At 41.5% G+C, this 71,240-nt stretch overlaps 4 protein-coding genes and 1 pseudogene across 5 annotated transcripts; 2 read left to right on the forward strand and 3 right to left on the reverse strand.

Annotated features, from left to right (window-relative positions):
- Nucleotides 1-5,888: 5,888 nt before the first annotated feature.
- On the forward strand, nt 5,889-11,170 carry LOC113026142 (solute carrier family 25 member 46-like). Its single transcript, XM_026174606.1, has 8 exons — nt 5,889-6,745; nt 7,416-7,458; nt 7,919-7,976; nt 8,153-8,230; nt 8,794-8,894; nt 8,993-9,049; nt 9,177-9,234; nt 10,074-11,170. The coding sequence occupies exons 1-8, from the start codon at nt 6,481-6,483 to the stop codon at nt 10,668-10,670; spliced, it is 1,257 nt and encodes a 418-aa protein (XP_026030391.1). The 5' UTR covers nt 5,889-6,480; the 3' UTR covers nt 10,671-11,170.
- A 1,385-nt stretch (nt 11,171-12,555) lies between these two features.
- Nucleotides 12,556-16,853, reverse strand: LOC113026141 (protein asteroid homolog 1-like). The gene is made up of 4 exons (XM_026174604.1): nt 15,669-16,853; nt 15,358-15,562; nt 14,066-14,231; nt 12,556-13,985 (listed from the first exon to the last, which is right to left on the reverse strand). The coding sequence occupies exons 1-4, from the start codon at nt 16,851-16,853 to the stop codon at nt 13,370-13,372; spliced, it is 2,172 nt and encodes a 723-aa protein (XP_026030389.1). The 3' UTR covers nt 12,556-13,369.
- Nucleotides 16,854-38,365: 21,512 nt separating this feature from the next.
- LOC113026144 (protein asteroid homolog 1-like) lies at nt 38,366-49,172 on the forward strand. Of its 2 annotated transcripts, XM_026174609.1 has the most exons (6): nt 38,366-38,436; nt 44,389-44,519; nt 45,007-46,059; nt 46,166-46,370; nt 47,497-47,662; nt 47,743-49,172. In XM_026174609.1, the coding sequence occupies exons 2-6, from the start codon at nt 44,478-44,480 to the stop codon at nt 48,356-48,358; spliced, it is 2,082 nt and encodes a 693-aa protein (XP_026030394.1). In that variant the 5' UTR covers nt 38,366-38,436; nt 44,389-44,477; the 3' UTR covers nt 48,359-49,172. The 2 variants fall into 2 exon arrangements, with proteins under 2 accessions (XP_026030394.1, XP_026030393.1); XM_026174608.1 differs by lacking the exons at nt 38,366-38,436; nt 44,389-44,519 and having other exon boundaries at nt 44,875-46,059.
- Nucleotides 49,173-50,731: 1,559 nt separating this feature from the next.
- Nucleotides 50,732-51,683, reverse strand: LOC113026151 (solute carrier family 25 member 46 pseudogene; annotated as a pseudogene).
- A 4,956-nt stretch (nt 51,684-56,639) lies between these two features.
- On the reverse strand, nt 56,640-59,384 carry LOC113026147 (protein asteroid homolog 1-like). Its single transcript, XM_026174611.1, has 4 exons — nt 58,205-59,384; nt 57,894-58,098; nt 57,473-57,641; nt 56,640-57,394 (listed from the first exon to the last, which is right to left on the reverse strand). The coding sequence occupies exons 1-4, from the start codon at nt 59,363-59,365 to the stop codon at nt 57,127-57,129; spliced, it is 1,803 nt and encodes a 600-aa protein (XP_026030396.1). The 5' UTR covers nt 59,366-59,384; the 3' UTR covers nt 56,640-57,126.
- Nucleotides 59,385-71,240: the final 11,856 nt, after the last annotated feature.

A 71,240-nucleotide genomic window follows, 5' to 3' on the forward strand; every position in this document is an offset into this window, starting at 1 on the left:
ATAAAACTATTTTTTACTATTTACTATTTTTTATTTTATTTTCAGGTGTTACATATGGGACATACATGGCTGGTGGAAGGGAAAGGGAGAAAGAAAGAAACAGCAGGGAAGAGGAACAGTGATAAAGGGCACAAAACAAAAAATGAGGTGGGGGGACAAAAAAATACATATATATATATCACCTGGATCACCTGTTGAGAGAGAAAAAAAAGAAAGAAGAGAAAACAAGCAAAAAAGAGAGCGATATAATAAACAACATCATCACGATAATCTATGTGTATATAATATATAATATGGAATATTATTGTGCAGCACGTAGGATCGACAGCGCACAGTGTGCTTTGAGGTAGCAGCCAAAAAAGGTGTAGTTTGTGTGTGTGAGCATCCGTGTGCACACCTGTGAGCGTGAGCGCGCTTGTATTCAAAAGGTTCCTTCATGTAATGATCTGCTAGAGGGTGTGGGGGGCCATAGCCCCGTCCTCCAGGGCATGAAGCAGGTATGGAGGAGATCCAGGCTCCAGACATCCAGAGACCCTCAGAGTACAAGAGTCCAAGGAAGACTAACAGAGGGGCAGCCGCGCCACTATCCCGGAAAGAGCTGAGGAGAGTCCCAGATGAGGGCTCACCCAGCAGCCACGGAGCAGAAGCCAGATGGGGTTGCAGTGACGTGCCCGTGAGCTCCGACGGCAGCCAGCTGTGCCAGAGTGACTGAGCCCTAGGCCCAGGGGCACTTTGTTGTACCTGTGACTTTTAAATGTGCTATAGAAATAAAATTGAAATTGAAATTGAATTATGATATCAAGAGAGCCAGTATATGGGACAGTATTGTTTCTCTTTCTACCAGGCTGTCAAAAAAATTATCTATTATTCTGGAAAAGATGGGCCTATGGGGGTAGGTCACCCCTTACATGCTAAAAAGAAGTGGGACAATTTAAAAAATCAAATACAAAACATGTATATGTGTTATCAATAATATGAATTTGGATGGATGCATAGATAACTGTCATCAGCATATTTTATTTAATTTTTTTTTACATCTATAACATAAAGATAATTTGGAACATTTTAAATGTCTGATTAATAAAATAGAAGAAAATGAAAAGGTAACAACAAAACGAGAATATATACAAGAAATCAAGAATATTTACAGGATAAGAAAACAACTATGTACAGGTATTTATAGTGCAGACCACAGGATTAATCTGACTGACCTGTACCTGGATTGTTTCTTTGAACTTTAATAGCACAGCAGGCCCGATGTTTGCCTGGACAGGAAGTCTCTGGCAGTTTCTGCTGAAGCTAGATCAGAGAGAGGGATGTTGTACTGCTCCTGAGACCCGTATCTTGTCTTTTCTGGTCGGGTGGTCTGTAGAGAGTGCTTTGGATGCTTCCTTCCATTGTCCATCGGTGGCTGCCACTAAGATGAAACAAAAAAATGTGGATACTAGTCACTCTTCAACAAACAAAACAGGTTAACAAAGCACTAAAAAAAAACATAAGAGGAACCTATACTTAAATTTTTTAGCTTGCCTGTTAAAAGTAGTCGTGTTCTGGTGTACCTCCTCCAGGACAGCAGAGAGTTTGCTCTGACAGAGAGAACCCCTGACTGCCTCCAAACCAGCCATCCTCTCAACCACTCCTGCATATTTCTCAGGCTCATTCTGCGGGGCCATGATGTCACCAGCACGGAAGCAGAAGAAGCATATGCTGTTATGACCTCCAGCACTTGCAGGAAGATGGCTCAGAATCTGGTCTTCATAATAGAATGTGCCCTGGCTGTTGACGCGCTGGGCTCCCACAGCTTGTACTTGCCTTTTGTAGGGAGTGATGAGGCGTAATGGACATTAGAGTCATGGGTACACTCCATCTGCCAAGATAAAATGCCCTTGAGGAGGGTAGACTGACTGACTGCCTGCACAGTGGGCTGTGGCGGAGCAGTCTGGACTCGTACACTGACCTGAGGCTGGTCAGGTACGCGTCAATAAAGCCCTGATGGTCACAAGCCGCCTGTAAGATGATGGGCCCTCAGAGGCTTAATGTAGATGTGGCAGCAATCGATTGCACCAGCTGCTTTCAGAAAAACTCTGAGGCATACTAGCCCTGCAAACGTATGGGACACTACCTCCATGTCTTTGACGGTCTTGGGGATCTGGAAGACCTGGTGTCCACGACCTCCTCTGTGAGTCTGTGGACTGTAGAAGACTCTAGAATGAGGCACCCCTAACACCTGAGAGCAGCCTGTGGGATGCTCCACTTGCCAACTAGCAAAGAAAAAGTCTCAATTGGGGCACCCCATCCATGCTTCCGATTCTGGTTCAGTGGATTAAGCAGCACTGCCAGAAACTACCAGCTCAGCTGAAATTCAGGCTTGGTGTCCTCATGGTTAAAGACACTGTCCAGCACTGGGACACTGCAGTACAGAGGTCTGCTCTGGTTAAGGAAAAGCTAAAGAACAACATAAACAGTTTTACTATTAAGGTACGATATGGGCTATCTTCAGAGATCAAAGCATTCAGAATTTTACACTTAATTAAACAAACTAACGCACAGTGAAAAGACTCCAATGTTGTACGCCTTACCTGTGCAAATCAGGTTTGTTGTGAACTCAAACATTAAAGAGTCTGTTTTCAGTTTTGTGACATTTTTCCACACACACAAGAAGATCAACTGAATCGGTGCCAAGGTTGCACATCTAATCTTGGACACTTTTAAACCTGACCCTTCCTGGCCGCCAGAGATTCTACGCGGCGCGGAGAACAACAAAGGACGGGCCGCTCATCCGAGGCGCAGAACAAAGAAGCGCCGGGGAAAACGCGCTGGTATTAGGAACAGACTGAGACAGCAGGCGCATCGCGCACCACTGCCCAGTATCCTACTGGCCAATGTACAATCCATGGAGAACAAGCTCGATGACCTAAGAGCAAGGGTCACCTTCCAACGTGACATGAGGGACTGCAACATTCTGTGCTTCACGGAGACATGGCTGTCCCCCACCGTGCCGGACCAGGCCGTAACTCCGTCGGATTCATTCTTTGTGCTCCGTGCGGACAGAACGGCAGAGTCGAACAAAACCAAAGGTGGAGGAGTGTGTTTCATGGTAAACAGAAAGTGGTGTGATGCCAGGAGCATTTCTACTCTCTCCAGCGGCTGCTCGCCACATCTGGAGTTCCTGAGCATTAAGTGCCGCCCTTTCTATCTGCCCCGTGAGTTCACCTCAGTCATCGCCACGGCGGTCTACATCCCACCCCAAGCGGACACAGGTATGGCTTTGTCCGAATTACATGATGTGCTGAGCTGGCTTCAAAACAAGGACCCGGGCGCAGCCCTCATTGTAGCAGGAGACTTTAACAAAGCGAACCTCAGACAAGTCATGCCAAACTTTTACCAGCATGTCTCGTGTCCAACGAGAGGGGATCGGATTTTGGATCACTGCTACACGCCATACAAGCAGGGCTACAAAGCTGTCTCACACCCGGCTTTTGGGAAGTCTGACCACAACGCCATCTTCCTCATTCCCCAGTATAAACAAAGCATACGGAGGGAAGACGTGACCACGAAGGAAGTAAAACGGTGGACTGCCCAATCAGAAGCTACGCTACAGGACGCACTCAACGACGTAGACTGGGACATGTTCAGAGCATGTGCAGTCGACATCAACAAGTTTACGGAAGTAGCAGTATGCTTCGTCAATATGCTAGCGGAGGAGATTATCCCCACTGCGAGAGTCACCACATTCCCAAACCAGAAACCGTGGATGGACAGATCGATCCGCACTGCAGTAAACGCCAGGACCACCTCCTACAACGCGGGTCTCGCCACTGGCGATATGAGCGCCTACAAAGCGGCCTCATACGGCGTGCGGCGCGCGGTGAGAGATGCCAAACGCAGGTACCGGGAACGTGTGGAGTCCCGCTTCCACCAGGGCGACACACGGAGTATGTGGCACGGACTACGCACCATTACGGACTACAAAGCCAGGGACACTGCGCCGATCAACGCCGACTCTGCATTCACCAACGAGCTGAATCGGTTCTACGCCCGTTTTGAGGTTAGCCAGGCGGCTAATGCTATCTACCGCCTGACTACCGAGGACAGTGACGTCATCAGCGAGAGACCGGTGACCAGCATCGCGGAGCATGACGTCCGAGCGGCACTGAGGAGAGTGAACACAAGGAAAGCGGCGGGGCCAGACGGCATCACCGGCCGTCTGCTGCGCTGCTGTGCTGACCAGCTAGCAGGTGTGTTCACTTACATCTTCAACGAGTCCCTGGCGAAGTCTGTGGTCCCCACATGCTTCAAAAGATCCACCATCATCCCTGTGCCCAAGAACAGCAAACCCTCATCCCTGAACGATTACCGGCCAGTTGCACTGACCTCAGTAGTAATGAAGGTGTTTGAGAGGCTGCTGAAGAACATCATCTCCTCCTCCATCCCAGACACCACAGATCCGCTGCAGTTCGCCTACAGATCCAACAGATCCACAGAGGATGCCATCGCCCACGTCCTACACACCACTCTCAGCCACGTGGACAAGAAACAGAGTAACTATGTGCGAATGCTGTTTGTTGATTACAGTTCAGCGTTTAACACAATAGTGCCCTGCAGACTGTTCACAAAGCTGAGGGATCTGGGACTCTTAACAGCCGTCTGTGTGCATGGGTGTTGGACTTCCTCACTGGCAGAACTCAGGTGGTGAGGGTGGGCAGGTGCTTCTCCAACAGCATCACCATCAACACAGGAACACCTCAGGGATCTGTCCTCTCGCCACTGCTCTACTCCCTCTACACTTCAGACTGTGTGGCCACCCATGGCTCCAACACCATTGTGAAGTTTGCTGACGACACAGTGGTGTTGGGTGCCATCTCCAACAACGATGAGGCGGCCTACATGGATGAAGTGAAGAATCTGGCATCGTGGTGCCAGGACAACCACCTCCAGCTGAACGTCAGCAAGACCAAGGAGCTGGTGGTGGACTTCAGAAGGGGTCAGCACAGAGACTACAAGCCCATTATCATCAATGGAGCTCCAGTGGAGAGGGTGCAGTCCTTCAAGTATCTTGGTGTCCACATCTCCTCAGACCTGACATGGGCTGCCCACATTCAGGTCCAGACCAAAAAGGCTAGGCAGCGCCTGTATCACCTACGACAACTGAGGAAGTTCAGGGTCTCTCCAAAGATCCTCAGGATTTTCTATACAGGCGCTGTGGAGAGCATCCTCACACAGAACATGACATCGTGGTTTGGGAACAGCTGTGTGAAGGACCAAAAAGCTCTCCAGAGAGTGATCCGTACAGCAGAACGCTGCTGCAGGATTGCTCTCCCCCCGCTTCAGGACACCTACACCAGGAGATGCCGGACTAGAGCAGCGCAGATACTGAAGGACCCGTCTCATCCTGGCAACAAACTGTTCCAACTTCTGCAATCTGGTAGAAGGTTCCGCATCTTCCGGACAAGGACAGAGAGACTCAAGAGGAGCTTCTATCCCCAAGCCATCCGTGCCCTAAACACACACACCCGCCCTCTCACATCATCTATAATTGACTGAGACAGGACTCTTCCAGACACTAAACCAAGGCACAATGTACATTTCAATTCCTTTAATTTTAAATATGTTTATATTGTCTATCCTGTAAAATAGTCAGATATCTATTATATATATATATATATATATATATATATATATATATATATATATATATATATATATATATATATATATATATATATATATATGCTCTATTTTAAATTTGAAAGATATATTTAGTTTTTCTAGCTATAATAAATGTGTATATTTGATCACCAATGATTCAGTTCCTGAAATTAACCATAAAACTAGCTAAAAACTTACAGATTAATCAAACTATTTTACCTGGATATGATAATCTGTCAGCTTTAGATACAACGGTACAGCTCCTGCAGCTCTCTGAGGATTTTTTTTTAAAGGGAAAATTTCAGGTTCCATTTTGACACCACTGCAGGTATTTCACATTTTCACAAATCTGCTCAACTCTTGTTGTGTGTTTGTGTTCTTTCCTTATACACACTGTGCTTATGTGCTACAAGTGAAATAATTTCCAATTAGTGAAACTAGCCTACTAAATGAACAATGGGCTGTGAGGTCAGTTCCATAAGGTTGTGAAAACCTGCAGTCAGCTGAGACTAAAGAAGTCACTTGAACCGAAAGTTTGTGCAACACAAACCAGCACAAACGTTTGAGCGTGCAGAAAGACATAACCCAGCTAGGGTTCACCACTCTCTGATGGCCTGTAGGAGGCAGCACGAGCAGTCAGCCGGTATACAAAGTATAGAAAAAGAAGTGTTTCCGGGTGACAGGTGGATGTTTTGGTGTGGGTCGGGTTGATTAGGTCGTTACAGGTTCTCCATTAAACCGTGTCTTCTGTCCGTGCACACTTTGATGCGCTCCCCTGAGCTCTGCTAGCCGGATATCAGTGTCGCCCCCCTCACTCGCTCCGACCCTGACATGGCCTCCAGGCGGCCGGACAGCTTCGACGGGCTCGGGTACCGTGGCCGGGATGACCCGCTGTACGGAGCGGGCTACCCGGTTCGGAGCGCCGGAGCCCCCGCCGAACCGCAGCTCCACCACTGGGTCACCACGCCGCCCGACATCCCGGGCAGCCGCAACCTGCACCCTGGAGAGCGGACACCTCTGTTCGATGACGCCCCGGGAGAGATCGCAGGTTCTGCAAGCGGCTGGGAAGCTCCAAATCCCAGCAGGCCCCCCGCTGGTAGGTTGTTGTGCAGGTTCAGAGTCACCTAGTCTAGCTGGCTAATGACAGGATGGAGCCAGAGCTGGCCAACTAAAGAGATAATGGTCTGATAGGCGCCGATGACCTGTCAGCATGCATGCTAACCGGAAGCTAGCGCACAAGCTAATCAAGCTCAGAGTAATTATGTAATAAACGGACTGGGCTAGCGGCTAGTTAACTAGAAGGCTAATTATATTAGCCAGTTGGCTAACAAAATGCACAAATAGTAAATACAGTAATATAGTAAAATTTTGACTCGCCCATCATTTCCCAAAATGGGAAACGCAAAATGCAAAGATGTGTTAAAACATGCAAACATACCTGGAAATACAGTAAGTAACGCAAAACAGAGTCTAACTCCAACGAGCTTGACAGTAAATATCTGGTATGAGCAGCTTTATTCTGCAGCACCGCCTGAACTCTCAAAGGCAGCTTTCTGTAATTTGTGTTTGTTGTGCTATGTTTAGTTTACTACTTATTAACTAACTTTATTGGAGTTAAAAGTTATTAAAACAGTGGAATCATCCTCGGTGATGAATGAACTAGACAGCAGACTGTTTGGTAGCTTATGTGAATAAAGCCGTTATTGATTTTATTTATGGACGTCCTGCACTGTGCGAGTTTATCTTGTTTGCTTTTGTCGTTGCAGAGCAGCTGAATCGATTCGCTGGCTTCGGGGTTGGATTCGTCAGGTGAGGAAATCGTTTCTCATGGTTTCAAGATGAGCAGAGGCTCGGACCGAGTCACTGCATGTGGACCAATATTCAGCTTGAATGAGTTTATTCAGTCTGAACTGTTTGGACTCCATGGTTGGGAACAATCACACATCTTTCTGTTCTCAGTGTTTCCACTGAAGCTGAAGCTTCATTTAGTTTCAGCGACTCACTGCAACAAAAGTCTCCACTGTTGAGTCAAAGATGCTGGTGGTGATTTTGGTTCTAATCACAGGGAAAAATGAGAGCAAAAAAGGGACGAGACTGTGTCAGTGCTCGCCATTAGTGACAACCAAAAAGCGAGATGTTTTACTTTTTGACACTTTCATCCCAAAAACAGGCTGAAGTGTGAGTTTGGAGAAGTCAGGGGGTTTCTAACTAAAACGTGTGTGTGTGTGTGTGTGTGTGTGTGTGTGTGTGTGTGTGTGTGTGCACTCAGTCTGTTCACAGAGAACGTCCTCTCTCACCCCTGCATTGTGTTCCGCAGACAGTGCCAGGTATGACCTCACCTTCTTATCAATAAATGATCCATAAATAATGATGGCTATGGATTAAAATACTTTTATTAACGCTGTGGGAGAAACTTTTTTATTTCATTTTTGTGCGTTTTGAGACATTAAATGTTTTATTTTCCTCTTTCTGTTGCTGCACTCTGATTGGCTGTTTACATCAGGTGAACTACCACGCCCGGTGTTATCACCTGACTCCATTCAGCGCTGTCGCTGTAATGTACAGCATCACCAAAGCTCAGGTAACGGGACACACTAAAACCCAAAGATGAATAAAAATATATGTAAAAAGATCATTTTGAATATGTTTGATTGTTTCTTATAAATTATGATAATTATATTTGTATAAAAAGCAGTATAAAAATATTAATCAAATAGGAAAATCTAAATGTATTTGGACATAATGACATTTAGAATATTTCTTTTAATAATACAAAGTTAAATATATTAAAATTAAAATGGAAAATGAAAGTATTTTAACATTATTTACAAATAAGTTTAAAAAGTTTAAATATTGCAAAATAGTAAATGCAGATACAATATGGAGGTTTACAACTGATCAGAATAATCTAAATAAATAATAATACAGTATAATGTATTTATTATAAATACAATATGAAAACTCATAGATAAACATTAAAAGAATAAAAATAGAGACTTAATTATTGATGATGGAGGGGGCACTTCTACTGATCTACTCCGGCTTCTTCCCACTAACCTGAGTCGGCCTGTCCACACGCATTTATACTTCAGGATATAAATTGTGTTATTATGTTGTCGGTGATTAATATGTTGTGTTGATCAGGGTGTGAAGGCTCTGTGGAAGGGGATGGGCAGCACATTCATCGTTCATGGTGTTACGCTCGGAGCCGAGGGCATCATCAGCGAGTTCACGCCACTGCCACGGTAACCACCTGCTCCCACTAGCACATGGATACAGTATTGTACAACGTCACTCTGACGTGTGTGTGTGTGTGTGTGTGTGTGTGCGTGTGTGCGTGAAGGGAGCTTCCTCACAGGTGCAGCTGGAAACAGGTGGCTGGGCATTTGCTGCTTAAAGGGTCAGTTTTTCTTCTTCTTCATCTTCTTACCTGTCAGTTCTTTTTCTTTTTTTTTTTTTTTTGCTGTTAAACAGAGACTGAGATACAAACTGACCCCGCCTCCTCTTTCTCTCTCTCTCTCTTGCAGATTAACGGCAGTCGTCGCTCTTCCATTTTACTGTGCCAGCCTCATTGAGACCGTGCAGGTCACTGATTATTGTTTATTGAATAGCGATGCCTCTTTTATGACAGCAGTCAGTTAGCAGCAGCTCATTAGCTTTCCTTTTATCACATGATGAGGTTTACCAACTAGTGGTCTAGATCAGAACCTCTTTCTCTGTTCATGACATCACTCACAGAGCAACCAATGAGAGTGAGGTGTTGTTGCGGCTTTTTGATGTTGGTTTATGCCTTCACTGCCATGAGATCACATAAAGTGGTGCATAATCTCTCCAACACCTTACCAGCGTTGTGTGAGATTGATGACGCCATCAGCCACACGGCTCCTGTTTGAAACAACGAGAGCATGATGATGTCACACAAACAGGAAGCTGAGGAGCAGCTGTTAGATGACCTGCTGTTCAGTCATTTAGAGCAGCGGTCCCCAACCTTTTTTGCGCCACGGACCGGTTTATGCCCGACAATATTTTCACGGACCGGCCTTTAAGGTGTCGCGGATAAATACAATAAAATAAAACTAGTACCGGTACCGAAAAAAAGAAGATTTATTCATAACACACGTGAAAAGACCCAGGAAAACGAGTTAACGATAAAAACGATAACAAAATAACGCTGAAAACCGATAAAAACCCTTAAAACTATACATTTCACACCTGAGCCTCAACTCTTGTGGCCCGGCACCAAACGACTCACTCACGGTCCGAGGCCCGGGGGTTGGGAACCGCTGATTTAGAGCAATGATTAGCTGGATGTGTGTGTGTGTGTGTGTGTGTGTGTGTGTGTGTGGTTTTTTTTTTTTGTTGTTGTTGTTGTTTTTTTTAAATTGATCATTTGATCGGACCTGTGTTCCTCTCTCCATCTTCAGAGCGAGATTGTGCGGGATGAGTCGTCCTCTGGCCTGCTGGACTGCGTCCGTGAGGGTGTTGCTCGACTGCTGGGTGTCGGCGCACCTCACAGTCGTCGCCTGCTTCCTCTCAGATGCCTGCTGCTTCCCGCTGCGCTGCATGCCATTCTGCGCTATGCCGTGGCTACCTCCATCCAGCGGGTGGTGCTGTGGCTGCACCAGCGTAGCAAGAAGCAGCGGGCAGAACCATCCAATCCACTGGATGCCTACTTCCCCGAGCTGGCGGCATCTTGGGCGGGTTCTCTGGTAGCTGACGTGGTGTTGTTTCCTCTTGAGACGGTGCTACATCGCCTGGCTCTGCAGGGTACGCGCACCATCATTGATGCCACCGATGGAGTGGTCGCGGTGGGAAATGGCGGGAGCCCGCTGGTAGTGCCCGTAAACACGCAGTATGATGGCTTCTCTGACTGCCTGCACGCCATCAGCCGCAAGGAGGGCGGGGCTGGCTTCTACCGAGGTTTTGGCGTGCTGGTAGCCCAGTATGCTTTGCACGGAGCGCTGCTGGCCGCCGCCAGGACGCTGATGAGGGTGCTGCTGCTAGATGCCAAGGCCAGCTAGGTTGTTACTACAGAGACTGTTGTCATGACAACAGGACATTTCTCATCTTGTAAATGAGACGAAAAAGACCTGCTCGTGTGACGACATCAGCACTTGAGTCCTGTTACCTAGCAACCACTAAGAATCACCAGATTGTGTCACCTCCTCCCCAATGATGTCACTTCCTGCTTATGTTTGGACAAACAGTGGTGGCAGTTGTTTTCCTTCACGTAAACTGAGCATCACTTCCTGTGTTTTTGTTCAGCTCTGACAGCTGATTGGTCACCCACTACTGATATACAAACAAACATGTAAACAGATGTTTTTGTATAAAGTTGTAAAAAAAAAATTAAAAAAGTTCAGTGTAGATTTAGACTAAATTATTTCTGATCGATTGGTCTCTAAAGCGATACTTGGATGAGATGAGCCTGGCTTTTCAAAATAAGTGTCTGTTTAAGCTGGTGTAAGGTGTAATGGTGTCTGTAAATGTTTAAATGTGAAATAAATCAATGTTAATTTGACATTTTTCTTCTTTTTGAAACATTTTTAAATGGATTAATTTGGATTATTTTGAAATTCAGCTTTTTAAGTTTCATAGAAGAAATTTCAAACTTTTCTGACTTATTTTGAAAGTTTTAAAAATGTGACTGCATCTGTGTCACAGCACTGTGAAGGTAAAAACTCCTGCAGCCTCTTCTCTCCTTATGTCAGGAGCAGAGATCTCCCTCAGCATGATAAGGGTTTCTTGCTCAGAGGTGGAGGACAGACATTTGAGACGTGAGAAAAACCATCACAGAGGCTCCTGTACGTGTCACAGGTAGCAGGGGTACTTTCTAAAGTCTGCTTCAATGTTTTCAGCTGCAGATAATAACCTGACCGGTGGAGACTGCAGCGTTACTGGTTGTAATAACTGTGTTCTTCCACAAGGTGAAGCTGTTTACAGTAAGGTAAAGCATTTCCCTGTAGAGCCCTTAGTTCAGTTCGATTATATTTATATAAGTTTCCTAAAAGCGCTTTATATTAAAGTGTAACACACTGTTTGCTACTACAGCTACACATGTTTCTTTTCCAACTATTTATTTATGAGTGACTTATGTATGTATATATATGTATATATTATACTATTCTTAGTTAGTGTATTGTCTGTCTTGTCTTAATATTGGTTTAAAACGGAGCACTGTAACAAAAAATAATTTCCCCCAGGGATCAATAAAGTATTCTGATTCTGATTCTAAAGACTTTACAGTAATACAGAGAAAACATGTGGATTGACTTTTAATACAGATACTTTAACTGGGGTGAAAATAAGCATCTGTCTGAGATTCTCTTTATTTCCAAACAGGACTAAGGAGATGAGAGGAAAACATCACCAATGCTTTATTCTTAACCTCCAGCTTTATCTGGATAGTTCACATGGAACAGGAACAAACTCGTTATTGATCTGTGTAACTTTATTCAAAAGTAATTTGCAGAGTGCTGCGACATACAAGCAAAAGCCTGACAATAAATTCAGAAACTGACGGAAAAGTCTCTGAGAAACAGTTTCCGTTTATTCACAAATGAAATACGAATTTCAAGATCATAACGTATAAGGTAGTTATTTGTAGAGTTATTTGGTTGTAATAGTTATTTGGCCCAAAACTTGAGATAATATACAGAAAAATACATCTACATTTTTAAATATGTAAACTATAACACCAAGCTAAATCACTAAATGATCCAGAAAAACACAATAATGATAAAAATTCAGTATATATAATCCAGTATATGTAGACAGAAATAATAGTACTCTATCACAAGAAAAATTCTTTCAAAATCAGACATATTTTACAGTATTCATAATTTGCATTATATAATAAAATATACAATTATATTTAAAAGATTTTGTTGCAACTGTTGTGTTGCATTTGAAGAGAAAGATGTTAATGTTTTTGAAGTGATTTGAAAATTATTCCAGATTTGTGGACCACTGCATGGTCACACTGCAGGCACAAATGATAATTAAGCTGTTATAACAAACACATTAAATATCTTCATCCTTTCATGAACATTAAAGCATTTTCTTTATCTTAAAATAAGCTCCTTGAGCCGACTGTTGTGATTTGGGGCTATATAAATAAAACTGCAGTGAATTAACTTCCTGTGCTAATCATGTGTTGTTAGACAATACCTGCTAAATATGTCCACCTCGGTCTCTTGTTACAGCAAAGAACAAATAATAGACAGACTCTGATAAAACATTGATGTGTTCCTCCGCTTCCTCTCTCAGCTGCTGCTTGTTAGACACATCGTCCTGCTTTCTTCAGCTTCCGGCTGCTCAAAGACTCCTCTTCGTCAGCCCACTTTCATTCAGTTCAGTTATAAAACAAACCAAACCGATAGCCTGCTTCTATATTTCACTGGTTTACTTTTTCTTTTCTACTTAATGTATTTAATTTAGAGGTAGGGTCAAGTTTTATTCATGCATTACTTTCAGTTTTTAAAATGTCATCATGTTTATCCAAAAGACAAAAGCAGAAAAGAGGTGAGGAAGCCGTCGCTCCCGAACCTGCATCACTGCATTTCTCTGTGTTCTTAACTTTCATTGTCAAAGAGCATTTGTGTTGAATAGAAAACATCTGCTGTTTCTTTAAAATGTGCATTAGACTGAGAACGTCACCAGGTGAGTCAGACTATCTAATATAATAATGTAACACTGAAAACACCTCAGCTTTCTGTTTTTAACTCAGAATAAACTTGGCCAGTTTTCTAGAAATGAGATCTGCACCCTCGCGAGTTGGATAGATGTGGTTGCTCTCAATGAGACCAGGTTTTAACCCAAACATTTTCCAGTTATTTATGAAGCCTACATTGTTTTCTGGACACCAGTTAGACAGCCAGCAGTTAAACGATGACAGGCTTCTAATGATGTGAGCATTGGTTCGACTGGGGAGGGGACCAGAGAAACCTACAGAATCCGACATCGTTTTTGCAAAGTTACACACCGACTCAATTTTAGGTTTTATGACCTCCAGTTGATGATTCTGGATGTCGTTATTGCTGACATGAATTACAATTTTATCAAATCTATGTTCATCCTGAGCCAGGAGTTTCAGTTTAGCCTCAATGTCGCCTGCTGTGGCCCCTGATCTGTATGTGAGTGTAGTTGCTGGAATCTCTGGGTCCACATCTTTAAGAACAGAGTCGCCGATAACCAGAGTTTTTTTCCGTGCGAGTAGATGAAAAATGGTCTTTAAATCCTGATATAATTTCTTCTTTTTTCCTCTCAGTGTTTTCAGTAGTTTTTCAAACGTCTCTTCATCTGCCAGCCGATGAAGGAGAGGTCCACAGTAAAGCCTGACAAAGCAGAAAATCTCAGTTAAAGTTGATGAAGTGTGTTACACATCTGTGGAGCGCATCATTGGTCTGGTGTTTACCGGGCACACTGAGGTTCTGGTAGAGGGGAACACAGCAGCTGGTTCAGGTGGAGGCTCTGCCTCATGCAGCACAGCCATTGGCTGAAAGCATGAGCCACACGGGGCTGCCATTTCCTCCTGATAGCTGCATCCTTTAAAGTTTTCATCTTCCTCTCAAACTCGTCCTCTACAGACAAAATAAGACAAAGTTTCAGTGACACAGAACCAGAGACCAGCAGCAGTTTGTGTGGAAGCATCAGGAACTCTGACTACAGTCCATCTGCTGACTGCTTTCAAAGAGACTATAACCTGCTGTAACATGCAGGGAAATATCCTCTGTATAAATAGTCTATGTGGACCCACTTCCTTAACCATAAAGAATGTAATTATGTAGATAACTGTAAAATTTAAATGTTCAGACTTAACTGTCTTTGTGAAACTGTAACAAAATGCCAATTTATAAGAAATACAGCTAATAAACTATGTTTCACAGAGTTACAGCAGAATAATGAACGCTGATTTCCTTTTTGTTCCTTTCAATCAGCAGTGGGACATATTGGCTTGAAAACAGTGTGATGCTTGCAGACCTGTGACTTTCATTCAGCTGTCTCTAAAACCATCTCTCCAGTCTGAGAGACAAACTAAGCCTAATCTAACTCTGCTCAGGTTATGATGTCATGTAGATGTCTACTTTATTAGCAAAATCTATGAAATATAATGTATAAATATAATGTATAAATATAATGTATTTTCCTCCTCATTCAATGATATTATTACTTACATAGTAATAGTAGTGGTAGAATAGTTACTTGCATATTTCCACAACCCTCCATCCATAATCACATACTGTGTATGCAACCATTGCATGTAGCGTATTATCTTACTTATTTTGTATTTGTTTATATTTTATTTGTATTTTTTTCAATTTTTCTTCTGCTATCCGTACCTGAGCTGAGGTAATGCACAAATTTCCCCACCACGGGATCAATAAAGTCTTATCTCTCTTATATCATCGAGGTCATATTGGGACCACTTAAACTGAAACATGCATCTCACCTTATTTCACACTTTTATATTATTTTTGATGCTTTTTGGGCTGAATCACATTTAGATGTTCCTAATAATTAGTCCACTTCAATGACAGACACAAAGAGAACAAAATAAACAACAACACTAATTAGGAGTGAAAACAATAGCAGGCGTATCACAAGTGTTACTAATAAAGTAATGAGTGAAAATACTGATTTACACATATTTCCATGTATTTGCTAGTAAAATATCAGTCATGTTGCTCAGTGAGCTCAGAGACTTACCTGGACCATCACGATCACACACAAACCCCAGCAGGAGGGCGTGGAGGCAGTGGACAGTTTCAGCTTTTTGGCCAAGCTTTAAGTTGTTAAACCAGAAAACAGTCACACAGACTGGCAGCTTCAGCTGGTCGGGGATGTTTTCTAAGGCTGAAGTCTGAACCTGCAGAGCTTCTTCAAACACTCTGCGACGCAAACCCTCAGGAGCCTGCACAGAAAGGTACCACACAGACAAGATGCTCACATGTACCACAGAAACACATCTATGACCTGTCAGAGTAATTAAACACATATTTCATGATTAACCTCAGTACCTTATGCAGATGCTCTAGTTGCAGTTGTTTCCCTATGGATGGGACACGTTTGTCTTTGATCTCTTCTCTATCCCTGTCATATTCAGTGCACATCTGACCTCCAATTAACAGTCCATAGAAGTACTGTCTGATACGGTAAGCAGCTGTGTAACTACTGCGCTGTGAAAAGTCCTCCACAAGAACAGGCAGCATCATTGTCTTCTGATCCACAACACTTATGACGAAAGTGGTGATTTCTCCACGCTCAACTTTTTTACTCACCCATGATGGCAACTCAGAACTTGTTTTTTCTGGTTGAACATACTTTTGAATGGAGAGTTTGAAAGTTTGGTTTTCTTCTTTACCAACATGACTTAAAGCTTGACTCAGAGCACGTTCTCTCTTCTGTGAGTCGTTCAAACCATGCAGATTCACTTTACTTAAAAACCTGAGTATACCATCCAGTCTTTTAATCCTGTACTCACCAGATGAAGATGATTCATTTGCAAAGGTACCATTGTCTTTTAATATTGAATAATCATTTCCTGCTATTGAAGCAAAGACTGGCATGAGAGCAGGGTCCAATTTAAAATGCTCACAAAACTTTGAACGTGTGTAGAGCTTAGCAGGAATCTTGCCATCCTTCTTTCTTTTCCACTCAAAGTTGTCAAGATGAAGGAAACCTTTGTTCACATCATAGATGCAGAAATCTGCGTCATGGGACAGCACAGCACATTGTTTCTGATTTGCAGCAGAAACAACTTCAGGGTCTGCCTCTCCTAAACACTGTTTAAACTCTATGTCTTTCTCCTTCAAGATTTCTATGAAGACATCTTTTACCAGAGGTGGTAAGACGTTACATCCTTGTGGTGCAGCGTCAGGCTCACTCTCTGCTATTGTCTTTGCATTTTCTAGTCTACGCTTTAGACGCGAATGAAGAGTTTTCTGCTTCTCTGATCCTGCAGCTCCATCCAAGAAGATGTATGGAGTGACTTCGCAGTTCTTCAAAGCCTCAAAGAACTTACAGACATCGTCTTTAAATCCAGGATAATCTCCTCCACAGCGCTGGTCCAGCTTTGGATCAGAATTATAATACAAACAATAATAAAGAGCTGCACCATCAATAATGAGACTTGTTTTTTCTACTTTAACCTCTTCACAGAAACACAAATCATCTATCATTCTCTGTAACTTTGAAATCCCCATGATTCCTTGAAGAGTATGAAGGCGAGCCGTACTTATTGTGGTTTTGCCTCTGTGTCTGTAGATTTTTATGTACCTATGGAAACAACATATAGGTACACACCCACACAGAAACTGTCACACCCAGTGTTGGGGAGTAACGGAATACATGTACCGCTGTTACGTATTTAAAATACAAAATATGAGTAACTGTATTCCGTTAGTTACCGTTTAAAAAGGTGGTATTCAGAATACAGTTACTTTGTTGAAATAAATGGATTACACTGCGGTACTTTCCTGTTTCATTTTGTCAGGACTGTTTGGGTTTTGTTTGACAGCTACGCTCTTTGTTCCAGGCGGCATGCGGTTGCCATGGTTACAGGGCGACGCTCTCTCTCTCTCTGCGACTGTGTGTTTCCTGGGTGAGAGAGCGCCTTTTCGTTGCTGTTGTTGTTGTGCTAAGCTAACAGGCAGAATGCTACAAGCATAGCTCTAAAGAATGTAGCATCATGGGCAGTGTAGTCCGTGTTGCAGGGAGAATGGACTGCCATACACGTTATGGGTCTGTGAGCGTAAGGAGGGAGGGAGAAAAGGGGGAGTGGAAAGGTACGAGCTGTCATCGAGGAAAAACGGGAGCTGGAAGCATGTAAATATAATAATAACCACTTCAGCCAAGAAGAGAGCCTGACGAGCCCAGTTGTAAGTAAGCTATTAAGACTCGACTGTACACCGTGTTCGTGTTTTCCTCCGAAAACAATAAGTTCCGTTGGAGCAGCCTTTCAACGCCTCTCTCTGTCACTCGCAAGAAAAGTTGACCCACACAACAAAGTAAAGCTATTTTTCGGCTACAAGCCGACAGGGACCCCGGCGTATTAGTCAGAGGTCCCTTTACTACAGTTCGGAGTCGCGGACCTTCAGTAATAGTAATAAATCACACAGCAATAGTACATTCACGTTGTAAAAAGCATGATAATATATTAAGTAATCCAAAGTATTCAGAATACGTTACTGTCATTCAGTAACATAACGGAATATGTTACAGAATACATTTTGGGGCATGTATTCTGTATTCTGTAATGGAATACATTTTAAAAGTAACCTTCCCAACACTGGTCACACCTGCTCTGATGCATCTAACATACCTCTGTTACTCTGTTGGTTTTATTTCTATTTTATTGTGTGGTTTTCTATTTAATTTTAATCTGTGGAGCAAAACCAAATGTGTTTCTCTTAATAACTCTGTTGGAACAGAAACGATACTTGGTCTTTTTCCACACATGTCCAAACAAATATGGTAGTTTGGGCTGGATCAGGTGACCCTGAATCCTCTCTTAGTTATGCTCTAATACGGTCTTTTATATATATATATATATATATATATATATATATATATATATATATATATATATATATATATATATATATTAAGTGATGACGTATGAACCCTAAACTCTCCTGTGTTCAATATGGCGCAATGCTTCGTTCCTCGTTGTGTTAACCTGCTCCAAGCATTCCCACAAAGGTCAGTCTTCTGTTGTAGTTAATGCGTCATTTTTCTTAACATAACTGGTGATATAGGTTACAAGCAAGTCTGGCGCTGAACAGAAATTGTCGCGCTATGCTCCTTTATTTATTGTGCATAAATAGTGAATTGTCGTGACACAATATTGCGTTTCGCTTCTGTTATTATGGTACATTGACAAAAACATATACTTTTATTCACAGGATAAAACAGTTTATTTGTATCACTAATTGCCCAGTACGATTACAGCATACAATATTATTGTCACTGCTACATTTCTGTAATGCAACCAGAAATTATTTCCACTACTAATTAATTACCGTTGAGCTCAAAGGTTATATTAATAAATGGTTAACGAATGTGTATTTATGAAGATAATTTGTGAGACTGGTAAACTTACCTTTGTTCGTACGATGGTCTTTCGTTCTACATGGTGCATTTCAAGGTCCTGCACCCATCCGTTGGTAAACTGTACCTGGGCTTGTTGCAGTGACCTGAAGTTACTAAACTTCATGAGTGTATGCACTCACTCCAAGAACCGTATGATTATAAATATGAGCGTGGTGAAAGTTGGGCAGCACGCTAACGTCTTTTGTCCACTCTGTGTGCTCGTAAGGGTCTGACCCTTTCACACCTTTGATTTTTTCCTCGTATCTTTTCTTTGACTTTTCATCAAGTCTGTCTTTGTACGGACCGGCATTGTTCTCCTTCGTTTTGTACATAACTTTTTTGGGGGACAAAGAAAGAGCAAGAAGGTATTGAAACCAGAGAATGAACGTTTTGCGGTGCTGCAAATGCTTGCGATTGATGCGGTACTTGAATTGTTTTGCCACGAGTTCCCGGCATGCAATGCGCGAAAGTCACGTGGTCTGTCAATCTCTATTGGATTCTTCAGATCAGCCATATTGTGGAGAGCAGCTTTTAAAATTGAAAACCATTTGTAAATAAAGCCACTTTTATCTCTTTATCTCTCTTTTTATAAGTAAGATAATACGCTATATGCAATGGTTGCATACACAGTATGTGATTATGCATAGAGGGTTGTGGAAATATAACTATTCTACCACTCTCTTTTTTTCTTTTTCTGCCTGTCCTGTCCGGCACTGTAGCAATCGCAATTATTGTCTTAAGGCCAAGAATGCCCAACAGATTTATTTTCCCAAGTGGATCATTGCGACTTTGCCATACTGATCCATCTGATTGATCTGTATTACTTATTTATTTAATTACTCATTTACTTTTAAGTTGTTACAATTGAAACAGACATGACCGGGGGATAGGAAAGGGAAAGACATAGATGAGAAGTTCAAGAAAACCACAGCAACAACCTAAATAAGCATAAGTAACAGTACTGAGCAGCACACAAGATCAACAACGCACAATGTGTTTAGAGGCACCCGTGTGCACACCTGTTTGCACACCTCTGTGCGTGAACATGCTAGTATTTAGAAGGGCCCAAGGAGGACCACCCCAGGGGCAATCGCACCACCTACCTAGAAAAAAGCTAAGGAGAGCCCAACACGGGGGTTAAAGTGAGATTCGCCTAGTGGGGGAACACTAAGATCTGTTGTCATAGAAGCATGGAAAGAAATCATCTGGACGTAAGCCACCCCCTCTGTTCACAGGGGGTCACACAGGGAACATAGATGGCTGCTTTCGCTCTTCTTTAAAACCATCTGTCTTCTCTGTCCAAAATGTGAACACTGGCATCCTCGAAGGAGTGACCGTTATCCTTTAGGATCAATACAGGGTCCATGACCCTCATGGTGACACTCCCATAGGGCTTAAATCTTTGGCAACAGTGGGAAGGAAAAACTCCCTTTTAACAGGAAGAAACCTCCAGGAGAACCAGACTCAGGAAGGAGCGGCCATTTTTGGCAACCGGTAGGGGTGAAAAAAGGAAGAAAGGATAAAAGACATGCTGAGGAAGAGAGCCAGAGATTAACAACAAGTATGATTCCGTGCAGAGAGGTCTGTTAACACATGTTGAGTGAGGAAGGTGACTGAAGAAGAAATATTCAATGCATCATGGGAATTCCCCAAGAGCCCACACTTATTGCAGTCTACACCTTTATATATAGTATAAAGACATGTATTGTCTTCATACAAGACTGTATACAGTTGGTATAATAAAATTTGTATAGTTAGCTTGTTTTGCAATATGATTCAAAATATAAAAAAACAAAACAAAAACAAACAAATAAACCGTTAGGTCAGGAATCCAGGTGACTGTACTCCATAGAACAGCTTCAACCTGAAAGATCTGAAAACCTCATGTCTATACATGACAGACCAGCTGGAACACCTGGTTTAAAATAAATACAGTTTAAAATCAGCTAGAAGCTCCACATTTTCATTGCTTTCTTTCATACATTTAAAGTCTGTTTTCAGCGTGAGAGTCTTTGCTGAAGGAGTTTTTAACGTATGTCAAACTGTAACTTAGTAGAACCACCAGATGAAGCCCAGCTGTGAAGTTACTGTGCATCGCATTGTCACTGTAATGCGGGTACATTCACATCATTTTTGTGATGTTTGGTCCTAAAGTATATTTTACACTGTTTAATTACAGCTAACAGAATACTGATCAGTTTGTAGGACATTCATCATTTGAGATGTTCAGTCAATAAATTTGATCTGGTGACGAACCAAATTGATTTCCACGTCTGCTTTATTGATCTCTGTCACCGGTTCCTGAAGAAGTCAAATGAAACACCACCTTTTATGTGAGTGTGCTCAGAGCTTGGTTTGTAATATTTTCATGAAGGTCAGTTTGTGGTTCAGGTGTTTTTTTTCACTCAGCTTCGTTTGTGTCTGTGTTTTGTGTTTGTCTCCTGTGGAGCAGACAGCTGCTTTCACTGACTTCAAACCTGGTTGGAAGGAACACTGGAGAAAATAAAAAAAAAAACACAATTTTTTCCACTGTATTTAGCTCTTTTTAATGCTGAACTTAAACATATGCTGCTGACCTGAGGGGTAAACTATAAAGTGAGTTCAACAAAGTCAGGCTTTCTTTGCATTACCAGTGTATTCTGTTGTTCTCATCTTTGTGCGGCATCAGGACTTCAGTTGGTGCTGGATCACTGTATGACAAACAGCGAGTGTAACTCTGACTCAGAAGTTAAGACAGTGTTCTTGTGTGGAGGCTACCTACCTGTGCTTTCCTTTTTGTAAAGGAGAGAGGTCAGAGGCTCCAGAGGTGTGGACTCGAGTCACATGACTTGGACTCGAGTCAGACTCGAGTCATTAATTTTATGACTTTAGACTTGACTTGGACTAAAATGTTCTAAGACTTGTCACTTGACTTGGACTTTTACACCAATGACCTGGTACTTGAATTGGACTTGAACCGGTTTACTTGAAGAGACTTGATATTTCACCCCAAATATAAAATTTAACACACATATTATATAGAAAGTGTGCACCATTAATTAAATTCATTTATTCAAACCACACTCTGTACGTATGTCTGCGTGAGCTGTAGCACAGCCAATCAAATTAACCAGATTTTTTTTAAAAAAGAAAAGAAAAAACCCCCCTCAAAAATGTTGCAAGGAGTTATTTTTTTCAGGTACATAAATTATGAAGTAGTCAAGAAAAAACTGAAACGCAATATGCAAAACATGCAAGAAGAGAATCACAGGCAGAGATGGAACAACTTCCAACTTTGTCCGACAGTTGAAGTTCCGTAAAGAACAGGAGGTGGTCCTTCTCTTTTGCTACGATGAGATAGCTGACTTCATCTAACTAGCAAATCTTGTCCAGGCTATGTTGGTGATGCAGTTTTTTTTAATGTGTATGATATTTTTGTCATGCGATTTTAAAGCCGGTCCTACAAGCGCATCCAAGAATAACATGCAGCTTATCTCAGAACTGTCGTTGAAAATTATTCTTGGAGCTAAGTTTAATTGAGCTGCATTTTAAAGAGGTGCAATTTCACAATTTGTGTATATTTTCTAAGTTCACTATTTTGTCATGTGTTGAGAAAAACACAGATTTAAAAATCACATGGTCTAATATTTACATTTAGCATATAACTGCAACATGCTTTTTTTTGTTTTTGTTTTTTGTAAGACTCGAAAGGACTTGAAATTCAAAGTTTCAGACTTGTGACTTTACTCAGACTTTTACACCAGTGACTTGAGACTCGACTCTTTCTTGCCTGACATTACTTGAGACTTGACTTGTGACTTGGGGATAAAGACTTGAGACTTACTTGAGACTTGCAAAACAATGACTTGGTCCCACCTCTGAGAGGCTCTTTGTAAATAGTTTGGGAGAAGCTGTGGATGGAGTGTTTTTGTATTTGGAATGTTGCATCAGGGGGCTCGAGATTACGCTGCTGTGGATGCTTTACTGCTCTGTCAGAAAGAGTTTGTTTACTGTGTGTGTGTACACCTACCTGTCCCACAGTATCTTACCAATGAAGGATAGACTAAGAAAAGGAAAGTGATTTAAAAAACAATCAAATCATTATATGATATCATTATATCATATAGTTATAGTTACACCAGCACCTCCATCATGATTATATATGATAGATCAGTGAGGGTAGGCACTGTTTCAGCCCTAGCCCCCGGCAGGGACAGGTTCCTCTTTTGACTCCAGAACACCAAGGACAGCATAGTTAGTCATGCAGGTGAGTAATATCTTCCTTAGCTTTGTATAGCCCTGAAGATCGTCATGAAGAGGACAGCTCCTGCGTCATTGTTGCCATATTGTGCATTGGTATCTCTGGCATCTCTATCTCTCTATGGTAATCTATACACGTACTAAAATAACATAAAGGCACACACTGACAGGAACCTGCCACACCTACTCAACTGATGTGTTTATTCCCCTTTTAAGAAACAAGAATAAAAGGTGTGGTTTCATTACAGAGGCATCACACCCATCGGGCTTCCTGGGACTTCCAAAATCAGGAAACAAAGAACGCATTGAAGCTTGTAACAGGGCGGCCCTCAGTGGCTAGATTTCAGTGTGAGGCAGACCAAGACAATCATAGTGGAACAACAAGTTTTTTTTTTTTATGCAGCTCTTCTCACAAACAATTCACTCGTCAAGCTTCTTCGCACAACAATCATTGCCTAATGACATCTGGCAGCCTTAAATACAACACTGATGGCTCCGTTTTGAGGGTAAAATGATAGGTGTAGAGCAAACACTGTGCACAAACCTGCAGTTGAAATAGAAGTTTAAGATTAATCTTGACAGACAGAGCTCATTAAGCAGGCAGGTGTGAGCCTGGTTGTGCCTGTCTGCTGCTGGTTGAATAAACAGAAAAGTCAATCTGAAACAAATGCTTCCCAATAGAAAATTACAACTCGTACTGAAAAAATTCTGTCACCGTGAGCGCCAGCAATCTCCGGTCTACAGAATTCTCAGTTTTCGTGTCAGTCGAGTTTATTATATGGACGTGGTGACAGTGTAAGTACAGCCTGTACTTCTGATTTTCAGAGGAGTTTTGAGAGCCATTTTAACATTGGATTCTGTGACAGACCGAACAGCGAAGGAAACCTAGGCACAGGTTAAAGTCCAAAAAAAGGATTTTTTATTTATCCTAAAAACATAATTGGTTAAATCATGCAAAAGAATCAAAATCTTGGGCCCATAAAAGAGGTCAAAATAACAGAACTGTACTCAAAGTTGACAACAATATCAATCAATCAATCAAAGCTTTATTCGTCACATGCAGGTTGCCCTGCAGTGAAATGGGACCCCCCCCGACCTTACACATATAGCACAAACATTACATGGGAATACAGGTCGGAGATTGGTAGAATCAGAGAAAAACATTGAAATGTACACTACAATGGGGAAAGTACAAGAGGAAAAAAAGAGACCCCTGCTCATGCTATGCTTCCATGGTAGGACAGCATGAGAACAGGAAACAAAAAAACTCCTCTGCACAAAAAAGCACATAAATGTCCACAGCACAACATTGTGAAGACATGACAAGCCACAGGGGTGGGTGGGGGTGAGGAGTAATCCGAAGCGAACACAGCAGCCGCCCTGCACAGCGCTACCATTCCAGCGCGGCACACAGACCCTCGCAATACTGACCTCACTTGATGAGATAAAGGGGAAACTTATATAGTGGTTGATCAGCCCACAAAAAACACAAAAAAGGGGTAAAACACACAAAACTTAAACTAACATATGTGAACTCCAATTGCCCCCCATGGTCTCGATTTATGGAATGAGCCAATTTGCAGTCTTCCATCAAAGCTCGCTCCGCCCCTTTTCCACCTCTTGGCTCTTCAATCAAGGGACTGGAGCAGCTGCAACTAGGTAACTCAGAAACCAAAGATTAAATCATACATAACAGTGTAAACTAAAATGTGCGCACTTATTTTAGAATGCAGTGTTATGTGGGTATGTGAATTAATTAATTTATTGTCCTGTAAATTAATTCCTATATTTAAAGAAAGACAAATATGAATGCAAGTTTATGTATAAGCCTCTACACTAATATGGTGGATATTACCACTGTGTGGCTGCTAGTGCAGCCATCACAGCCTCTATGGTAGGGTGACCATATTTGGATTTCCAAAAAAGAGGACACTTGGCTCAGTAAAAAACTTGCTTAAAGAAACATATTTAACATATTAAAATAATGCCTTCTCTGTGCGGTTAATGAATTGTGAAATAAAATATGCCATACTGTTGTGGTCCTGAGCCTGTTGACTCAGTGTTTTGTTTCTTTATGCTTTTGTTATTCTGATTAGGTATTCCATTATTATTCGCCATTTTGTTAGGTTTCTGTTCTGTGCCTGTCCTGGTCCCTCCTTCCATGTCCCCCCTGTCTGTCCATCATGTCATTATGCCTGCTTGTGAGTCTGTGTGTCTTTGTCTGTCGTGTGCTTCCTGTTTTATTTTGTAGGTCTGTGTCCTATGTCAGTGCGTTCAGCTTTGTGCTCTCCCTGTGTCATCAGTGTAATCAGCATCAGCCGTGTCTCCCAGCTGTTTCCTCTTTGCTCCGTTCATCTCTTGTATTTAGTGTCTGTGTCTTCCCCTACTCTGTGTTGCGTCGTTAACGTCTTCTACCCTCAAGTTAACTGTGTGTTCTGTCTGCTAGCCTGCCTGTCTGCTTAGTTTATTTCTGTATTCTTAGTTTAGTTAAGTTTATGTTCCTTTTCTGCCCAGCAATAAACCTGCGTGTTTTGAGTTTACATATGCCTCCGAGTCCTGCATTTTGGGTCCTTCCTCCCTGCCTGCCTGCACACAGCCATGACACATATACGCTTTCACAAGTCAACAAGTGCAAAAAAATATCTTAAAAGCCTGTGGAATTAAATAATGGTACAGAATTAATGCCTCATCTGCATACCCATATGGAAAAGATATATATAAATCTTATAAAGTTTGTATCTGTCTTGTGTGAAACTTGTATGAAAAGCATACAAGTGTGAAAACAGATATAAGATCCCTTGAAAAATTATATAAATGAAACTTGTATGTTTTGGATACTTACTAAAACAATATATGAAAGTGATGAGAAAGTGGCCACTTTCATGAGTAAATCATATAAGCCTTATATGATTCACTATATGAAGCAAGCCAAATCTTATGCAAGTCTTTTATAAGTTTTTCTATCTCTTTTCCATATGGGTAAGAAAAATTACCAGCACTGGGTCGGTACGAGGGAAATTTTTTTTGCAGTTTGTCTGAAAATGGACTTGCGCTTCGGGATCTTTTAAACATCATTAGGTGCGTTGCTGCGTGCTGTCTGTCCCATCTGTGAGTGCAGAACAAGCGCTCACAAAGCAGCAGTTTGGGGATGACGTCACACACGTGGGTCCTCTGTTGGAATATAGGAAAACCTGGACACTTTTATCAATCACGAAAATCCCCCAGATGCCCTGGACAGAACGTGAAAAGAGGACATGTCCAGGGAAAAGAGGACGGTTGGTCACCATATATGGAGGAAATGCAGGCAGGTGGCTGTGGATTGGTGACATTCAGAGGTGGAAAGAGTACTAAAATATTTTACTCAAGGAAAAAGTACTATTACTTTGCTGAAATTTTACTCAAGTAAAAGTAAAATTACCTGTCTAAAAATTTACTCAAGTAAAAGTAAAAAGTAGCTCATTTAAAATGTACTCAGAGTAAAAGTTACAAAGTTACTTTTTTGTCAGCAGGACTACAGCCTCTTCTGAGTAGTGCAAAAAAGACAATGGGATAAATCTCAAAGTAGTTGTTTTTTTAATTTAAAGAAAAACTTTACAAATTAAAGTGCAGTAGTAGTTAAACTGCAAGTCTATACATCAAAATGAGGATGAGGATGTTTTACCAGTCAGTGGTTGCTGGAGTACTTTTCTATGCTGTGGTGTGCTGGGGGAGCAGCACAGCAAAGGAGGACTCATCCAGGCTGGAGAAACTGATCAGGAAGGCTAGCTCTGTGGTCGGCATGAAGCTGGACACTCTGGTGACAGTGGCAGAGAAAAGGACACTAAAAAAACTGCTGGACATTATGAACAATGCTGGGCATCCTCTGCACACGGCCATTAACAACCAGAAGAGTCTGTTCAGTGACAGGTTGCTTCTCCCCAAGACAAGAACTAACAGACTTAAAAACTCCTTTGTCCCACACGCCATCAAACTGTTTAACTCCTCTCTGGAGGGGAGAGGGAGGGGAAACAGGAGGACAAGGGAGGGGGGAACAACTAAGCTGTAGTGCCTCTTCACCTCACTGTGCAATACCTTTTGTGCAATACTTTTGTTAATAGTCAATGGTGCAATAGACCTCAATACTTGAAATGTGCAATTCACTTGTATTTTTATTTTTATTCCTATTTATTCTATTTATCCCCTTCGTATATTTTATTTATATATGTCTCTGTATTTATATATGTGTGTGTATATATATATAATATTCTGCTCACGCTCTGTAACTTCTGTCGGTGCTGTGCTTTTGGAAACCGAATTTCCCAGAGGAACCCACCCGAGGGATTAATAAAGTTTTATCTTATCTTATCTTAAAATGGATAATGGTCACCAAACCAACCAACCAACCAAACTGTCAAAACCATATAATTCTTTTACATGTGAAGGTGTTCTAAACTGTCAACTTAGAGAACAAGTACTGAATTGAGCTGTACGGCAGCTGCTATAAAAATGTGTTTTAATTTTTTAAACTTGGCCCTGCTCTGTTAATTTTGAGGAGCAATTCAATTCAATTCAATTCAATAAAACTTTATTGATCCTGAAGGTTGACCCCGAAGGAAATTGGGTTAAGGCTGCCGACCTTTGCCAGCGCTATCTTACCCTTCTGACCATACATACATTACACAAACATCACATGGGGAAGACAGGTCAGAGAGGTATAACAATGGAAAATGCACAACATGAGGAAAGATAAGGAGAAAAAAAAAAACTCCCCCCAGACTGAGCTCCAACAGGGAGATCAGTTTGAGAACAGAAAAAAACACCTCTGCACATGTTATTCTTTTGCCTGCAGTGTGAACATATGTGGGTTAAGTAAGAAAGTAGCCGCTTCTGTCTTCTGTCTAATTTAACTATTTTTTTAAAATAAATTATTATTATTAACAAACAGGAAAAATGTAAGTAAACACATTTTCTTTTGGCAATTTACCAATCCAGTAAAAAAATTTAAGTTGCGTGGACAACAACGTGCCCAATAACAGCTTATGTCTTAACTTAATGTGATTAACTTGAGAGGCCCATGGTGACTCTGGACGAGCTGCAGAGATCTACAGCTCAGGTGGGGGAATCTGTCCATAGGACAACTATTAGTCGTGCATTGCACAAAGTTGGCCTTTATGGAAGAGTGGCAAGAACAAAGCCATTGTTAACAGAAAACCATAAGAAGTCCCGTTTGCAGTTTGCCACAAGCCATGTGGGGGACACAGCAAACATGTGGAAGAAGGTGCTCTGGTCAGATGAGACCAAAATGGAACTTTTTGGCCAAAATGCAAAACGCTATGTGTGGCAGAAAACTAACACTGCACATCACTCTGAACACACCATCCCCACTGTCAAATATGGTGGTGGCAGCATCATGCTCTGGGGGTGCTTCTCTTCAGCAGGGACAGGGAAGCTGGTCAGAGTTGATGGGAAGATGGATGGAGCAAAATACAGGGCAATCTTGGAAGAAAACCTTTTTGCAAAAGACTTGAGACTGGGGTGGAGGTTCACCTTCCAGCAGGACAACGACCCTAAACATAAAGCCAGGGCAACAATGGAATGGTTTAAAACAAAACATATCCATGTGTTAGAATGGCCCAGTCAAAGTCCAGATCTAAATCCAATCGAGAACCTGTGGCAAGATCTGAAAACTGCTGTTCACAAACGCTGTCCATCTAATCTGACTGAGCTGGAACTGTTTTGCAAAGAAGAATGGGCAAGGATTTCAGTCTGTAGATGTGCAAAGCTGGTAGAGACATACCCTAAAAGACTGGCAGCTGTAACTGCAGCAAAAGGTGGTTCTACAAAGTATTGACTCAGGGGGCTGAATAATTACGCACACCCCACTTTTCAGTTATTTATTTGTAAGAAATGTTTAGAATCATGTATGATTTTCGTTCCACTTCTCACGTGTACACCACTTTGTGTTGGTCTTTCACCTGGAATTCCAATAAAACTGATTCATGTTTGTGGCTGTAATGTGACAAAATGTGGAAACATTCAAGGGGGCCGAATACTTCTGCAAGCCACTGTAATTGTTGATGTAGGTTACAAATAAGTCTTATATTGATTTGAACTGAATTCGTTGCGCTATGCTGCTTTGTTTACTGTGGCTTTGCGGGCTGTTTGTTCTGTTTTGTAGGAAAATGCTGGAATACAATCCAGACTGGGCAGCCTCTATCAACCTGGGTCATACCGAGTTTAAAGCTGCTACCACAGTGAGATTTGATTGGTAAAGAGGGAGAGCAAGATCAAAACAGCCACGAAAAGTGCTACACATATGTGCCCAAGTGTTTGTATTGAAGCAATCAAGTGATGAATAATTGTTTTCCAGTATGTTGTTTTGAATTTTTTTTTTTTGCAGTATTAATTTGTTTTTCACCGAAGCAGCTGATAAAGCACAATGGAATACAGTTTTGCCTCTTTTTTGTAAGATTCTATAATAAAATGAAACAATAACGTCAGTCATAATAAAAGACAATACATTGAATGAATTATGAAACATGTATTTTATTTCTATTGGAAGTGAAAATGTTGCATAATGCAACAACCTGAAAAGACAAATAGATTTCGTTGGCCTGTACAGGAAATAAAGACAAAAATTTAACGACAGCTGTAAAATGAAGCAGTCCAAATCAGAAAATAGATCAGAATCAGAATCAGAATACTTTATTAATCCCGAAGGAAATTAGGGATACACCTAAGTAAACTGGACCTGGGCTTATTGCAGGGATCTGAACGTTTCGTGAGTGTATGCACTCACACTTAATTAATTACCATATAATTATAAATACGAGCATGATGAAAGTTGGGCCACACGCTAACGTCTTTAGTTCACTCTGTATGCTCGTATAAGTTCAATCCTTACGTTCCTTTGATTTTTTCCTCATACCTTGTTTTTGCCTTTTTGTCAAGTCTGTCTTTGTACGGACCTGCCGTGTTCTCCTTCATTTTGTACATACCTGTTTTTGGGGCAAATAAAATGCAAGTAGGGATTAAAACTGCAGAATTAATGATTTTAGCGGTGCTGGAAATGCCAGCACTTGATGAAGTGTTTCGATTTTGTTGCCACTCGTACCCACAATGCAATGTGCGTCACGTGGTCTGTCGATCTCTATTCGTAGACTCCTCCGAATCCGGCTGAAAAATGTGTCCTCCTTTTCCCCACATTTGAAGGATGGGTCGGGTGTATCCTTTGTGGCCCACCATATCCCAGAATTCATAGCGCAGCTCAGCCTATTCCAGTTTCCAGCAATGGCGGCAGCTACAGAGGAGGTAGAAAAGGCGGCCGAGGACACCTACGTTTTTAAATGTAAGTTGTTTTTGAAGTACCAATAGAAATGTTAAGATGTTAAAGAGGTTAAGGTAAATTTAATAAGGCAGTTAAATGGAAGTAAGTTTTAGAGTTGTTAAACTTATGACATAAACTCATGAAGATCAGTCACGTAGATGTACAGTCCTGCTCTTTTTTTACATAAGGGTTAGTTAATATTACTCTTTCTGGGTCACAAAATAAACTTTTAACATATTTTCAGGTGAGAATGTGGCTGTGTAAACTTCAAATATCTACTCGGTTTATCACGACACGACATATTTTTAAAAAGTGCTCTGACGTAATGCTTCACCTTTATTTGCATTGGATTTTTCTTTTTTTTACCAAACTATGTACAACATTAATTAATTGTGTTAAGAAAATTTATGTCTGAAAAGAGTAGCAATAGAAAAAACAACAGAAAATGGAATTCTTAAGAATTATTATTACAGCACAGGTACTTTTAACCAGGCCTGATCTTTGGCTGAGCAGGAAGTCTCGGGAAGTGCTGCTGAATGTGCTGGACCAGGACCAGAGAGACGAAGGAGGTGCCACAAGTGAGACCTTGATTTGTATTTTCAGCTAGTAAGTGGAGCATCATACAGGGTGATCTTCAGAAGGTCTATAGGGATGCTCGCTTCCACTGTCCACCGCATCATCTGTCACTTGGGTTTGCACGGCTGATGTAACTGACGGCTACCATGTCACTAAGATGTATTCAGAAAGATGCAAAACAAAGTGTTGCAAACAATCCTGTTAATAAAGATATAAAAAGTAATATTTAAAAATGCACTACTAACAGAATACTTGCCTGTTAAAAATAATCATGGTCCTGGTGTAGCTCCTCCAGGGCAGACACTTCAGCAGATAGCTGGTCCCGCCAGAGAGCACCACTGACTGCCTCCAAACCAGCCTCCCCCTCATCTTCCAAATCATCCTCGGGCGCATCGTCCGGGTCCATAACGTCACCAGCGCCGAGGCAGATGTTGTGCGGAACGGCACATTTTGTTATGACCTGAAACAGATGTTTTGTTTTTTAAATTGTGTGTTTATACATGCACATACACTAAAGTTCCCATTATGTCATTATAATTGTTCAAAAAACAACGGCACTATATTGTATTGACTTACATGTGGTATGGTGCACCTTCAGTGCTTGAAGGAAGATGGCCCAGAACCTCATCTTCATCAATCCAAAAGCATGCTCTATTATAGAGCATGCCCTGGAATAGGGTTGCCACGATTAGTCGACTAGTTACGATTACTTCGACTATTAAAATCGTTGACGACTAATTTAATAGTCAGGGACAAGAGACATGGATACTTTCCATCTGCAAGGATGAAATGCCCTGGAGGAGGGTAAATGGCCTGTTGGTAGAGTGGGGTGTTGCGCAGCACCCAGGAGTGATGCACTGACCCAGGCCAGCCCACATATGTGTCGATGAAACGGCCCCTCAGGGCTGCTGGGAGGATTGATGCGGACATGGCAGCCATCAATTTCACCAGCAGCCTTTAAAAAGGCTTTGTGTCTTGCCAGCCCTGCAAACGAGACATGACATCTAGGTCTTCAGGAGTCCGAGGGAGGTGGATGACCTGATGGTGAATAGCCACCACCTCCTCTGTGACCCTGTGGACGATGCAGTGAACAGTGGAACGAGATATTGCAAACACCCTGGAAATGACTCTGTAGGATGCTCCACTTGCCAGCCAGAAAAGAAACACAAGGACCTCAATTGAGGCACCCCAACCATGTGTTCGATCCTGCTTAAGGAGATTCAATAGCACTTTCAGAAACTCCCTGCTCAGACGGAAATCAGGCCTAGTGTCTGTTACGATATTACTTCAGGGAGCAGACATGACACCGTCTTAGGTTTTAGCCATCACTTTTTTATTATCTCCACACCACCCTCCGGTGGCTTCCACATGAACTGCACCTTAAACAACAACTGTTCACTCATATCATGACATCCCCCTTTTTTTTTTTTTCAACAACAGGGGCAAACAACAAAGTAACTCACAACACCACTCAAGGCCCATGACCAGAGGGAAAAAAGAAAGGGAGAAAAAAAAAATGCCTCTTGGCATACTCACATTTCTCTCTAGTGAACACTTTTTTTTTTTTTTTTTAATCACAGCATGTGCTCAAAACATAATGTTCATTTTATTCCTCAATAAGCCTTCTGGGCTTGGAAACAATACGTCCACTCACAGTTTTGGGTGGGGAACTTGGAAACTCTGTGGGAGTGACATTTGTACTTTGCATGTCCATCTCACTTTGTCCCTGTGTTTCATCACACTCATTTTGCTGTGTTACGTTTTGGTTGTCCCTTGACTGCCTTAGAAACTTTCTGTTCCTTCTATATGTCTGTCCATCAGGCATCTGAACAACATAAGATCTTGGATGTTCAGATAAACCTGTCACCTGAGCTGGATTCCATACACCCTGTTGCCACATTCTGACAGTGTCACCAACCTGCAGTTGTTTAAGTGCTTTGGTTCCTTGGTTAAAGTATTCTCTCTGTTTCTGTTGTCTTGTTTCTAACAACTGCTGCACTGTCTTAGTGACCATGTGGGGTTTCAATCTTTGCGATGTTGTTGGAAGTCTTGTTCTTATGCGTCGACCCATTAGCAGCTGGGCTGGTGACGCTCCAATGTCCTCCAACGGTGTACTCCTCAGATTCATTAATGATAGATATGGGTCATTCCCCTCGGCTTTTGCCTTTTTTAACAAGAGTTTCACTGTTTGTACTCCTCTCTCTGCCATTCCGTTTGACTGTGCATGGTGGGGGCTCGTAGTGTTGTGACAAAACTCCCACTCTTTTGCAAAGTCTTGGAATTCACGGGAGCTGAACTGTGGTCCGTTGTCTGAAATCACCGTTTCAGGAATCCCGTGTCTGGCAAATTGTGACTTAAGATGAGTGATAACTGTTGCACTTCTTGTGTCTGACTTCAGCCACTCAACCTCAATGAACTTGGAATAGTAATCCACTAAGAGGAGATATTCCTGCTGGTCAAAAGTAAATAGGTCCACACCTATCTTCTGCCAAGGTCTTTCAGGAACACTATGTGGATGTAGTGGTTCTTTGTTCTGTCGTTTCTGGTGAGTACTGCACACATCACAGCAGTTCACCATCTCTGTGATACTCTGTGACATTCCAGGCCAAAAGAGTACTTCTCTCGCTCTGCGTCGGCAGCTTTCAATACCCAAGTGACCCTCATGAATGCGCTTTAGCATTTCTGCTCTCAGTGCTGCAGGAACAATAAGCTGCTCTCCTTTGAACAGAACTCCATCCACTACTGAAATTTGTTCCCTGTAATTCCAATACGCTTGGATTTCTGTTGCAGCTTGGTTTCTTGTTTCTGGCCATCCATCCAGAACTGTCTCTGTAAGTTTAGTCAGTGTCATATCATTCCTTGTTTCCTTTCTGAATTCCTTTAGTTTTGCACTTGTCACAGGTAAGTTGGAAATTACCATGTGCACCTGGTCTTCTATCTCATTATCAGATGAGCTGGTCACTGGCAAATATGCTCTGGATAATGTGTCTGCGATGTACATTTCACTTCCTGGCTTGTACTGTACTTGTACCTGATATTTTTGCAGTCTCATTAGGAGTCTCTGTATTCTTGCTGGAGCACTGCTCAACGGCTTTTTCATTATCACTTCTAGTGGTTTGTGATCTGACTCCACGTTCACTTCTCTGCCATACACATACTGATGGAAACGCTCTGCACCAAACACAATTGCCAACATCTCCTTTTCTATTTGTGCATAACGCTGTTCAGTCTCTGTTAATGAGCGTGATGCATAAGCAACTGGCTTGCCATCTTGTAGTAAGACAGCACCGAGTCCACTTTTAGAAGCATCGACAGATAGTGTTACTGGAAGCTGTACATCATAGTATCTGAGCACAGGAGCTTCAGTAAGAATTGTTTTCAATTTGTTGAATGCGTGCTGATGCTCACCTTCCCACTGCCATGCAGCATCATCTCTGGTAAGGCCGCGTAATGGCGCTGTGTGTTGTGACATGTTTGGAATGAACTTTGCTAGGTATGTCACCATACCCAGAAATCGCTCCACATCTTTTTTGCACTCTGGTGTAGGCATTTTCTTTACTGCCTCTATCTTGCTCTGATCTGGTTTCAAACCATCTGCCGAGAAGATGTGGCCAAGGTATTTAATTTCCTCCAGGCCTACCTTGCATTTGTCTTTGTTCAGCTTAAAATTTTTTGCTCTTGCTCTCTCCAGCACTTGCCTCAGTCTGTCGTCATGCTGTACTTTAGTCTCTCCCCAGATCAAAAGGTCGTCTATGTATGTCTCGACGCCATCAATCCCCTCAAACAGCTGCCTCACCGTCCTGTGGAATACTTCTGGAGCTGAATTAATTCCAAAAGGCAGGCGAAGGAATCTGTAACGACCAAAAGGTGTGTTGAATGTACAGAGACGAGAGCTGGCTTCATCCAATTTAAGTTGCCAAAATCCTGAGCTTGCGTCCAGCACAGTGAAGTATTTGGCCTTTGCCAGTCGGCTCGTTATCTCTTCAACTGTTGGCAACTGGTAGTGCTCTCTCATGACTGCTGTATTGAGATCACGTGGATCTAGGCAGACTCTCAGTCGTCCAGTAGCCTTTTCCACAACGACGATTGGATTTACCCACTGGGTAGGCTCTTCAATTTTTGTAATCACCTCCATTTTTTCCATTCTGTCCAGTTCTACTTTGAGTTTTTCTCTCAAAGTGACGGGGATTTTTCTCGGTGGATGAACTTTTGGTGCCACACTATCATTAATTTGAATGGTGTGTTCTCCCTCAAGGCAACCTATCCCCTCAAACACATCAGCAAATTCTTTGAAGATGTCCATTTCATCACTTTTATTCAGTGCCATCACTCTCTTGATGAGTCCCATTTCTTCACATGTTTGAATTCCCAGAATTGGCTTGGTTTCTGATTTTACGACAATGAACTCCAAAGCAAAACTTTTCTTTTTGTATTTCACTGCCCAAGTGCACTTTCCTTTAACTGCTATTTTGTCTCCGGTGTATGTTGACAACCTGACATTTGTGGGTCTAAGCATTTGCTTATTTCCTATTCTTCGTAGTAGACTGTAGGGAACCACATTGGCTTGTGCACCAGTATCAAGTTTGAATTTCACAGGTTTGTGGCCAACTTTTATTTCTACAGTCCATTCATCTGTTCGTGTCTGTGTTTTTGCATTTACAGCTCCAATGAACAGACTTGCCTGCTGATCCGTAGCTTCATCGGCGACAGTGTGCACTTTTCTCGATCTACACATTCTGGCAAAGTGATTCATTTTCCCGCAGTTCTTGCACTGTTTGCCATAAGCAGGGCATTGGCGTAATGCATGCTTAGTTCCACATCGTTTGCAATTAAACGTGCTTGCTTGGTCTTTGTCGTTCAGTTTCATCTTACTTTGTCTGTCTTTTTTGCATGTCTGCTTATGTCTCACTGCATCTACGTCTTTACTTTCATGTGCAGAGACTTGAGCATTTTGATCCTCCTCATGCATTTGCTTGATTTGAGCTTTTGTGGTCTCAGCTGCAATGCAAAGCAGAACTACTTTTTCGAGAGTAATATCATCTTCTCTTAACAGCCTTTCTCTCATTGCATCCGATGTAATTCCACACACTACCCGATCTCTGATGAGGGATTCTTGCAGTTGTCCAAATTCACATGACTTGGCCCTTAGCTTTAGCTCCGTGATGTACTGGCTAATTGGCATATCCCCTTGCACACACGTGAAAAACTTGTACCTTTCATAGGTTATGTTCTTCTTTGGGCTACAGTATTCCTCAAATTTCTCCATTATTTTCGTCAGCGTATGCTCATCACCATTTTCCGCAAACGTGAAGGTATTATACACTTCAACCGCTTCCTCTCCAGCAACGTGAAGAAATAGTGAAGACTGTACCTTGGGTGGCTTGCTAGCACCTCCTGTAGCCGCGAGATACAGCTCGAACCGTTGCCGAAACCGTCTCCAATTTTCCGAGAGGTTCCCTTGCAGCAAATCAAGTCCAGCTGGCGGCTTAAGCCCTTCCATGTGTGCGACACTCTTCTATAGCCTTATCAGTTCACTTCTGACACCATGTTACGATATTACTTCAGGGAGCAGACATGACACAGTCTTAGGTTTTAGCCATCACTTTTTTATTATCTCCACACCACCCTCCGGTGGCTTCCACATGAACTGCACCTTAAACAACAACTGTTCACTCATATCATGACAGTGTCCTCATTATTAAAAAACCTGTCCAGGACTGGGACACTCAGGTTAATCCTGCAGTACTGTGGCCTCGTCTGGTGAAGAAAAATATGGAAAACAACAGAAACTATTTCTGTTGTTTTATTCTTGTCGTTATTATGAATTAATTGCTGTTTTTCCTCTTTAAAAAATGTTTTATGTGTCAAAACATTATTTTGATTATTATACTTAAGTAAAATGCACTGGTTCACACTGGTAAACAGATTTCAAAAACAGACATCAACGATGGGGGGAAAAAACTGAAGACATGTCTGCGACGACTGATTTGTTGTAACTCTTCAATTAACAAAAAGCAGATAAAAATAGCAAGAATTTCAACAGCACCCATCGTTTCACCGAGGGGGAGAAAGCGCTAAGGGTGGGGAGAAGTGGTAAGGGTGGGAACAGTTGGTGACGCAAATGTGAAGGCTAGACCGTCCCATTTCACAAGCCTCGCACTTCCGGCCTTCTCAGTCTTTGAAGGACCCGGCCCACGTAGACCATGAAGGGCGGGTCCTCCGAAGGATACAGCCGACGTTTTGGGACACAGCTATATATTACAATACTGCTAGCATTAGATGAATCTGCCCCAGGGCAGCTGTGGCTACATCTGTAGCTGCCTCCACCAGTGTGTGAATGTGAGAGTGAATGAATAGTGGCATTGTAAAGCGCTTTGGGTGCCTTGAAAAAGCGCTATATAAATCCAATCAATTAAAGAGGGCATTGACGGCTACATTTTGAGGGTGAAATGATGGCTGTAGACCAAATGCTGTGGACACAGTAGCAGTTGAAAGAAAAGATTTTAAGATGAATATTTTGCTTGCTCCCACTCTAGCAGTTGACTTTTCTCACTCTAACTGTCAACATTCCGTGCCATAACTCTGAAACAAATGTTAAAAAGCATGAAACTTTAACAGGAAATGAAGAAAAAGTATAAAAGATATTGACAAGATAAATATGAGCTGAATAGTTCAATGTCTTGGCTTCATTTTAAAGTTTGAATGCTGGCTGTATGTCAATGTATGTGGAAGTAGTTAGAGTTGAAAGAGGAATAAGTTGAATGAGAATTTAAAAAATATAAAAGTAAAAAATTAGAAAAATACAGCAGTCATCTCCAAAAGAAGAGGAATCTTCCCACAGAGCAAAATTGGTATGGCCCGGATCTGGCCCACACAATGTGCTTACACATGGCCCACAAACCACAAAGAATCATGGCCCTTTGGTGGCCCAGATCTGGTTTGCCAGATGTGGCATGCCATCACATAGACAGTGCCATCTATGCTAGGCCTGGCACCTATCTGGATGACATACGTCTTATCATGTCAGAAGTCAGCCAGCAGTGCCGACTTGACTGCCGACAGCAGACCTCCTAGCTATGTGGGTTATTGTGGTTGAATGGTTTTTGATCGGTGTTGGAGGAGATAGACGGCAAAAAATGTACGGAAGATGAAAAGTTGCAACACTTTATTAGTGTGGATGCTTAATCCTCATCCACACTAATGAAGTGATGATCAGCCTCATCCTGAACTTTATAGTTGTCGCGCTGACCTAGTAGGTGTGGCTGTTATTCCTCTCTTCCTCCTCCTGCCCTCTACCTGTTCAGTGCTGCTGCTTGCGCATGGCCGCTGATTAGACCTGGGGTGCAATCAGGTCGCTGATTAGACCTGGGGTGCAATCAACAACTAAGCGCGGCCTGGTGTGCGCCGCCCTGCTAAGTGACCCACATTAGAGCAATCAAGGGTGGGCGTGCCTAGTAGACCTTAAAATGCATGCAGCAGTCATTCAACCCGTGCGTGACATACTGAGAGGACAGCAAACAAAGTACGATCCACTTTTCCACTGTGAGGAAGACTTTGAACAAGATGGGCTATGGGTAAGCTCTTGAGCTCACATTTGCTGCACATATATTTGGAACTATGGAAGCTCAGTTGTGCAAATGTTTTACGCTTAGGGAAATAGTTGCTGCATTTAAGTTTAAAAAATTATATTGACAAAACAGAATATTTAAGTTTGAATAAATTGTTTGTGCAGTTAGTGTTCCCACATATTTATGTTACTTAATATTAAAAATAGTTACCCCCAAATCCTTGGGTGGATCGTAAAACTAGTGAATAAATGTTTGGTTTTGATTTAAAGAAAATAATTATTTGTAAAGAAAATCCTTAGTTAAAGTCTCTATTAAAATGTTTGAACTTTAAAATACAATTGTTTATAAAAAAGTGTTAAATGGAAAGAAGACACATTTTATATATTTAAGAACCACAGTTAAATTAACACAGTTAACCACATGGTAAATGGCTTTACTGAAGTGTATTTTGTTATTTCATCTGTCATGTCACAGACATTCACACAGATTCTTATTCTGATTGATGCATCGACAAGCAACTTGGGTTTAGTATCTTGCCCAAGGATATTTGGCATGCAGACCCGAGCAACCACCAACCTTTTGATGACCTATTCTACCTCCTCAGCTACAGTCACCCCTAACAGTATCAAGGGCTGTATTAGGGTCCAGCAGGACCTCACAAACACAGAGATAACTCTGCTGTCAGAGGCCATAAGAAGACCCTTTGTGAAAATATGCTGATGCCTACATGGTCAAATTCATGAATTTGACCAAGTCTATTTGACTTTCCCTGTTCTGTTTCTTACTGCTGTATCTGACTAAGAGCACCATCAGTCAGTTAACCCTTTAAAGCCGGTCAGAGCGGGCACGCTCCGTTTTGCGTAACTATTTTTAAATCCTGGTAGCACTGCAACCATGTAAGCTAGTGCAATAATTTTTTTTGCATATGAAACCGGAGGATTTGTACTTACATCTTATGCCATCAGCTTGTCCTAGGACACGGTTTCCTTCCACATATAGCTTTTCAAAAATTGCATAAAAAGCGCTTGCAGCAACAAAAACATAATATTCCAGAAACAGGCTTTGCCGATCCGATCAGCTGTTCATAACACTTCCTACGTCCATCAGCGCGAACTATGCATATCCCCCATGACCTGCCCGAAACCGGAAGTGATGTCATTTTTGCAGAAATGTAGTTTTTTACAATCAGGGCCTTGTAAGGCTATACTGGTGTTTTTAAAAGTTATGTTTGACTTTATGACTTTCTGTGTCATTTCTGGGATGCTTAGAAGTCAAATTGCACTGCTGGAAATAGTTTATTTTGATGCATATGTAATTTATTTGCAAATTTGCATTATAATACTTATTTGAGTTTTTCCTGTAGTATATAAAAATTGGTGTATTTAAAAAATAAAACTATGAAGACACTCAAAATAAATTTCCTGTTGTGGGAAACTATTTTGTGCAACTTTTTTGTATTTACAGTTTTGAAGGATAAGCCTCTTAAATTTCTCTAACTAGAAATATATGTTAAAAAAAGCAAAATGATTTTCAATTTTTTTTGTAGTTTTTTTGCACTTTTTTGCAATTTATGTAATTACTATGCACTTAATGCATACATATTATTAAAATTTGGGCTATAATGGTTGTATTGGTGTACAGCAACTTGAAATGCTCCCAAAAATGGCACTACAACATGTAAAACTATAATATAAGCTCTGGTGGACTTCGTTCTATGGTAGGTCTTAAAGGGTTAATAAAGCTTAAGCTCATTTTAACAATTTTTATAAAAAAAAAAAAAAGAATATTAAACATCGTAAATCAGTGCTTGTGAGGAAAGTTGTGTCCTTGCAGGGTGACTGGCCTCAGTAACCAGGGCTGGGTATCGTCACTGATTTCTAGAATCGATTCGATTCCGATTCACAAGGTCCCAAAACGATTCGATCCACGATTTGATTCGATTTGTAGTTACTGACTACTCATCAGTTACTGATAGGGGTGGGTTTTGATAATCGATTTATTGATTAAAATCGATTCTGGCTTGGATAACGTGATATCGATTCATTAAAATCCTAAATCGATTTTTTAAAATAAATTTATTTTGTCCAAAATGCCAGAATCTCAGGTGAAACCTCACAGATACAAATCATTTAGGTTCTAGGAACCCGAAACTATTTAAAGTGGTAGGAAGAAACAAATACTTTGTTACTGCAGTTAAGTAGAATTTCCAGTTATCTGAAATAGTGCAGGCAAACACACAAACTGTTTGTGTGCAGTTTGTCGCACAGTGTGCTACTAGATAAAGGTCCAGCTGCTGTACTCGTGGTCAGATTTAGGTTACATAGTAAATGGATTCATTCATACAAGCACTTTTTCATCCTATGTAAGTGCTTTCTAACTGTCATGATCCCTGTGTCTGCCCGGCCGGCTCAGCGAGGCTATATTTGTTATGGTTGTTTACTCTCCCCCTTGTCACTCTGCCTGGGTGGAGCTTACTGCGAGCTTTGGCACACGCACCAGGCTCTAATTGCTCAGATGATTACTCCATGGCTATCTGAGTCCTCTCCCTAACGGTGACTCTAACTGACAAACATTAATACTCTGATGGATGCATTAACGAGGAATATGGGGTTAATATTTTACCCAAGGATATCTGGCATGCAGATCTGGGCAGATGGGGGATCGAACCACCAACCTTGCAATTATTCATCAAGTGTACTCTCAGAAAAATCATGGTTCTTAAATGGTTCTTCAGATGTCTTTATCATTCTTAAAACAACCATCATATGTCAAAGAACCTTTTTATTTTGTGAATGGTTCTTCAGCTATTACAAATGGTTCTATAAAGAATAAAAGGTTCCTTATCCTTAGCTATCTAGGTTCTAAAGATCCCCCCCCCCCACCACCACCACCACACACACACAAACCCCAACCCTGCAACTATGTGCTTACCTGCTGCTCCTTGGCAGGTAGCTCCATGCCCTCCTGGGTTTTAATTGCACCTTAGAACACACATGCATCAACACTACAATGAGCGGGTGGAGGGAGGTTTGGAGTCTTCTCCCACCCCCATTCTCTGCGGCCTGCTGGAGCGGGAGGGCTAGGTGGAGTTGGCCGTCCGACTGCGGTCTGGAGTGTGGGGCCTCCCTGCTGCTACGGAGTCGGAGTGGTCTGCCTCTCCCCACCGCAGGGAAAAGGGTAACACCACCTGGGTCTGGGTGCGGTTCCCCCCCCCTCCAGGGGCAAGGGTACCTAGACCCGGTTCGTAGAGTACGCTTGGGGAGTGTGATCGTGTGTACAGCGTCTCTTTATGTTTGTCTCCACGTTGGTTGAGTGTGGAGTGAGTGCATATGAGAGCATGAGGGGGGGAATGGATGTTTGTGTCTGTGTGTGCCCGTATGTCTGTGTCTATATGTCAGGTTGGGTATCAGACGCCACCTCTCTGGGGACATCTCAGGCCCTCCAAGGTTTGGAGGCCTATCTCCACCTACCACCTCTTCCCCTGCCGGTGGCGGACTCCCTCAGGTGTCGGTGCGTTGGTGGTTCTTTGTATCTGGGGATGGGCGTCCAGGTACACACCGGCTCACTCCTTGGCGGCCGCTTATCGGGGCCTGGAGCCTGGGGCTCGCTCGGGCCCCTTCGGGGGTGGGGTGCCCCCGGCCTCTCGGCCTGGGGCTCGGTCACTCAGGCACAGCTGGCGGCCGGCGGAGCTCACGGGCGCGTCACTGCAACTCCCCCTGGCTTCTGCTCCGCGGCTGCTGAGTGAGCCCTCATCTGGGACTCTCCTCAGCTCTTACTGGGACAGTGGCGCGGCTGCCCCTCTGTTGGTCTTCCATGGTCTCTTGTGTTCTGGGGACCTCCAGATGTCTGGAGTTTTGATCTCCTCCATACCTGCTTCACACCCTGGAGGACGGGGCTGTGGCCCCCCCACACTCCCTAGCAGATCGTTACATGGAGAAACCTTTGGAATACAAGCGCGCTGATCCACACAGGTATGCACACAGGTATGCACACGGGTGTTCACTGCTCGTAGACCCAAATTACACCTTTCTTGGCTGCTACTTCGAAGCACATCTGTCCTGCGTGCTGCACAACAACATTGAATATTTAGTATTTACTGCTGTTTACACTTAGCTAGATTAATGCGATGGTGTTGTTTAGTATGTTGCTTTGTTGTTGTTGTTTTTTTTTTGGTCTTTTTTTTGCTTGTTTTCTATTCTTCTCTCAACAGGTGATCCAGGAGATTTTTATTTTTTTTCTCCCCCCCTTTCTCACTGTCCCTCTCCCCTTCTGTTTTTCCTTTCTTTCCTCTTTCTTTCTCCCTTTCCTATCCCTCACTCATGTCTGTCCCGTCTGTAACATCTGAAAATAAAACATAATAAATAATAAAAACAAAGATCGACCAAATGGACCAATACGGCAATGCCACGATGATCCATTTGGCAAAGTAAATCCATTGGGTATCCTTGTTGGTCTTCAGACAACAATTCTGATGGCTAAAGAACCAAATGGGACAGGGGAGAAAAAAAAAAAACAAAAAAAAAAAAAACAACCATCATATGTCAAAGAACCTTTTTATTTTGTGAATGGTTCTTCAGCTATTACAAATGGTTCTTTAAAGAATAAAAGGTTCCTTATCCTTAGCTATCTAGGTTCTAAAGATCCCCCCCCCCCCCCCCACCACCGCACACACACAAACCCCAACCCTGCAAACCCACTGATCACAAATGATATGGTAATAGAATATGGAATTTATTATTAAGACATTTATGAATATGGAGAGTGAATAACTTCGTGGCTCAAGAGTTGGCAGTTCGTCTTGTAATCGGAAGGTTGCCGGTCCAACCCCGGCTCCGACAGTCTCGGTCGTTGTGTTCTTGGGCAAGACACTTCACCCGTTGCCTACTGGTGGTGGTGCCAATGTCCGGCAGCCTCGCCTCTGTCAGTGCGCCCAATGGCGGCTGTGGCTACAATGTAGCTTGCCATCACCATTGTGTGAATGGGTGGATGACTGAATGTAGTGTAAAGCGCTTTGGGGTCCATAGGCACTAAGTAAAGTTGTCATGGTGCCGGTGTGTTTGTTAGAGCAGACCCAAAAGCAGACACTGGAGGCGAGCCTTTATTTCGACTGAAAATATGAAACACCAAGCATAACTATGTGAAACTATGACTGTGACTAGATGGAATGAGGAAAATTGGCAGACGTCCTGACAATGATGTCATACACACATGAGGTGATGAGGGGAAGTGGAGACACATGAGGAAACAGCTGACTAGGATGAACATAATGATGCACAGGAAATGTAAACTAAAACACAACGACATGAAAACTGGACTTGACAAGACAGGCATGACAGCATTAACCAGGCAGACCAGAAACATGACACATAAGACACAATAAACAACAATGGGAACTTTAAGACATGGGAAGACGACCCAAAGGAGACCTAATAAACAATTAATAATAACTACAACTAAGGAACCCAGGACCTAATGCCAAAAGGACTAACTATAAACAATGAATATCAAAATACAAGAAAACAAAAGGTCATACGACCCCGGACTGTGACAAAAGTGCTATACAAATACAGGCCATTTTAAATTAACAATCCATTCAGGGGAAATTAGACACATTCAAAGTTTTCAATTTTAATTAAGAATGACTATTTTCTGCTTCAAGACATTACTTTTGAAAATATTATATACATATATTAGAAAATGTAGCATAATGATAATACTGGTTATTGTGAACTTTACAAACCACCCAGCAGTATGTAAAGTCAAATTATAAAATAAAATAAGTAAATAACAATTTCAAAATGTCAATGTAATGAACACACTTATGCATATGTTCATTCAATACTTATAATAATGTAACATTTTGTATGTAGAATGTTTAGTTTTGGCAAAGCACACTGCTTAGGTAAATGATCTGAATACTTGTTCGTCACTGAGCAATTTATTAATATGTCTTTCGAGCCAAATGACAAGGAGAGAGAGGGAGTGACGTTAGAACGCGCCAGCTGTGGGCCTTGAACTTTCTAAGGGGAAAAAACTCTTTCTCATGGATGGTGACAGCAAAGCTCTGGATTCTGGGACTGTTGGAAAAGGTAAAACATTTTCATTACAACATTTTTACGGTTTTGTTTTTGCTACTTGTCATTGTAGCTTTAATGTTGCGCTAACAATAATGGTTAGCTATGCTAGGTATGTTAGCTGCTGACGTTAACCAATTTAGTATCTGGTATACAGAACTGTTTTCCTAACAAAACCACTGTTATAATTAAGTGAAGGTGCTCCCAACTAATTTGAACCTTAAGCTTCTAAAATATGTGGTTCAACTGGGTGTGACAGTTTCTGTGTGGGTGTGTACCTATATGTTGTTTTAATAGGTATATAAAAATCTACAGACACAGAGGCAAAACCACAATAACCACGGCTCGCCTTCATACTCTTCAAGGAATCATGGGGATTTTAAAGTTACAGAGAATGATAGATGATTTGTGTTTCTGTGAAGAGGTTAAAGTAGAAAAAACAAGTCTCATTATTGATGGTGCAGCTCTTTATTATTGTTTGTATTATAATTCTGATCCAAAGCTGGACCAGCGCTGTGGAGGAGATTATCCTGGATTTAAAGACGATGTCTGTAAGTTCTTTGAGGCTTTGAAGGACTGCGAAGTCACTCCATACATCTTCTTGGATGGAGCTGCAGGATCAGAGAAGCAGAAAACTCTTCATTCGCGTCTAAAGCATAGACTAGAAAATGCAAAGACAATAGCAGAGAGTGAGCCTGACGCTGCACCACAAGGATGTAACGTCTTACCACCTCTGGTAAAAGATGTCTTCATAGAAATCTTGAAGGAGAAAGACATCATGTTTGAACAGTGTTTAGGAGAGGCAGACCCTGAAGTTGTTTCTGCTGCAAATCAGAACCAATGTGCTGTGCTGTCCCATGACGCAGATTTCTGCATCTATGATGTGAACAAAGGTTTCCTTCATCTTGACAACTTTGAGTGGAAAAGAAAGAAGGATGGCAAGATTCCTGCTAAGCTCTACACACGTTCAAAGTTTTGTGAGCATTTTAAATTGGACCCTGCTCTCATGCCAGTCTTTGCTTCAATAGCAGGAAATGATTATTCAATATTAAAAGACAATGGTACCTTTGCAAATGAATCATCTTCATCTGGTGAGTACAGGATTAAAAGACTGGATGGTATACTCAGGTTTTTAAGTAAAGTGAATCTGCATGGTTTGAACGACTCACAGAAGAGAGAACGTGCTCTGAGTCAAGCTTTAAGTCATGTTGGTAAAGAAGAAAACCAAACTTTCAAACTCTCCATTCAAAAGTATGTTCAACCAGAAAAAACAAGTTCTGAGTTGCCATCATGGGTGAGTAAAAAAGTTGAGCGTGGAGAAATCACCACTTTCGTCATAAGTGTTGTGGATCAGAAGACAATGATGCTGCCTGTTCTTGTGGAGGACTTTTCACAGCGCAGTAGTTACACAGCTGCTTACCGTATCAGACAGTACTTCTATGGACTGTTAATTGGAGGTCAGATGTGCACTGAATATGACAGGGATAGAGAAGAGATCAAAGACAAACGTGTCCCATCCATAGGGAAACAACTGCAACTAGAGCATCTGCATAAGGTACTGAGGTTAATCATGAAATATGTGTTTAATTACTCTGACAGGTCATAGATGTGTTTCTGTGGTACATGTGAGCATCTTGTCTGTGTGGTACCTTTCTGTGCAGGCTCCTGAGGGTTTGCGTCGCAGAGTGTTTGAAGAAGCTCTGCAGGTTCAGACTTCAGCCTTAGAAAACATCCCCGACCAGCTGAAGCTGCCAGTCTGTGTGACTGTTTTCTGGTTTAACAACTTAAAGCTTGGCCAAAAAGCTGAAACTGTCCACTGCCTCCACGCCCTCCTGCTGGGGTTTGTGTGTGATCGTGATGGTCCAGGTAAGTCTCTGAGCTCACTGAGCAACATGACTGATATTTTACTAGCAAATACATGGAAATATGTGTAAATCAGTATTTTCACTCATTACTTTATTAGTAACACTTGTGATACGCCTGCTATTGTTTTCACTCCTAATTAGTGTTGTTGTTTATTTTGTTCTCTTTGTGTCTGTCATTGAAGTGGACTAATTATTAGGAACATCTAAATGTGATTCAGCCCAAAAAGCATCAAAAATAATATAAAAGTGTGAAATAAGGTGAGATGCATGTTTCAGTTTAAGTGGTCCCAATATGACCTCGATGATATAAGAGAGATAAGACTTTATTGATCCCGTGGTGGGGAAATTTGTGCATTACCTCAGCTCAGGTACGGATAGCAGAAGAAAAATTGAAAAAAATACAAATAAAATATAAACAAATACAAAATAAGTAAGATAATACGCTACATGCAATGGTTGCATACACAGTATGTGATTATGGATGGAGGGTTGTGGAAATATGCAAGTAACTATTCTACCACTACTATTACTATGTAAGTAATAATATCATTGAATGAGGAGGAAAATACATTATATTTATACATTATATTTATACATTATATTTCATAGATTTTGCTAATAAAGTAGACATCTACATGACATCATAACCTGAGCAGAGTTAGATTAGGCTTAGTTTGTCTCTCAGACTGGAGAGATGGTTTTAGAGACAGCTGAATGAAAGTCACAGGTCTGCAAGCATCACACTGTTTTCAAGCCAATATGTCCCACTGCTGATTGAAAGGAACAAAAAGGAAATCAGCGTTCATTATTCTGCTGTAACTCTGTGAAACATAGTTTATTAGCTGTATTTCTTATAAATTGGCATTTTGTTACAGTTTCACAAAGACAGTTAAGTCTGAACATTTAAATTTTACAGTTATCTACATAATTACATTCTTTATGGTTAAGGAAGTGGGTCCACATAGACTATTTATACAGAGGATATTTCCCTGCATGTTACAGCAGGTTATAGTCTCTTTGAAAGCAGTCAGCAGATGGACTGTAGTCAGAGTTCCTGATGCTTCCACACAAACTGCTGCTGGTCTCTGGTTCTGTGTCACTGAAACTTTGTCTTATTTTGTCTGTAGAGGACGAGTTTGAGAGGAAGATGAAAACTTTAAAGGATGCAGCTATCAGGAGGAAATGGCAGCCCCGTGTGGCTCATGCTTTCAGCCAATGGCTGTGCTGCATGAGGCAGAGCCTCCACCTGAACCAGCTGCTGTGTTCCCCTCTACCAGAACCTCAGTGTGCCCGGTAAACACCAGACCAATGATGCGCTCCACAGATGTGTAACACACTTCATCAACTTTAACTGAGATTTTCTGCTTTGTCAGGCTTTACTGTGGACCTCTCCTTCATCGGCTGGCAGATGAAGAGACGTTTGAAAAACTACTGAAAACACTGAGAGGAAAAAAGAAGAAATTATATCAGGATTTAAAGACCATTTTTCATCTACTCGCACGGAAAAAAACTCTGGTTATCGGCGACTCTGTTCTTAAAGATGTGGACCCAGAGATTCCAGCAACTACACTCACATACAGATCAGGGGCCACAGCAGGCGACATTGAGGCTAAACTGAAACTCCTGGCTCAGGATGAACATAGATTTGATAAAATTGTAATTCATGTCAGCAATAACGACATCCAGAATCATCAACTGGAGGTCATAAAACCTAAAATTGAGTCGGTGTGTAACTTTGCAAAAACGATGTCGGATTCTGTAGGTTTCTCTGGTCCCCTCCCCAGTCGAACCAATGCTCACATCATTAGAAGCCTGTCATCGTTTAACTGCTGGCTGTCTAACTGGTGTCCAGAAAACAATGTAGGCTTCATAAATAACTGGAAAATGTTTGGGTTAAAACCTGGTCTCATTGAGAGCAACCACATCTATCCAACTCGCGAGGGTGCAGATCTCATTTCTAGAAAACTGGCCAAGTTTATTCTGAGTTAAAAACAGAAAGCTGAGGTGTTTTCAGTGTTACATTATTATATTAGATAGTCTGACTCACCTGGTGACGTTCTCAGTCTAATGCACATTTTAAAGAAACAGCAGATGTTTTCTATTCAACACAAATGCTCTTTGACAATGAAAGTTAAGAACACAGAGAAATGCAGTGATGCAGGTTCGGGAGCGACGGCTTCCTCACCTCTTTTCTGCTTTTGTCTTTTGGATAAACATGATGACATTTTAAAAACTGAAAGTAATGCATGAATAAAACTTGACCCTACCTCTAAATTAAATACATTAAGTAGAAAAGAAAAAGTAAACCAGTGAAATATAGAAGCAGGCTATCGGTTTGGTTTGTTTTATAACTGAACTGAATGAAAGTGGGCTGACGAAGAGGAGTCTTTGAGCAGCCGGAAGCTGAAGAAAGCAGGACGATGTGTCTAACAAGCAGCAGCTGAGAGAGGAAGCGGAGGAACACATCAATGTTTTATCAGAGTCTGTCTATTATTTGTTCTTTGCTGTAACAAGAGACCGAGGTGGACATATTTAGCAGGTATTGTCTAACAACACATGATTAGCACAGGAAGTTAATTCACTGCAGTTTTATTTATATAGCCCCAAATCACAACAGTCGGCTCAAGGAGCTTATTTTAAGATAAAGAAAATGCTTTAATGTTCATGAAAGGATGAAGATATTTAATGTGTTTGTTATAACAGCTTAATTATCATTTGTGCCTGCAGTGTGACCATGCAGTGGTCCACAAATCTGGAATAATTTTCAAATCACTTCAAAAACATTAACATCTTTCTCTTCAAATGCAACACAACAGTTGCAACAAAATCTTTTAAATATAATTGTATATTTTATTATATAATGCAAATTATGAATACTGTAAAATATGTCTGATTTTGAAAGAATTTTTCTTGTGATAGAGTACTATTATTTCTGTCTACATATACTGGATTATATATACTGAATTTTTATCATTATTGTGTTTTTCTGGATCATTTAGTGATTTAGCTTGGTGTTATAGTTTACATATTTAAAAATGTAGATGTATTTTTCTGTATATTATCTCAAGTTTTGGGCCAAATAACTATTACAACCAAATAACTCTACAAATAACTACCTTATACGTTATGATCTTGAAATTCGTATTTCATTTGTGAATAAACGGAAACTGTTTCTCAGAGACTTTTCCGTCAGTTTCTGAATTTATTGTCAGGCTTTTGCTTGTATGTCGCAGCACTCTGCAAATTACTTTTGAATAAAGTTACACAGATCAATAACGAGTTTGTTCCTGTTCCATGTGAACTATCCAGATAAAGCTGGAGGTTAAGAATAAAGCATTGGTGATGTTTTCCTCTCATCTCCTTAGTCCTGTTTGGAAATAAAGAGAATCTCAGACAGATGCTTATTTTCACCCCAGTTAAAGTATCTGTATTAAAAGTCAATCCACATGTTTTCTCTGTATTACTGTAAAGTCTTTAGAATCAGAATCAGAATACTTTATTGATCCCTGGGGGAAATTATTTTTTGTTACAGTGCTCCATTTTAAACCAATATTAAGACAAGACAGACAATACACTAACTAAGAATAGTATAATATATACATATATATACATACATAAGTCACTCATAAATAAATAGTTGGAAAAGAAACATGTGTAGCTGTAGTAGCAAACAGTGTGTTACACTTTAATATAAAGCGCTTTTAGGAAACTTATATAAATATAATCGAACTGAACTAAGGGCTCTACAGGGAAATGCTTTACCTTACTGTAAACAGCTTCACCTTGTGGAAGAACACAGTTATTACAACCAGTAACGCTGCAGTCTCCACCGGTCAGGTTATTATCTGCAGCTGAAAACATTGAAGCAGACTTTAGAAAGTACCCCTGCTACCTGTGACACGTACAGGATCCTCTGTGATGGTTTTTCTCACGTCTCAAATGTCTGTCCTCCACCTCTGAGCAAGAAACCCTTATCATGCTGAGGGAGATCTCTGCTCCTGACATAAGGAGAGAAGAGGCTGCAGGAGTTTTTACCTTCACAGTGCTGTGACACAGATGCAGTCACATTTTTAAAACTTTCAAAATAAGTCAGAAAAGTTTGAAATTTCTTCTATGAAACTTAAAAAGCTGAATTTCAAAATAATCCAAATTAATCCATTTAAAAATGTTTCAAAAAGAAGAAAAATGTCAAATTAACATTGATTTATTTCACATTTAAACATTTACAGACACCATTACACCTTACACCAGCTTAAACAGACACTTATTTTGAAAAGCCAGGCTCATCTCATCCAAGTATCGCTTTAGAGACCAATCGATCAGAAATAATTTAGTCTAAATCTACACTGAACTTTTTTAATTTTTTTTTACAACTTTATACAAAAACATCTGTTTACATGTTTGTTTGTATATCAGTAGTGGGTGACCAATCAGCTGTCAGAGCTGAACAAAAACACAGGAAGTGATGCTCAGTTTACGTGAAGGAAAACAACTGCCACCACTGTTTGTCCAAACATAAGCAGGAAGTGACATCATTGGGGAGGAGGTGACACAATCTGGTGATTCTTAGTGGTTGCTAGGTAACAGGACTCAAGTGCTGATGTCGTCACACGAGCAGGTCTTTTTCGTCTCATTTACAAGATGAGAAATGTCCTGTTGTCATGACAACAGTCTCTGTAGTAACAACCTAGCTGGCCTTGGCATCCAGCAGCAGCACCCTCATCAGCGTCCTGGCGGCGGCCAGCAGCGCTCCGTGCAAAGCATACTGGGCTACCAGCACGCCAAAACCTCGGTAGAAGCCAGCCCCGCCTTCCTTGCGGCTGATGGCGTGCAGGCAGTCAGAGAAGCCATCATACTGCGTGTTTACGGGCACTACCAGCGGGCTCCCGCCATTTCCCACCGCGACCACTCCATCGGTGGCATCAATGATGGTGCGCGTACCCTGCAGAGCCAGGCGATGTAGCACCGTCTCAAGAGGAAACAACACCACGTCAGCTACCAGAGAACCCGCCCAAGATGCCGCCAGCTCGGGGAAGTAGGCATCCAGTGGATTGGATGGTTCTGCCCGCTGCTTCTTGCTACGCTGGTGCAGCCACAGCACCACCCGCTGGATGGAGGTAGCCACGGCATAGCGCAGAATGGCATGCAGCGCAGCGGGAAGCAGCAGGCATCTGAGAGGAAGCAGGCGACGACTGTGAGGTGCGCCGACACCCAGCAGTCGAGCAACACCCTCACGGACGCAGTCCAGCAGGCCAGAGGACGACTCATCCCGCACAATCTCGCTCTGAAGATGGAGAGAGGAACACAGGTCCGATCAAATGATCAATTTAAAAAAAAAACAACAACAACAAAAAAAAAACACACACACACACACACACACACACACACATCCAGCTAATCATTGCTCTAAATCAGCGGTTCCCAACCCCCGGGCCTCGGACCGTGAGTGAGTCATTTGGTGCCGGGCCACAAGAGTTGAGGCTCAGGTGTGAAATGTATAGTTTTAAGGGTTTTTATCGGTTTTCAGCGTTATTTTGTTATCGTTTTTATCGTTAACTCGTTTTCCTGGGTCTTTTCACGTGTGTTATGAATAAATCTTCTTTTTTTCGGTACCGGTACTAGTTTTATTTTATTGTATTTATCCGCGACACCTTAAAGGCCGGTCCGTGAAAATATTGTCGGGCATAAACCGGTCCGTGGCGCAAAAAAGGTTGGGGACCGCTGCGTACGCTGAGTACATAAACGAATATATTAAAATTTATAATATTGTTAAAAATGTGACACGTGAGAAGGTGTGTCTTTGACTGTTACTGTATAACTTATTTTCAGACTAGTTGACAAATTATGCTCTGGTCATTTGAAGTTACCAAGATAGATGTCCTTTTGTAATATAGTAAAATTTTCTTTGCACATTTCCTTTATCCACCATCTTACATTAAACTAAGAAGAGTCGTAGAGCTGAAGCAGGTAGCATCAACACATAAATCTATTTGTGCTGCCGGCTTAAATCACAAGATTACCTCTGGCTGAAAAGCTGTCGATTTTTCTTTTTTGCACAAATTAATTCAGGTTCACACTAATTCTGTTCACAGCTCCAACAAAATGGGGATAAACACAATTAGATTGAATTACAATTGGATGGAAGTCGAGGACAAAGGGAAGGAAGCTTAGGATGAGGAGGAAGAGAAGCAGCTGGAGCGTTTTTAGGGATCTCTATGATGTCATTGAGGTTTTCTTTCATTAATATGGTCCTCTCACAAAAAAGATGACCTAGTTCACCTACTTCCTGTATTAAATAGTGATGTGGAAAAATGGTAAATGGCCTGCATTTGTATAGCGCTTTACTTAGTCCCTAAGGACCCCAAAGCACTTTACACTACATTCAGTCATCCACCCATTCACACACACATTCACACACTGGTGATGGTAAGCTACAGTGTAGCTACAACTGCCCTGGGGCGCACTGACAGAGGCGAAAACCACAGAGCAGGCACGTATAGTGCATCTGGATCAAATCTCTAAGACTGACTAAGATCTGTATTATAGTTTTAGTCTTAAGACCTTATGTTATATATTTATCACCCTTGTGATAAAACCCAGGTCAGCCATTGATCCAAGTTGTGCCCTGAAAACAGGAAAGTCGTCTGCATACAGGAGAACTTTAATAGCAGGCTTGTAAGAAGTGAGGATTGTACTCACATTTGCTGCAAACTCTCGTTGTAATTCTGTCACCCTGTTTTGATGCAGAATTCATTTCAAATCAGGCAAGAACGGGACTTTGTTTTATAATGTGTTCTTGTGAATTGAATGTATATCGCATACATTTGACTTGGGTTCCAGTCCTTCTTTCTGGAAGACAACAATTGCAGGTAGGTGGCCAAAAAACTTTTCCAAATACCTCCACGTGATCAAGCCTGGATTTAGAAAAGAATAGCAAAACAAATTCTGCACTTCCTGCACAAATCTGCAATTTGTGTTTGTGTGTTCAGAGGCTGTGGCGAGAGGCGGGACCTTGGCTCATCCAGCAGTACAGCCTGACCGGGACATTAGGGCACCCTGCATGCTCGGCTGATGGCAGGGAGGGAGTGCAGATGCCGCTGGGATGAGATGAACGCCAAACTGGAGTCCATCACAGGTCGACTGCAGGTATGCCAGTCAGACCTTCTGAGGAGGGTTTCACTTTTCTCTCTTCTTCTTAATTGACTCTTTTCTCTCTCTCAGCTCCTTGTGTCAGAGTGGGAGGTGTTTGAAGCACATGGGAGGAGCTTGTCATTAGTTGGCTGATATGGATGTCCGCTTGAGTGAGGCTGACCAGCTGACACAAAACACCTGTGAAAAACTGAAACAACTGCAGGTTTGGGTTGTTTTGATATGACACATATGTCAGAGACATTGTCCTAAACTGGACTAACAAAGGACCATGAGTCCAACATGAAACTTACCGTAAATAACGTAAGGCTGACGTTTGTTGATAATTTTCAAAAAATAGTTGTTGAAATATTTTTGCTGAACATGCAAACATCTGCTGATGAAAATGTGTTGATTTATTGGTCTGTTATGAAGCTATTGCTATTTCTAATGTGTTTTATCACTTTCTGATGTTTTATTAATTAAACAATACATGTATTGATTGTTGTGTTATTCTAGTGTAGTTTTCCTTATTTGCTCTCGGAGGAGGCGGACACACTTTTTCTCCTCTCCTCTCCCTTATCTTCCCTGCTTAGTTCTTATGTCCTTGTCTAGTCTCGTGTTTTTTTGTATTACTTTCCCTAGAACAGTCTCTCACAGCCTGTTTATAAAACCTAAAGAGAATTATGGATTTGATCAACTGGTCTCTGAATGCTATTGACACCCTTTTCTCAACGAGAAGTCTGGGCTCGGGAGAGCCCGAGTGCCCTGGAGGGACTTTCCCTGCCAGATACACGATGGACGGGTGGCAGGAATGGAGGGTCGTGTGCCTGGCGAGACTGTCAATTGAGGACGCTGAAGATATCTATCTATTCGGAACCATGATAACAGGGTTCTTGCTGATTGGAGCTGGCTTCGCCCTGGCTTATCGGAGAATTAATAAAGCGGAACCGGCTGTTCAAACCCCCCCAAGGCTGCCCGCTGGGATTGAAATGATGGGACGAGGTGCGACTTCTCAGAATGGGCTCATTGAGAGCAGCATGGTTAAGACCTTGGAGATGCTTACAGCTGCCGTGAATACTCAGAATAACACCTCTGAGCATATATTGGGTTACATCAAGGAGAGGCCTGCTCAGAATAACACCTTTGAGTGAAAGTTGGATTACATTGTGGAACAGCTGACTGCAGTCGTGAGTTCTCAGAATCAGCTCTCTGAGCAAAAGAATGACAACACCAGCAAGTTTGATACCATCATGGGCAAGCTCGCGGTTCTTCAACGGGAGTTTGAGAGACCAGTGTCGGAGTGTTAAAGAACAGCTTTGAAATTCTCATGAGTTGTTGCAAAAGACAAATTACCATCATTCAGCGCCAGCTGTGGGCTCAAGGCTGGAGCTGAACAAAAACTCCCTGATAACGACTGTGTTTAGTCTGTTCCTTCCCATTCCATGCAAGGCCACCTGGGTTGGCTGGAAGACTTAGCCTGGCAGGGCGAAGGACACTGTCTCAGCTGAACTATGGACACGCACACACATACATATACTGATACTGATAAGCACTCACTGACGCATCACCCTCCCTACCCCAGATCCCACGCCACCTCCAACGCTTACCTCCCCTCTGATGTGGACATCGGGTCAGCTGGAGGCGCAGTCGAAGATTGTAGCGGTCCCAGATCAGATGTACACACTGGAACTCTTTCCCATGTTGCTTGTCTGTGTTTATTGTGCTATGGTGTGTTGATATCTGTGCATTGCTGTATTATCCTTTTGTGTTACACATTTCAATGTTTTTTTTCCTCGCTACCCGGGCTGACCTGTCTCCCCAATGTGATGTTTGTGTATTTTATGTACGGTCGGCAAGGTCTGTCATCTTGGTTGTGGGCAAAAGACCTGCAACTGACAAATAAAGGCTATCTCATCTCATTAATATGTATTTATTTATAGTGTAGTAGAAATATTTAATTATTACTGTTTAAATGACTAATGTGTGACATGTATTAGTAGTGATGTTGTGCTGAGGATTAAAATGCCCTTTTTTTGGTATACGACAAAATGGCAATAAACCATTAATATATGTCTATGTGCCTGTATTTATTTTACCCTACTCAAATTAAATTTATGATACATTTTATTTTGAAAGATTTATAGTGGTTCTTTAAAGAACCACTCAAAATAGGTTCTTTAAAATGGTTCTTTAAATACCTTTTTAACAATGGTTCTTCAAATAACCATTGTAAAAAAAAAGAGGTTCTTTGAAAAACCATTTAAGGTGCCCCAAAGAACCATTTCTTAAAGGTCCTTTAATGAACCACTGAAAGAAATAGTTCTTCAAAGAACCATTGTTTTTAAGGTTCTTTGTGACACTAAAAGGTTCTTCTATGGCAGTTTTGGTTCCAGTTGGCACCTTTATTTTTCTGAGTGTAAGAGAGATGAATTTGCATTTAAGCTGATGTTTAGATTCATTCACTGAATTCCAACTTTATACCGTCTAATACAAAGACAGTATAAACAGTATACTGTCAGTGTAGGGGACATCAGACATGATAGTTTCAGGCTGTGTACATCTTGTTGAATTCAGTTGTATAAATCCACAAAGAGGAGCAGGTCAGCTGATCACATCATACACACAAAGAAAATCTACTGAAGCTCACTTGTGCTTGTGTGGGAAAAAATATTGTGAATTGTATTTTTTTTCCCATTGCTGAGCCACTACACAGATATTTGTGTTCCCCCAGCTGCCGAATCCAACTGTAACCCTTGACTGTTCTCATTTTAGTGTGTAGGTTTGGAGGCAAAGTCATCCTCTCCCAAACAACACCTCACCAAGAGGTAGGTGTTATTTATTTAAATTCTATAGCAATGCTTGTGTCCTACATAACAGAATAAAGAGTACATTCATTAGAATTCAGATTTAGACTGGAACAGCAATTTATTGTCATGTAATAATATTTTTATTATTCTATTAATATAATACAAGCTTTAATTACCTTTGTACAAAAATCCTAGTAGAATGTCCTTCAACAGGCTACTTTTTACTTCATTACTCTGAGTAATGTAGCTTGCCATCACCAGTGTGTGAATGTGTGTGTGAATGGGTGGATGACTGGATATGTAAAGCGCTTTGGGGTCCTTAGGGACTAGTAAAGCGCTATATAAATACAGGCCATTTACCATTTACCATACCATCTGAGTATACTCTGAGTATATTGCAGTGCTACTTTTTCACTTTTGCTTGAATAAAGAAGTTGCTTCAGCAATTAAACTTTTACCTGTATATATTTTGTTTATATACAGGTATCTGTACTTCTACTTATGTAAAGAATTTCTGTACTTTTGCCACTTATGACTACTTGTTACAAACGGTGAACAACACAATGATAATCAGGTTACTGAAGTCCCAAACAAAAAAATTATAAATCATTTCTGTGTTTATTGAACTGGATCAAACATATTTAGCCCATACTGCTAAAGATTTTTACCTACATGAAGAATGCATCACATTTGACCAACCCTCTACCTGAAAAATTGAGTTTAATCATAAAGACAAAGTGAATAATAAGAACTGTGTAATAGTCCTCCTTTGACCAGCAGCTCTTTTGTTCCTGCCAGGAGTAGCAACATCATTCAATTTCAATAATCACTTCTTTTTCTGCAATTTGTTCTTCTTCCCCCCCTCTTTTTTTTCCTCTTTTTTGTCTCCCACTCCCCATTAGAGGACTCCATGTCAGTAGAGGAAACCTCAACCCTAGAGGACTGAGAGGATCCCTCTCCAGAATATGGATTACAAACAGTCTTTAGGTTCTCATACAATTCCTTCTTTTCTCCTCTCAGTGTTTTCTGTACTTCTTCAATCTTGTCTTCATCTGCCAGCCGATGAAGAAGAGGTCCACAGTAAAGCCTGATAAAGCAAAATCTCAGTTAAAGTTGATGAAGTGTGTTAAACGTCTGTGGAGCGCATCATTGGTCTGGTGTTTACCGGGCACACTGAGGTTCTGGTAGAGGGGAACACAGCAGCTGGTTCAGGTGGAGGCTCTGCCTCATGCAGCACTGCCATTGGATGAAAGCTTTAGCAACATGGGGCTGGGGCTGCCAGTTATTCACACCTTCATCCTTTAAAGTTTTCATCTTCCTCTCAAACTCGTCCTCTACAGACAAGATAAGACAAAGTTTCAGTGACACAGAACCAGAGACCAGCAGCAGTTTGTCTTCTTGTTCAGGCTGATGTGGAAGCATCAGCACTGATGCTTCCACATCACACAAACGTCACACACGTCACACAAACTCTACAGTCCATCTGCTGACTGCTTTCAGAGAGACTAACCTGCTGAAAGGTGACTGTGAATAATAAACAGAATAATCAGATTTATGGAGCTGAAACTGTAGAAGTTGAGACCAACCTGGGCTATTGGGGTCACACACAAACCCCAGCAGGAGGGCGTGGAGGCAGTGGACAGTTTCAGCTTTTTGGCCAAGCTTTAAGTTGTTAAACCAGAAAACAGTCACACAGACTGGCAGCTTCAGCTGGTCGGGGATGTTTTCTAAGGCTGAAGTCTGAACCTGCAGAGCTTCTTCAAACACTCTGCGACGCAAACCCTCAGGAGCCTGCACAGAGAGGTACCACACAGACAAGATGCTCACATGTACCACGGAAACACGTTTATGACCTGTCAGAGTAATTAAACACATATTTCATGAATAACATCAGTACCTTATGCAGACGCTGTAGTTGCAGATTCTTCTGTTCATCACTGCTCAAATCTGGCAGGAGAGCTTGTACATCTTTAGTTAACAGTTTGTAGAAGTACTGTCTGATGGGGTAAGCAGCGGTGTAACTACTGCGCTGTGAAAAGTCCTCCACAAGAACAGGAGGCATCATTGACTTCTGATCCACAACACTTATGACGGAAGTGGTAAGTTTTCCAATCTCAACTTTTTTACGCACCCATGATGGCAACTTAGAACTTGGTTTTTCTGGTTGAACATATTTTTGAATGGAGAGTTTGAAAGTTTGGTTTTCTTTTTTACCAACATGATTTAAAGCTTGACTCAGAGCACGTTCTCTCTTCTGTGAGTCGTTCAAACCATCCAGATTCGCTTTAGTTAAAAATCTGAGCATACCATCCAGTCTTTTAATGCTGTACTCACCAGATGAAGATGATTCATTTGCAAACCTACCTCTATCTTTTAATCTTGAATAATCATTTCCTGCTATTGAAGCAAAGACTGGCATGAGAGCAGGGTCCAATTTAAAATGCTCACAAAACTTTGAACGTGTGTAGAGCTTAGCAGGAATTTTTTCATCCTTTTTGCTTTTCCACTCAAAGTTGTCAAGATGAAGGAAACCTTTGTGCACATCAAAGATGTAAAAATCCTTATCAATGGACAGAACAGGACATTGTTTCTGATTTGCATCAGAAACAACTTCAGGGTCTGCCTCTCCTAAACACTGTTTAAACTCTATGCCTTTCTCCTTCAAGATTTCTATGAAGACATCTTTTACCAGAGGTGGTAAGACGTTACATCCTTTTAGTACAACATCCTCAGGCTTTGTCGTCGCTATTGTCTTTGCTTTTTCCTCTGTGTCTTTTCGACGATACACAAGTGTTTTGTGCTTGTCAGGATCTGAGCCTCCATCCAGGAAGATGTACGGAGTGACTTCACAGTCCTGCAGAGTCTTAAAGAAGTTACAGACCTCATCTTTGAATCCAGGATAATCTCCTCCACAGCGCTGGTCCAGCTTTGGATCAGACGTATAATACAAAGAATAGTACAGAGCTGCACCATCAATGATGAGACCTGTTTTTTCTATGTTAACCTCTTCATAGAGACACAAATCATCTATCATTTTCTTTAAGGTTGAAACCTCCATGATTCCTTAAAGTGTTGTGAAGGTGAGCAGTGATTATTGTGCTAATGCCTCTGTGTCTGCAGATATTTATACACCTGCTAGAACATCATACAGGTACACACCCACACTGACAGAACCAGTCACACCTTTTCTGACTAATCTAACATACCTATGTTACTCTTTTGGTTTCATTTCTTTCATCTTCATGTTTTGATTTTCTGTTTCATTTCACTCTGTGGAGCAAAATCAAATGTGTTTCATTAACTTTCCAGCTCTGTTAAAAAAGCAAAGGTACTTAGTGTCCATCACAAAGGCTCAACCCTGCTATGAACTGGAAACTGCTGCAACACCAGTGTCACCGTCCACAGTGAAGACAGTGTTATATAACCATGGACTGAGAGCGTGCTGACTAAGAAAGAAGCAACAGCTCCATAATCGACATCATGAAGCTCGACTGAAATTTGCAGCTGCTCACATGAATGAGCGAAATGTGTTTTGGAGAAAAGTTTAAGTTTGAGCAGATGATATAACTGACTGTTTAAATAGGACAAAACACACACACGAAACTATTTTTGGAGTGGTCAAAGCAGCACAAAGAACAAACAAAGAAACAATTAAACCAAAAAAAAATCTCATTAATTACCAACACATAATGCAAATAACCATACAACCTGATATAAATCCACTTGCTTTCCTAAATTTTTAACTTTTGCAGAAGATTTTGAATTTTCTGATTAAATTTTTGCTGTAAGTGTTTGAAACATTTTAAATTCAGATTTTACAAACAAAGTAAAAGCAATAAATGACAAAGAATATTCTGTAAAAGAAGTAATGCTCTCTGATATGGAAGCGTCAATTTGTCAATTACCTGTCACTGCGCTAAACATCTTTTGTTTTAATCTCTTGCTTTCACAGCTCCAGTGATAACTGTGAAGACTAAAAAAATGTATTTTAATCAGTGACAGACTGGTGACCTGTCCTAACCCCCACCTCTCACCCAATGACTCTCACCCAACTAAATATGTCCTTTGCCAGCTTATATTTAACAAAAAGTAGTATTGTTGTCCTGTGTGTCTATTGCTCTGTTTTTCTTCTTGGTTCTTTTACAGCACATCTCTGATAGAAATGAAAACAAAACTATTTCAACAGCACAAACCTGCACAATCAGTTCATTTGTGACACTGTCTTGTTCAGTTACACATGCTTCCTCACACAGTTAAATTCAATTCAATTTTATTCGTATAGCACCAAATCCTAAAACAGTCGCCTCAAGGCGCTTTATATTGCAAGGTAGACCCTAAAATAATACAAGGGAAAGAACCCAAAAATCATATGACCTCCTATGAGCAAGCACTTTGGCAACAGTGGAAAGGAAAAACTCCCTTTTAACAGGAAGAAACCTCTGGCAGAACCAGGCTCAGGGAGGGGCGGCCATCTGCTGTGACCGGTTGGAGTGAGAGAAGTGGTATTTGTCTAATGTAAGATGTTTCTCTGTCTGATGAACAAAAATAAAACATTTCATTAAGAACAGGATGATTCATGATTCCGAAACTCTGGCAACATTTGAGAATCATTTACTTATCGGTAGTGATGTGACGTTCTGTATCGAGGCTTCAAAGCTTGTGTCGGGTAATGGAGGGGGCGTTTCCGTGATGTGCGTAACGAGGCTTGCTTCATTTATGGGAGGAGCTGAAAATGATGACGTCCTAAGCCTCGCTGCCCGGCTGTACCACGTGACTGGTTCAGGAAGTGGTTCGAGCTTTGCCGCGAGCTATGACAGCGATATAAACCCCTCAGACCTCATTCAAAATGTAGGTGTTTGAGGGAGAGTTACGGTTAGGGAGAGTTTGGAGGTTTAGGAGAGTGAGGAGAGAAAGTCAGGAGAGAATGGAGTCAGCTAAGAAGAGGAGGATGTCCTTCCCTGTGTGCAGAGGTGGGTAGTAACGAGTTACATTTACTCCGTTACATTTACTTAAGTAAGTTTTTGAAAAAAAATGTACTTTTAAAGTACCTTTTTTGCACAAAACTTTTTACTTGAGTACATTTGTGAAGAAGAAACGGTACTTTTACTCCGCTACATTTGCAAAATTCAACTCGTTACTTTTAAAAAAAATTATTAGTTTAACACATTAGATAACATGCCGCCAGTGGAGTTTCCGGTAACTTTTTTACCAATCAGATGTGGCCATGCAGTCACATGACCAGTTTGAAACTGTGGCGGGCAGAGCGGCCCAAGCATTTCAAAGTAGCAGCGGAAGCACGAAAAGAAGAAACACATGAAAACATGGCAGAGCCAGTCGTCTACGCTAGAGCTGAAGAGGATGAACACCCTTGGTTGACCTCACATACAAAGAATGTTTCACTTAAAAACAGTACAAAAGAACAGCTATGTCTTCAGTGAGAGCCAAAACAAACCAACTTTTCAGCGTGAAACAACTCAACTCGTGTAACCTGAGGAAACGGTAAGTTTTCTCTAAATATCTTTTTAGCTGTGGTTAGCTGGATGTCAGTCTTATGTTACAGCAGCTGTGTCGAGCTCGAGCTGTGAGTCATTTTCGGCGCTACGTTGTAGTGAGATAAGTTTGTGGGTGTTTTGTGCAGCTTCGGCTGTCCTTTTAACTGCTCGCTGGTTAGCTAGCGTGAGCTATAAGCTAACAGCTAGCCTGGTTAATGATGCTAGAGTTCAACGCACATGTAAACAGCTCGTCTCTACTGCTTTAACTGTTAAAACAGAAGGCAATACCTGCGGGTGACAGGGTTTATTATGTGAAACAGCAGCATCAGACATCACCTAGACACAGAGCTGGATGAGGCCAGCACAGACAGCAGCCTAACCGACGAAGATGATTGATCCATGGGGTCAGGAAACCCAGAAGCAGGGGAGCTAGAGAGGTACCTTTCATGTCCATTCACTGGAGGTGTGGATCTATTGCATGGCTTTCCTCACATCAAGAAGCTTTCGATCAAAATCAATACAGCTCTTCCTGCATCTGGAGCTTGTGAAGGACTTCTCAGTCATGCAGGACTCCTGTTCACTGCTGAATAGTTACAGCTTCACAGAAAGAACCTTGAGAGCAAACTGCTGCTGAAGCTTAACCATCACTTCACTGAGTGAAGAAATGGCACATTTTTGCTAAATATGCAGAAATAGATGCACACCCATACAATTTATGGTAAACTGAGCTCCCTTGTATGAACATATGTTGAAGATGCCTCGTTCTGTTTTCTCTGAGGCTGCTGTGCCATTTGGAGCAAAAATGAATATAAAGTTTACAGCATTTGTCACTGGAAATTGTTTGCACTGTTTATATATTTATATTATTTACTGTAGGTATTGTTGAAAAAAGCTTTATGTTGTGAAAAACTGAAATCTGGAAATTAGAATTGTTGTGCCTTATTTTGTTGATCTTTTTACATATATTCCTTTTGAAAATACTAAAATTTGTATATTTGTTAATTTTTGGTTGTCTGATAACATTTATTTATAAAAGAAATCGGACATTTCAAACAGTTACTCGCTACTTGAGTAGTCTTTTCTCCAAGTAATTTTTTACTCTTACTTGAGTAACTTTTTTGACGACTACTTTTCACTTTTACTTGAGTAATATTATTTTTAAGTAATGCTACTCTTACTTGAGTACAATTTTTGGATACTCGACCCACCTCTGCCTGTGTGGGAACATTGTGATCTTATTCCTCCCAACAAGGTATGCAAATTTCTACAGAAGATGTATTTTCATAATACTGATGGTGCAATGCAATTTATGTTAAGCGGCTTTACTTTTGTACAAGGTGAAGTGTTTGCTATGTGCCAGGGAGCTGGGATATAACAACAACACCTCATCCATGCTTAGGCACTACAGAGCTTTGCATGAGAATAAGGGGAACACCGATTGTGGAGCAAGACCAGGTGAGCCATCAAATGCCATGATAATATAGCATGCAGTAATGTTACTAAATGATATAACAATATTATACAGCTGTAATAAGTTACGTGTGTGATATTTATATTTGTGCTTTGTCTTTATTGTCTTTCCTCAGGAGAACAATCTCAAATAGATGAAGACCTGGTTAGCATGGTGATTGAGGACTCCCAGCAATTTAGCATTGTGGAGGACAAAGGATTTAAAAGATTTGTTAAATCATTAAATCCTAGCTATGTTCTCCCCACTAAAAAGGTCATAAAAGCAGTGAAAATTTAGTTTTTACAGAATAAAATGTGAACAGGCAGGACTGAGGCTCAGTGTGTAGCTGTCCATACCTCAACATTACAAAAGCACAACTACTGTCCACACCCCAACCACACCTCACCTCACAGTAAATGATCATTTCCATTTTAAGCATTTCCAAATAATCATTCCCATACTGCCAGTATAAATATACACAGTATACTGCCATCACTACAATATACATGTTTTACACACTCCTTTTGTTGTTGACATTTACAGGCTGTGTGCAGTGTAGCTGCTTCACGTGAGTAGTGTGGGCTTGTCAGCCTCGGCAGCAGTAAACCTAGCTGCTGCTAGTGACAGGGTGACCTTGTGGGCCCCTGGAAGTGCTTCCTCGTGATGTGGAGTTTTTTGTTTGGCTGTTGTGTTCTTTATTGTTGTGACCTTTTTCTTTTTCTAGTGTTATTGGAAAAACGGCGGTGCCGGCTCTTTATGTTAAGGTTCTCTATAATAAAAACTATTTTATTTAAATCAAATCAAATCAAATCAAATCACTTTTATTGTCACATCACATGTGCAGGTACATTGGTACAGCACATGTGAGTGAAATTCTTGTGTGCGAGCTTCACAAGCAACAGAGTTGTGCAAAATACAATAATGTAAACAAGCAAAATACAAGAATGGCTACATCTGAAACTAATAAATATATGTACAATATATAATAGTATATGCATTTCTGGATGTGTATACTAAATATTTTTCTACGTGTGTGTGTGTGTGTGTGTATACACATATTTTACAAATTAAATAGAGTAAACAATAAATAAAATATATAAGAATATACAGAGTTGAATATGTGCAAAACAGTGGCATTACTGTACAGTATGGAGTGCATAATGTTGAAGTTCCAGTAGTGAAGCTGAGGTGTCTATGACGTGTTCAGCAGTCTGATGGCCTGGTGGAAGAAGCTGTCTCTCAGTCTGCTGGTACGGGACTGGATGCTGCAGAACCTCCTTCCTGATGGAAGCAGTCTGAACAGTTTATGGCTGGGGTGACTGGAGTCCTTGATGATCCTCCCCGCTTTCCTCAGGCACCGCTTCCTGTAGATGTCTTGGAGGGAGGGAAGCTCACCTCCAATTATCCGTTCAGAGCACCGCACTACTCGCTGGAGAGCTTTGCGGTTGTAGGTGGTGCTGTTGCCATACCAGGTGGTGATGCATCCAGTGAGGATGCTCTCAATGGCACAGTGATAGAAGGTCCTGAGGATGCGGGGGCTCATGCCGAATCTTTTCAGTCTCCTGAGAAAGAAGAGGCGCTGCTGCGCCTTCTTCACTGTTTTGTTTGTGTGTACTGACCACGTAAGATCCTCAGCCAGATGTACACCAAGGAACCGGAAGCTGCTCACTCTCTCCACAGCAGCGCCGCTGATGGTGATGGGGGTGTGTACTTCTCTGCACCTCCGGAAGTCCACTATCAACTCCTTTGTCTTTGCGACGTTGAGGGTGAGATGGTTGTCTTGACACCAGTGGGTCAGGGCGCTGACCTCCTCCCTGTAAGCCGTCTCATCACCATTGGTGATAAGACCCACCAAACTTCACAATGATGTTGGAGTTGTTAGTGGCTGTGCAGTCGTAGGTGTAGAGTGAGTACAGGAGAGGGCTCAGTACACACCCCTGTGGAGCACCAGTGTTCAGTGTGATGGGCGATGAGGTGATGCTGCCCAGTCTGACCACTTGGCGTCTGTCAGACAGGAAGCTAAGGATCCAGCTGCAGAGGGAGCTGCTCAGTCCTAGATCCTGCAATTTCCTGTCCAGCTTCGAGGGAACGATGGTATTGAATGCTGAGCTGTAATCTACAAACAGCATCCTCACATACGTGTCTCTCTTCTCCAGGTGTGACAGGGCAGTGTGTAGTGTCAGGGCTATGGCATCATCAGTGGACCTGTTGTGGCGGTATGCAAACTGTAGAGGGTCCAGTGAGTCGGGTAGTGCAGAGCAGATGAAGTCCCTGACCAGCTTCTCGAAGCATTTGCTTACGATGGGGGTCAGGGCTACAGGTCGCCAGTCATTCAATGAGGAGATGGTGGAGGATTTGGGTACAGGGACGATGGTGGCCATTTTGAAGCAGGCTGGGACTACAGACAGAGAGAGGGAAAGGTTGAAGATGTGCGTGAACACTCCAGCCAGCTGAGCCGCGCATGACTTGAGGACGCGGCCGGGAATCCCGTCCGGACCAGTAGCTTTGCGTGTGATGGGTTTGTAGCATAAACCTATTCGCTGGAACGTTGAAGGCAATATAATTACACCGCAAAGCAAGACACGAAGTAGGCAAGCTTCATGTTACTCGTGCACGGGAGAGAACCGGACAAACGCCGTTCCTTCGCTTGGCCCCAGTTGCTCTCGTCCGTTCTCCCGTATCACTGTCCTTTTATTGAGGTTACATGAATATGCATAGGTTCATTAACATATGACGTCTACATACACAAAGAGTACCTTGTGTGTGTGTGTGTGTGTGTGTGTGTGTGTGTGTATGCTACTGCTGATCAAAGGGTCATAAAAGCACACAAGCAAACATCCTTGGTCAGGAAGAGGGTAGACCCCCCCTCATCCTAGATAACACAGTAAGGAAGTCTAGCAGTTCATTTATACACAAAAAGCACTTAAACTAAAACAAATGTAACTACGTTAATCCTACCATAACAATTAAACAAGGTACGAACTTTCCCATGCTCCCAGTGTGGAATGCACACCAGGCCTCTGTAGCCTGTTAAAGATCACACAACTTATCACTACACAATTGATTATACACTTCTAAGCATCTATGGTTAAATATTTCTAAGCATAAATGAGTAAATGTTTCTAAGCATAAATGACAATACACAATACAACTCTATCAGCGTGCGTTCACCTTCCTGAAGCACTTCCGCACATCCTCCTCAGACACAGTGTGCGCACTGACGTCATCCGCGGTGCGCACACTGTCCGGTCTCATGGTGTTCGCTGTGTCGAATCTAACGTAGAATACGTTTAGATCCTCACACAGAGAGGCTGTGGTCTGCGGTGTGCTGGTTTTCCCTCTAAAGTCTGTGATCGTGTTTAGTCCCTGCCACATACTCCGAGGGTTGTCAAACTGTTGCTCCACCCTGTCCCTGTACTCACGTTTGGCTGCTTTGATCGTCTTCCGGAGTTGGTAATGTGCGTGTTTGTAGTCCGATGTGTTCGCGGAGGCAAAGGCGGTGCTCCGTGCCGCCAGTGCCGCGCGAACATCTCCGTTAATCCAGGGTTACTAAACACCTGTCTGTTCTCCTTTCATTCTGTTCTGGACCCATTTGTTACCAGTCCCCCCACACACCCCTAGACCTTCTTCGTGGGGACGTAACAAAAAGGAAAATTATAAAAAGCAACAACAACAAAACAAAACCCAAAACAATCAAATCATTGTACTTCTTTATAGTTGCCATCTTTACCACCTTCATCACAGCGACATATGATAGTATTAGAACAGTCAAGGCAGAGAGTGTTTCAGCCCCAACCAGCAGGGACAGGTGTTGTTTTGGCTCCAGAACAACAAGGACAGCAGGTGATCTATACAGGTGAAACTATATTGTTTTTTTTTATCTCTACAGATTATCATGATTACTAAAATTCCTGCTTCATTGTTGCCATATTTTGCATCGCTGTGTCTGCCATCTTTACATCTCTATGGTAATCTTTACACATACTGTAGAGCAAAACCAAATGTGTTTCATTTCCCCCACAGCTCTGTTAACATCCAAACACAGAAAATCTATCCACAGAGATATGTTATCCAACACTTAGATTAAATGGTGACAGTAGTGAAGTAAAAGGGGACAGGTTAAAGAACCAACAGGTTGTTCTCAACCATTGTGCACTGGTGTGTGTTATCCTATTTTATCAGTTCAATTCAATTATGTTACATACAATTCATATAGCACCAAATCACAACAACAGTTGGCCAGTTGGGGACCATCTCGGGAAGACATGCTGTGGAAGAGAGCCAGAGATTAATAATAACTACTAATTAAATGCAGAGAGGTGAGAAAAGAAGAAATATTCAATGCATCATGGGAATCCTAAAGCAGCCTACACCTATCCGGTCTTTAAGTCAGACTTTGTTCACGATTACCTCCTTCTTCAGCGAAGTACCAATTAGGGTTAAAAAGGGTCTTAATTCCTTCAACTCTAGTAAAGTGGTCAGTGTAACCGTTCTCCCAGGTGGCATTATAAAGGGTAGTGTCCAGGCATCCATAAAAAAGAAGATACAAGGTTGAGTTGAGTTAGGAGTAATCTAGCTGGCTGATGATTAAACATGATTAAACTGAGATGACACCATCAACAACACAAGGTCAGTTATTAATTTAAAATTTGCTCTTTGTATTAATTATTCTCTTAACTTTTTAAAAAGCATTGTGTTTTATAGTGAGACACACACGTAGCATACATCAAAAAATTTTCAATGTGCTTTAACACTAGGAGTCCCAGGCTTTCTACCTATAAAACCCGCCACCAGCCAAATGGCTGGTAGGCTTTTAGCTAAGCTTTAGCTTCAGCCAAGTGGAAGCTAAATTGGCTAGTCATTCATATGTATATTAGGTAGTTAAAAAGGAATTCAGGAGGGAGGGGAGTGGGGGTGTGTGGATGAGGGGGTGGGGGAGCTGCTAAAAGCTGTGAACTTCCTTTTGTGTTTCATCTTGATGCATTCTCAATCATCCAGGGAAATAAATCTCCAAAAGTCACCAACTTGGAGTGTTTCAGTTTGCCATCTTAGGGAGAAATCAACACACATGGGTGTTTGTCCTTTGTTGCTGAGATTTATTGATGAAAACAGTACAAAAAACCAACCATTTGTACACATATTTACAAATAATAATGAGAAACAAACTTACTAATAAGCTGTTGAACTGCCGGTCAAACAGATATTTCTACTGTGTCAGAGATGATGAATGTTTCCGTGTTCCTCTTTATATTTTCCATCAGTACACACACGTCATGACATTGCTCAGTCAATCAGCTGCACAATATACACAATATAGAGTTTAAATGTAAATTAAAAATATAAAAATGTAAAAAGCATTGGTCAACAGAAAGCTTGTTTGAACAGTAAAGTTTTTAACTGCTTTTTAAAAGATTCCACAGAGTCAACCAAACGTAGTTGTAGAGGTAGACTTTTCCACAGCATTGGTGCCACAGACCCCTTTCGTCTTCAGACGTGTTCTGGGAGAAACAAACAAACTCTTAGTCTGTGAGCGGAGACGGCGAGCAGTAGTGTATTTTGTGAGAAGCTTGGATAAATAATCTGGGGCTTGGCCATTTAGTGCGCTGTACGTTAAAACAATAATTTTAAAACGAATTCTAAAATCTATTGGGAGCCAATGTAAAGAACATAAAATAGGAGTGATGTGAGCTCGCTTGCTAGAGCAAGTTAGTAGTCTGGCTGCTGCGTTTTGTATAGCTTGGAGGCGAGAAAGTGATGATTTATCCAAGCTGGTAAACAGGGAATTATAATAATCTAAACGCGATGACACAAATGCTGTGTAAGCCGTGAGACCAGTTTTCCCGTGATTCACTCGCATACGTCAGTTTGAAGAGGAAAAAGAACTCCACGGGACTCCGATGTGAAAAGATGTAACAAAAAATTTATTCCACAGTTTTTGCATCTTACAGGAGTGGTCAGGTTTAACTTGTCCTCAACAAAATAACCTACTACGGTAGGAAAACCGTGTGGCTCTGTTCTACCCTGCTGCCCCGTATAGCTTATGCCGTGTTAACTCCTTTTCTCTCTCTCTCCCCCCTCCCGCACCGCATGCACTAATTTGCATACATCCGTGATGCCCGGATTTTACTATAAACACGAGTCTTTAAGGCACATGTATTCATGGTACTACGTAACCTAGTTCCACCATAAACATGCATCTATTTCCTAAAATTATTAATTACACAAACAAGCTTAACAACAGCGAAATATAAATACTAAAACATATGAACTATCTTAACTTGGCTCCCACAAATGCATGGACAATTTTTTCCAGTTCAGCTAAGGAGACCATATGTTGCAGTTTAGAAATATTCCTTAAATGAAAGAAACAGGAACAAGACAGAGATTTTACGTGTATATGACTAGTTAGGAGTGAGAACGTGTTGATGTAGCATGTAGTGGAGGTGGAACTCCTTTCTAAAGCTTTTCTAACATCAGCTACAATCAACAAACAACAACAAAACAAACTGGATGAGCAGGATTCCAGTGAACTTACTGTGATCATGGGTAATGCTGCAAACCTTTATCACATTTTCACAGAAAAGAAACTAAATATATATCCTCCTTTAAAAAAAACACACAATGAAACACAGACATACTTATTTATGATAAGATCCACAGAGAGAGAGCCAAGCACGTACACAACATAGCATTGATGAGAAAAGAGTAAGAATATACAATCACAGGTTTACATAAGTACACAGTTGCGACTGAGGCCCTGATCAAATGTTCAAATAAACTGATCATAAAGTCTGTGTCTCTGTTTTATTTCAGGGAGTGCTGAGGAGGGTCTAACATGAAGTCACAGTCGTGCTCTCTGGACAAGATGTGGCTCATTTTCTCACATTTGTACAGCTTTTGGGATGTCAGAGTGCTGCACTCATCAATGCATTTGACTTCATCAACTTCAACTTCATCTTCAGGTGTGTGTGAGAAACCAACTCACCATAAACTGTTGAACTGCATGCCAGTGAAACAGAGACATTTTTGTTATTTGTGTGTGTCAGAGAAGATGAATGTTTCAGCGCTTCTCTTTACATTTCCCTTAAATACACAACTTTGTGTGTGTTTGTGACACGGACTCAACTGTCATCCCCTTTTCTCCTGTACAGCTAGTGCACATCTATAAAGGAGAATCAGAAAAATAAAACTTTTTTTTCTTAATGTGTCACTTACTCTCTATGGTACAGATCTGGGTCCACTCTGCAGTCATTCGACCCTCCAGTACTAACTAGAGATGGCACGATACCATGTCCGAGACGATACTGATATCATAAATTTGGATACCGATATGAATCCGATATAGTGTTTTTTCAATCAATAAAACAGTTTATTTAAAATCTTGCTGCTTTTTTGTATAAAAAAATGGTAAATGGCCTGTATTTGTATAGCGCTTTACTATGGACCACAAAGCGTTTTACACTACATTTTGTCATCCACCCATTCACACACACATTCACACACTGGTGATGGCAAGCTACATTGTAGCCACAGCCACCCTGGGGCGCACTGACAAAGGCGAGGCTGCTGGACACTGGTGCCACCGGGCCCTCTGACCACCACCAGTAGGCAACGGGTGAAGTGTCTTGCCCAACGACACAACGACCGAGACTGTTGGAGCCGGGACTCGAACCAGCAACCTGCTCAATCAACGTAATCAACTTTAATTTAATGCATGTATAAAAAATTGAACCGAAATCGATTATATTCCTACAATAATTAAATAGATTCAAAATCTTTCTACAACAGAACTGCAGACTGCACAGATGGCACCTTCCCAAAGGAAAAAGTACTACAGCTTACTAGGGTATATTAGAGACTTAATAGTTACTATATACAGTAATGGATTTCTATACATTTTACATCAGATTAAAACTTTGGTTGTAAGATTCAGATAACTATTTATTAAAAGCTAGACATTTTAAATGAAAATAAGAAAGAAAGATATTTCT

Source organism: Astatotilapia calliptera, chromosome 7 (assembly GCF_900246225.1).
Source record: "Astatotilapia calliptera chromosome 7, fAstCal1.2, whole genome shotgun sequence".
Taxonomy (NCBI): domain Eukaryota; kingdom Metazoa; phylum Chordata; class Actinopteri; order Cichliformes; family Cichlidae; genus Astatotilapia; species Astatotilapia calliptera.

What these genes read in the sequence shown, in the direction of transcription:
- LOC113026142 (XM_026174606.1), top strand. Translation starts at nt 6,481, where the DNA reads ATGGCCTCCAGGCGGCCGGACAGCTTCGACGGGCTCGGGTACCGTGGC. An exon ending in ACAGCATCACCAAAGCTCAG is followed by an intron (nt 8,231 to 8,793) that starts GTAACGGGACAC and finishes TGTGTTGATCAG; the next exon opens with GGTGTGAAGGCTCTGTGGAA. An exon ending in GGGCATTTGCTGCTTAAAGG is followed by an intron (nt 9,050 to 9,176) that starts GTCAGTTTTTCT and finishes TCTCTCTTGCAG; the next exon opens with ATTAACGGCAGTCGTCGCTC.
- LOC113026141 (XM_026174604.1), bottom strand. Translation starts at nt 16,853, where the DNA reads ATGGGGATTTCAAAGTTACAGAGAATGATAGATGATTTGTGTTTCTGT. An exon ending in AACTAGAGCATCTGCATAAG is followed by an intron (nt 15,563 to 15,668) that starts GTACTGAGGTTA and finishes CTTTCTGTGCAG; the next exon opens with GCTCCTGAGGGTTTGCGTCG. An exon ending in GTGTGATCGTGATGGTCCAG is followed by an intron (nt 14,232 to 15,357) that starts GTAAGTCTCTGA and finishes TTTTGTCTGTAG; the next exon opens with AGGACGAGTTTGAGAGGAAG.
- LOC113026144 (XM_026174608.1), top strand. Translation starts at nt 44,875, where the DNA reads ATGGGGATTTTAAAGTTACAGAGAATGATAGATGATTTGTGTTTCTGT. An exon ending in AACTAGAGCATCTGCATAAG is followed by an intron (nt 46,060 to 46,165) that starts GTACTGAGGTTA and finishes CTTTCTGTGCAG; the next exon opens with GCTCCTGAGGGTTTGCGTCG. An exon ending in GTGTGATCGTGATGGTCCAG is followed by an intron (nt 46,371 to 47,496) that starts GTAAGTCTCTGA and finishes TTTTGTCTGTAG; the next exon opens with AGGACGAGTTTGAGAGGAAG.
- LOC113026147 (XM_026174611.1), bottom strand. Translation starts at nt 59,365, where the DNA reads ATGGAGGTTTCAACCTTAAAGAAAATGATAGATGATTTGTGTCTCTAT. An exon ending in GTGTGACCCCAATAGCCCAG is followed by an intron (nt 57,642 to 57,893) that starts GTTGGTCTCAAC and finishes TCTTGTCTGTAG; the next exon opens with AGGACGAGTTTGAGAGGAAG. An exon ending in CCAGAACCTCAGTGTGCCCG is followed by an intron (nt 57,395 to 57,472) that starts GTAAACACCAGA and finishes TTGCTTTATCAG; the next exon opens with GCTTTACTGTGGACCTCTTC.